The sequence below is a fragment of the Pinus tabuliformis genome, chromosome Q (genome assembly GCF_031772625.1).
Source record: "Pinus tabuliformis cultivar Carrire ecotype Pingquan chromosome Q, CPIR1, whole genome shotgun sequence".
Taxonomy (NCBI): Eukaryota; Viridiplantae; Streptophyta; class Pinopsida; order Pinales; family Pinaceae; genus Pinus; species Pinus tabuliformis.
The window spans coordinates 508016097-508088185 of NC_142296.1; positions in this window are offsets into that span (position 1 = coordinate 508016097).

The window sequence follows — 72089 nt, forward strand, 5'->3', positions numbered from 1 at the left end:
ACCATGAGTGGTTAAATCCTTGTGTGACGTGAGGAACCAAGGGGCTGCATCGAGCATGGATTGAAGCAGAGAATGGAAATGGGGTGTGAAGAGAAGTGGAGATATAGAGAAGTCCATGGTAGTGAGTTAAGGGTTTAGAGGAAAATCAAGGAAGGATGCTAAGAAAGAGACTAATGTTGGGGGATTAGTTGATTCAGCACTAGAGGAGGAACTGTAGAGGGAGCGAAGATCTCCTAAATGACAAAAAAGTTCCAATAGTGTGGTTAGTCCAAGAGTAGCAGAGACCTACCTATTTCCACCAAGAGTGGGAAAGGTGAGCAATGTAGGTGACACTCTACGCAATGGGGCTAGGTGTGTCTGCAGGTCTCGACACAAAGACGAGAACTGCGACAGAACTGATCTTCAAAAAAAGGTTTAATAGGAAGGATGTCACACAGAATCATAACATACTGATTAGAGAAGGTTCAAGTCATCAGGAAGATAGTAGAGAGTGGTGCAGAGGAGGAGAGCCTGGACCAGGAGTGGAGTTTAGTGCCATGGAGAGGGCCCTCCACCCAGGATAGACGAGAAGGTTAGTGCGATGGAAGAGAAGAAGGATAAGCACGTCATCCGAGTATCGATAGAGAAGGGATGAAGTTGGAGGAAGAATAACTCAACGTAGAGGATTCACTGCATTGTATCATCAAAGTCATAGTCATCCCCTATATCAAACCAATGACCCCATGCACACCTTGAAAATATAGGATAAACTCTTCGTTGTTTGTTAACATTTTCCAGTTATTAGTATCAGAATGTCGAAGACATTTGGATAGTGAAAGTGATAGTAGGAAAGGAGAGGCAGAAGTCGAAGGAGGAGAAATAAGTGCATGTACAAGAGAAGTTGAGAGAGTGCAAGAGACACAAACATTTCAAGCTACTTTGCCCGCGACAAAGACAATGAGGTTTGGAGAGGTAGGTTCCATGAGACCAATTATGGTTGGTTTTGATTCTACATTAAGGCTATCGGTATTCCACGAGACTAGATTTGAGGATCCAAAACCTAAGTCACCTGCTTCGTGTTCATGTTCGTGTTTGAGTTTGACGACTTCAAAGTTTGACAAAAAACTGACCGTTAAAATTTTGAAAATAAAATTCGATATTAAGTTTGACATACTAAAAAAATTGAAAATTATATATATATATATATATATATATATATATATAATATGTATATTTAGATATAATGTTATATATTTTTATATATAATATTTTATTTTTTGTTTATTTATTTATTTATATTATTATTTATTATTTTATTTATTTATTTTATTTTATTTTTTTGAAAAATCAAACTTTTTTTATGAGAGATTTTTGTAAATCACATGATATTTCATTTGTCAACGCATTTCGAACCAACCATTTTTCAGCACAATTGAAGAATCAGATTTATGCATTTAAAAACTCAGAGCAGAACATCCAATAGCTATAATTTTATGACTATATTGACTAACGACTAGTTAGACAAGATATAACTATTTAAATTGAAAATTAAAATAAGTTAATTAAAATAATAGTTAGTTATACTAAAAGTTACAGGTACATATGAATTTCATAAAAAAATTAATTATTTTATAATCAATTTAATTTTATTTTAAATATATATAAATATTAAATTAAATTAAATGATTATTAATAGTTAGTTATACATAAAAGGTATTAACTATTTTATATTTATTTTAATTTTTATTATATATATATTGAATATAATTAAGTATTATATAGATAAAATTATAATATTTTAAACCCGATTTATAATTGTTTAATTAATTGATAAATTGCTTAATTATTTTAATTATAAATTAATTAAAATTAAGCAATTTATCAATTAATTAAACAATTAAATAAATCTAAAAATTTAGAATATTATAGTTTTATTCTATATAATACTTAAATTATTTTATTTATATATATATAAAATAAAAATAAAAATAAAATATAGTTAATAGAAGCGATGGAGCTAGGGTTCCTGATCTGGTTTTCATCGTAGCGTACTGGTCTAGCAGACCTTTCTCAACGCTTGCCCCCGTAACTGCTTCCCTAACCTTCGTTGTCGTCGACTGACCGCCTTCCTGCCCCCTTTCCTGTTGTTCCCTTCCCGTGTCTTTCCCTAACCACAGCTGTTTCCGGTAGCGCATTTACCTGGATGGTATTACCCTTCGCCGTTCAACCTTCCACCATTCACCCTTTGGACTCCGCAGGCAGCTGTCAGCTAAAGGTTGTGACAGTTATGGAGGATAACCTAGACTATTCAGCTGACCCGTCGGAAGGAGAGCCCATTTGGACGGAGGCCAAGACCACCCTCGAAGGTTTTTTCTCATTTGAAAACGAGCTCACCGAGGAAATTGGTGCACTCCCTCCCATTTCTAGCCCTCGGTTCAAGTCTATCTCGCTACCCGAAGACACCCCTGTCGACCCAGAGCTTGTTTCGTAGCCTATTCCTCCTTGCACCTTGGCATTTGTTGTGCCTCAGGCAACCCTTGTTGGTCTAACCCTAGGTGCGGCTTGTACATCGTTCCCCTCCTCATCGGGCTCCGACAAACCCTTGACTAATCCCCCGTCGACCTCGGCCTCTCTGGCATCTGCCTGTTCCACTTTTTTTACCCCTTGGGCCCCCTTGCAAGGCAATTTCACTGGCATCAGCTCCATTCCGAGGTTTTTTGCATCCATTCCGTCTGACCCTACTAGGGTTTCATCATCTCCGGCTCAACAGGCTTCGGCCCTACCTGCTGCGGCGACCTCCGGGTTAAGAGAGGGGACTAAGAGGAAGCAGAGCTTCAAGCTCAAGAATTGCGAAGTTTTCTTGAAATTCTCTGAGGATACCCCATTACTGGAGTCAATGGAGTCGTCGGAGCGTGTCCTGGTGGGTTGGGTCAGAGGCAGACAATACAGTGTGGAACGCCTGCAAAAATGGACCATGGAGGTTTGGGGACACCATCTCAACAACCCCCCTAGAGTACAGACTTTTGTAAAAGGTTGGTTTGCAATGCGCTTCAGTTGCTTGGCACATACCAATTGGGTCCTTTCGACAGTTTGGCACATCGACCAAGCCCCTGTACTGCTACGGAGGTGGACTCCGTTATTCGATCCTAAACAAGAACGAGTGGACGCCGGACCTATTTGGGTTCGCCTCTTGGGGCTCCCATTCCACTTCTGGACGGAGGACATCTTCAAGAGGATAGGGAATGCTCTTGGAAATTACCTCACATATGATGCCTCTTTCCTAACTACGGGGCGTATGGCATATGCTTGGATCCTTGTCCATATGGACCTTTCGGATGGTGTTCTGGAGCATATTAATATTCAGTGGAGGAATATTACTAGACGACAGATCCTGGACTACGAGGGCATCCCATTCAGGTGCCGGAGGTGTCACAGAGTCAGGCATGTGTTCAAAGATTGCCCCCTTAATGGTGGTTCTTCTAGGAAAGATTAGAGGCAGGAGCCATTAAACAGAGAAGGTTTCGACCAAGTGGAACAACCACAACCCTCGGAGGAATTACCTCGGCACGTTTTTCCTATCAGAAGGTCTGAAACTCACTTACCCCCACCGGCTACGACTGCTCCTCCTGCCAAGTCCTCTCAGAAGAAGCGTGGAAGGCCACCACTTCGTCCTCCTCCTCCGTCATCAGATCCTGTCCGGTCTGCCTCTGGTGATTCCTTCGACTCGGGTATGAGCACCCCTCTTTCATCTTCCTCTCACTATTGCACTTTTGTTAGTAAATTTTTGTCTTCTGGATTCTCAATAAATTTGGGTCATGGGTCGGTTTCATCCGCTCCCCCTGTCCAGGTCTCTTGTGACATCTCCCCCTCTCTCCCTATCATCGCTCCCACCCCCCCTCTCTGCCATCCTCTCCCCCTTGCCCTCCCTCTCCATCCACCATCATCCCTGTTTCGACGGGGTATTAGACCCATTCGAAGGCCAAGAGACAACCTGTGGATTTCATTAGCCTGGATATTATCTCTCCCCCCCCTTCACAGAAGCTCCATTGAGGCTGCCCCTCTTCTTTCTCCAAAGCACAATCTTAAGCGGGCGATGACATTGCTGCTGGTAAACAGTCCACTATCCCTGGGGTCCTTAGAGCTAGAGACACCCCCTCGAAACCCCCTCCATGAAGATTCTCTCATACAACTGTTGTGGGCTTGCTAGGCCTGAGAAAAAACTGGCACTCCGTCGGTTAGTTCAATCCAACCATCTTGATATCATTTTCCTGCAAGAGACTCTTGGCCCTACCACTGACATCTCTAGACTCTTGGAGAACATGCTCCCGGGGTGGAAGTTCACTGGTCTTGATTCACAATGATCTGGAGGTATATCCTTCGGATTTAATGCTCGGTCAATTAAATTGATCAATTGTTGGGGTGGGCTAGACATATTGGAGCAAACATCTTTTCAGCAGACCTTAGCATGAATTTTAGAATTTTTAATATCTATTGGCCATGCCACAGTCGATCGGAATTTTGGGACAACCTCCTTGGGTCGGATTCTTTCTCAGCTGACCACCTGATTCTGGGTGGCGACCTTGATTTTTCTATTGGACACTCGAAGTCCTGGGGCCACCGTGCCTAGAGAGATATACTCTCGGATTATTTTTCATTCACTCTGGATTCTCACCAGCTGATAGACATTCCCTCGACCAAGATCCAAGCTACTTGGAGAAATAATCGGACTGGGGAGGACAGCCTTGCTCGTAGATTGGATCGTTTCCTTGTCAAAGAAAGCTTACTTGACTTGGGGCTCAGTCTTAGACAATGGGTTGGATTAGGAGGGATCTCTGATCACCTTCCCATCTATATGGAAATTGATGGAGGAAGAGCAAAGCCCAATGGACCTTTCAAGTTCTGTTCAGCTTGGCTCAAAGAAGATTTCTACATCAGCATGGTCTTAGACTTCTGGAAAGCCAATCCTCTGGGTGTCGCAGGTAATTATACTAAGGGATTCATGCGCAACCTTTCATCACTGAAGTGACTATCCAAGCAATGGGCACGCGATAAGAGGACACAGGACGACCTATCACTGAGACAAATCGAAAATGATTTGTTGATTTTAGGGGGCCTTTTCACCTCTGTTGAACATAAGGACATGATAACATCCCTATATTCCGCAAGAGAAAACATTCTTAAAGCCTGTGAGGAACTCTAGTTGCTAAGGAGCAGGGCGATATGGCTGCAAGAAGGGGATGTTAACACAAAATTCTACCATAAGTTTGCAAATGGAAGAAAGGCTATTAATACTATTTGGCAGCTCCCAAATGATGATGGTACTACTGCAAATGCTTTTCTACAGTTAGCCTGTCTCGCATCTTCTCACTTCAAGAGAGCTTTCAGGGCCCCTCGAGATGCAAATCTTGCCGATATTATTAGGGTGGCCTAGAACTTCCCATGGTTCGTGGAACAAGAAGAGGAAGAGGATCTATCCAAGGAGGTCACCTTGGATGAACTAGAGGCCACATTGAAGTGGTTCAAGAAGGACAAAAGTCCTGGACCGGATGGCTGGACCATTGAGTTCTACATGGCCTTCTTTGATGTCCTGGGTATAGATCTGCGACATGTTATTGAGGACTCCAGAATCAATGATAGATTTGAGCCTTCCATCACCTCGACCTTTATTGCCCTTATCCCTAAGGCCGACAACCCCTCCTCCTTTGATGAGTATCGCCCTATCTCTCTCTGCAACTGCCTATACAAGATTGTTGCCAAAATCATTGCTAATCGGATGAGACCCGTTCTTTCCAAGCACATCTCTTCAGAGCAATTTGCCTTCCTACAAGATAGACAAATTCATGAAGTTGTTGGTACTGCCCAGGAAGTACTGCACTCGCTCCATTCCAGGAAAAGGAAAGGCATGTTTCTTAAAGTGGATTTATCTAAAGCCTTTGACCAAGTTTCCCACTTTCTCCCCTTCTCTTCCTTCTTGGCATGGAAGGTCTCAGCCGGAATATAAAGGTGGAGTTCAGAGGTGGCAGACTTCAAGGCATCAAGATCACTGACGACTGTCGACTCACACATATACTCTTTGTGGATGATATTTTTGATTTTTCTGAATGGAAGTATTGGTGATCTGACTTGTATCAGATCCATTTTCTCATTATTCATGTTAGCAACTGGTATGGAGTGGTATGATCCAGATTATCCACAGTTTTGTGTTCATTCTGTTGACGTTTCAAACCCCAAAGAGGGTCCATCATCAGGACTAATAGAATATGAATGAAAGCTTATTGAGAGAAGAGTCAAACGACCTCGGAATAAATAAACCTAGATCCCTAATTTTTAAAGAAGCCGACACTTCATATGTATGATTTCTTATTTACTTTATTTTAATTTATTATTATTTTATTCAAAGATTATTTTATTAGTTTATTATTTAATTTATTAGTTTATAGTTTGATTAATTAGTTTAATCTGATTCATAATTTTTATTTATTTATTTAATGTTATTTACCATATTTATTATTTAGCCCTAGTTTTCTAATTAATTAATAATTAATTAATTAATTTATATTTCATAATCATTAACTTATTTGTTTTATTAATAATTATTTTAGTTTAATTAATGACTAATTATTTTATGTTAAATTTTTATTAGAATCTAATTAATTAATTAAAATGGATGTAATTACATTAAATTAAATAAGTTTTGATTTAATTAATTTAATAATTCTAATTTTTATTTTAAAATTAATCAAGTAATCATTTTATAATTCTTTCAATTGGTTTTATCTATTTAATTGATTAATTAATTTAAATTTAATTGAATAATTAATTCTAATTCTTCCTATTGTTTCTTATTTTATTTTTATTATTATTTAGTTAATCAATTATTTTTTTATTTAATCAATTTTATTTTATTTTTCATTGATTTAATTAATTAATTTTAATTAATTAGTTGGACAATTATAAGTTAATAGGTTAAATCTTTAAAAAAATAATAATAAATAAAGATTTAACCTATTAACCTATAATTGTCCAACTAATTAATTAAAATTAATTAATTAAATCAATGGAAAAAAAAATTAAAATTGATTAATTAAATAAAAAATTTTAATTGATTAATTAAATAATAATAAAAATAAAATAAAAACCAATAGGAAGAATTAGAATTAATTATTCAATTAAATTTAAATTAATTAATCAATTAAATAGATAAAAGCAATTGAAAGAATTATAAAATGATTACTTGATTAATTTTAAAATAAAAATTAGAATTATTAAATTAATAAAATCAAAACTTATTAATTTAATCTAATCTAATTAATTTAATTTAATTTAATTACATCCATTTTAATTAATTAATTAGATTCTAATAAAAATTTAATATAAAATAATTAGTCAATTAATTAAAATAAAATAATTAATAATAAAACAAATAAGTTAAAGATTATGAAATATAAATTAATTAATTAATTAATTGATTAATTAGAAAACTAGGGCTAAATAATAAATAATAAATATGGTAAATAACAATAAATAAATAAATAAAAATTATGAATCAGATTAAACTAATTAATCAAACTATAAACTAATAAATCAAATTATAAAATAATAAATTAATCTTTGAATAAAATAATAATAAATTAAAATAAAATAAATAAGAAATCATACATATGAAGTGTCAGCTTCTTTAAAAATTAGGGATCTAAGTTTATTTATTCCCAGGTCGTTTGACTCTTCTCTCAATAAGCTTTCATTCATATTCTATTAGTCCTGATGATGGACCCTCTTTGGGGTTTGAAACGTCGACAGAATGAACACAAAACTGTGGATAATCCGGATCATACCACTGCAAAAAACTTCCACAGAAGCCTAAAATCTAACTGGTATGGAACTAAATGAGCACAAATCTATGTTGACCACGACTGCTTGCACATAGCATGAGATACACTTTGCTCTCTAAAGATTTAGATTCACATTGCTGAGTCTTACTGAAGGTCTTAAATATCTGGGGTATAAGTTAAAGCCTCTGGGCTATAGAATTGCTGATTGGTTTTGGCTCATTGCTAAATTGGAAAAAAGGCTCAATATTTGGTATCTCAAATATCTCTCTCATGCTGGTTGCCTCACTCTCATTAAGAGTGTTTTGGAAGCTACTCCTGTGTATTGGATGTCCCTGGCCTGGATACCTAGTGGAATCCTTACCAGAATCCAATCCCTTTGTTGCAGATTCCTTTGGAAAGGTAGCCAGCCAGGTAGGATATTTCCTTGGGCAAATTGGGAAGCTTTGAATTTGCCCAAAAAATGGGGAGGTTGGGGACTTAAAAAACTCGAGGATTTATCTACTGCTCTTGCTGCAAAACTTTGTTGGCACCTGCTCACAGGTGATAGTCTCTAGGCCAAGGTGTCAATATCTAAATATATTGCCCGTCTATAGACTCTGGACTGGATCAGGAGTCCTACCAGGCATTCAACCGGGATTTCGACAATTTGGAAGGCTGTTATCAAGGCCCTGGGACCTATCAGGGCGGGTCTCACCTGGTGAATTCATTCAGGTCTCAAAGTTCGGGTTGGTATCGACCCGTGGATTGGATGTGGGAATTTTCAAAGCCTTTGGATAATCTCATACAGCTGCTTCATGATCAGAATGTCACTCACGTTGCTCATATTGCTGATAGGGAGAACACCTCCATCCTACATCAGGCTTGGAGATCGGCACATCAGCTTAACATCCCCCCACATTGGCATAATCTGTGGGAGGAGTACACTCAGGCCCTCTTTGAAGCCCATATCCGCATATCTGATGATGAAGATGAGATTGTTTGGGTCCTGTCGAAATTTGGTAGATACACTCCAAAAGTTTGCTACCTGGTACTAGCAGAGTCGAGGAAGCCATAAAATCTGGAAGACTGGTGGCAACATCTCTAGAAGTTGAAGGCTCCACCACGATCCAGATTACTTATGTGGTGCATCTTACAGAATAAAATCCCTACTGGGGACAATCTCATCAAGAGGGCGCAATATAGGCCACACTGGTGTTATCTTTGCAAAAGAGACAATGAATCCATTTTACACCTCTTCCTGGAATGTTTGGAAGCTCGTCAACTATGGGAACTCGTTATCTCGACTGTTGCCCCTTCCAGCTCTTGGACCGCTGCCTCTGTTATCGATGCTTGGTACTCCTGGTTTTCCTCCTCTACCTCTCCCAAGCAGCGCGATCTCCCGATCCTGATCTGCTGGGCTATTTGGATTGCCCACAACGCCCTCATTTTCCGGAACCTTACCCCTCATTGACCTATCATTGTTGCTAAAGTACTGGTTGATTACGCCCTCATCCTCGATGACCCTCCTCCCCATCGACCCCGTGTAATTACTCCTGAACTAATTGATGACAGTAAATCGTGGGCATTGACGGGGCTACATAGGACAATGGTTGTGGGGGGGGGGGGCATTTTGCACATCACTCATTTAGTTTGCTGATAGGACTCAGGAGAGGCACAAATAATTTTGCAGAGCTATCAGCAGCTAAATATCTTATACAATTTGCATTGGAGAAAAATTGAAGAGACCTTCAACTATTTGGAGACTCCAAAATTGTTTGTGACTGGTTAAATAGAAATCAAAAGATGCTCTACATACACTCTAAGTCACATTCTGGAGGAGGCCCTTAGACTGATTGCATATTTTGACACATTTACTTGTAATAATATTTTCAGGGAGCGGAACACAGCAATTAACGGCCTTTCCAAAGAAGTTGTGCTCTGGGAGCCGGGCACTCTAATGATTAAGGAATAGCTCGATGATGCTCATTATCAATATTATCACCGACCATTTATGGACTTTCAGGCATAAATTCATAGAATTTTTGATTTTGTTTATTCATGTATATATATATTATCTCTCAGACAGCTTTGGTTTTACAATTTTTATTTATTCTAGTTATCTCTGGTTGTTACCTCCTTGCGTGGATCAAGGTAACAACATATTAGTACTCAGATCTCTTGTTGATGACTACTTGTCATGAATATGTTCAGCATATGCATATGCATCTACAAAATGTAATTTCTTTCTATAAATGAAATTACGGTTTTTCCTAGGGGAAAAAAACTAACTATTAATAATCATTTGACTTAATTTAATATTTATATATAGGTATATATATATATATTTATAATAAAAATTAAATTAATTATAAAATAATTAAAACTTTTATGTAAATTCATACGTACATGTAACTTTTAGTATAACTAACTATTATTTTAATTGACTTATTTTAATTTTTAATTTAATATAGTTATACATCGGGTCCTGTCTAACTCGCCGTTAGTCAATATAGTTGTTGCCTGGTCAAAGATTATAGTTGTTGGATGTTCTGCTCTGAGTATTTAACATGCATACCGGATCTGATTCTTCAACTCGTCCTGACGATGAACCACACTGGTTGGTTCGAAACGCGTCGACAAATGAAATATCATGTGATTTACGCCGAAAAATCTCTCATAAACTTGATATGGACCACATAAGCCTCAATTCAACAATCAAACATTTTATTAAGAAAACAAAAAGTTACATATGCGTGTGCCAAAGCATTTCTGATACTGATAATTTGTCTATGATAAAAAATCAAAATCAACCCTTTCCATAGTGAGAAAACAACCCTTAGTTTTGTATACAAAACAATCCGAGACATTTGCCTGATTTGTAGAAAAACAAAAAACACATCTAGTACCATATAATGTTAACTAGTCTGATATTTTATAAGCAAATAGATATGGAGGATAACAAAATATATACATAGGCATTCTAACTGAAAACACTATCATAATATTAAGAAGACGATGAAAAACATCTGAAGCTTGTGGAAAAAGTTTCATAAGGAAATAAAAGGTTGATGTAGATATTCCTGGACTGTCCCCTCTAGTTGATCTCTGACCTGCCAAACGCCAATATCTTGTCCAATACCCTCCTTAAATAGGATTCCAACCTTGGCGTTGTGTTCCCTGTAAATATGTCAACATGAAATATAATCAATTTTTTTTTTAAGAACTGAATCTCCTCTAAAATAAGCAATAAAACATGGTTTTGACATCTTTGAACAACATTGAACTAGTTGATGACGTTGAGGGAGTCCCCAAAAATTTGTAGTGATATGACTCCCAACTCCCTAGCCCAACATAATAAGAGTTTTAAAGATAAGAGTTCTACATAATTGTTGGAACCACTACCCATGCCTATTTTGGAATTCAAACATTATTAATGTGAGAGGTAGATTACCAAACCCCCTCCACACCTGTTATTTAGATCTGACGCTCCATCAAAATATGACCAAGGAATATGGGGGTTTATCTCCTCCTCCCTTATGACTTGAGGGGTTTGGTTTGATTGATTAGTGGGGAGAAGGGAGAATATTGTAGAAATTTCAGAAGGGATGAGAGCTGGGGTCGAGGCTTGGTCTCTAAAAATGCCTTTATTCCTTGTGAGCCAAATTCCCCAGCAGAGTAAGGGGGGAATGTTCCTGAGTTTTTCATCTCTTGACCCATCCAACCAAATTTTCCATGCTTCCACAAAATGTTTCCCTTTCCATTTTATATTGCATCCCAAAAATCTCTTGGTATTCTTTAGAACACTAATTCTGAAAGGAAACCATAGAAACAAATGTTTGACATATTCCTCTACAGTTTTGCATAAAACACACCATCCAAGACCTTGCTTTTGTCTTTTTCCTGACAAAGACATTATTCCCGAGTAAACACCAGAGAAAGAGCTTGACCTTTGCTCAACACTCCAACTTCCATATAGGCTTTCACCACCAAATTTGTTGATTTTTCATCCTAGACTCAATTTTGATCATTGTATCTAAATTTTGGAGAGTAATTACTCGAAAGGAGCATAAACCCATCTAAGCAAATCATCTCGCTCCCTGATTCGGATTTGTCACCTTTGGAGTCCTAATATGTATTCTTGCCAGTGCACTGCAAAATATCCATTTAAGTGAAGTTATTCAAAAGATTTCCAACCCTGATACCAGAAAGAAGTTCGTTCTCCATCCACCAATTGATTAAGAAATGTCATTCCTTGTTCATTTAGGGACACCACTAACTCCCGAGGAAGTGAATGCTTTGCATTGCAACCAACCCAAGGATAAATTCCAAATATATAATGTGAAGATATAAATTATTTTTATATTAATTTATGTATGTATCCAAAAATAGTAAATGAGAACAAAATTTAAAGATTAAAATATTTTTCATTCTACATATGTTTTTTATAACCGTAGTCTAAATAAGTGACAATTTCACTCGGAAAAGAATGATTTAATGAAATATGACTGGATTTTTTGGAAATTCACATTACAATTGTCATGTTGCAGAATTCTAGGTACTCCAGGGGTTTTTGAGGGCATTGAATCCATTTCCATCATTAAAAAAATGATTCAAACACTTCCAATTTTAGATTTTTTTGAAAAAAAAAAATCGTCGGATTCTGACAAGAAAATCGTTGTTTGGATGAAATTGTCGGCTACTTAGACAAATCCTTTTTTATATATTTAGCTTTTATTTATTGTCTTATATTATAATTGTTTATACATGTAAAAAATATATATAATTTAAGTGTTTGTAATGCAGATAAAAAATTAATACACACACAAACACATACACATATTCAAAAATAATAAATGATACCAAAATTTAAAGATTAAAGTATTTTTTAGTTAAGTACCATTAGCACAACTGATTGAGGATGGACCTCGTTAGCGAGGCGACCCGGGATCAAACCTCATGGGGGGTGGTTGTGCTCTGTGCTACGGGGAGAAGACATGCTGAAAAATCTAGTCAGCTAAGGGTTGATGTGGTCCAGGTCGGGTGTGATCCTCGGGTGACTTTGATGGCTTAGATTCCCCTTGGTCATGGCTCCTCAAGCCACAGGTCAAGCCTGAAGGATGAGAGACAACTTGAAAAAAAGAAGAAGATTAAAGTATTTTTTAATATACATATGATTCTTTTATATATTTAACTTTTATATTTTATTTAGAGAGAATGATTCTTAGAGCTTCCAATTCTATTTTCACCTAGTCTCTACTTTCTAAGTACACCATATTTCGTCATTCAATGCTACTAACCCTCTTATATCACTTATAATAGCGCCAAAAATGATTAAAAAAAAGCAAATTTACATTACATCAAGAAGATTATGTCTAGTTGTGTGGTTGATGATTCTTGGATGAGCTTTTATCTTCAGAATTTTCTTGCACTTCATTCTTCGTGTTGTAGATACATGAATAGGTTTGCATTCCATCTAGAGTGATGAAGATTTCCTGATGGATTGTGTTGAGAAAGGTGACATTTTTGTTTCTCCTTGATGCCATAACCTTTTGGGTAGCAGTTAACATTTGGACACAATAGGTAGAGAGGACATATATTCTTATATCCCATACTATCTTGGTCTTGTGGGTGTTATTATAGAAATTCAACATGGATATCGAAAAAATCGTCTCTCTACTAGATATTAAACCCAAGAACAATAGTAATAACTTTACGGGGAACATAACAACTCTAAATTTAAACTGTTTTGTCAGAGACACAAAGGGGATTAGCCGAGTGGGCAAAGTCAATGGGTTGATCTACCAGATATGTAGGGGACATAACAAGATGCTATGAAGGCCACCTAGAAGGGGAGATGATACAAAATAAATGTCCAAATAATAAAATCTACATAGGATGACCTCAAAACACAGGAGGACATATACAAACAAGCCAAGAAACGAAAATCCAAGCAGATGCGACAAGGGAAATTACCCATGAACGCATTGAGGACATTGCAACATACCAAGGATTCGAGAGTTTAAAGCTATTTATAAAGGAAGTTGGTGAATCCAAGAGGTTTCTTTATAATTTATGCTGCCATGTGAGTCTACCATGATCTGCACTTGATAAGGGACTCTTCTCCTCCCGAGTGTACCATCCCACTTTCTTTGGTTATCCAGGAGTTTCCCCCTTTTCAATACATGTCATGGAGTCATCACTGCCCTTGCTTGATTGCTCATCATAGATGGGATCTGAAATTGAGATTTTAAGCCTCCACTTCCCCTGGTTCATGTTTGACGACTGTGCCTTATGACAAAGGTCCTCGTATATGACACATGCAGAAGGGGGCACATGAACGCCTCATGGATGTTTTGATGAAGTTTAAAGAGGGGTGTCTCTACTTTATTATTATTTAACATAATAAAAATGTACATAGAACAAATCATATAGATCCTCATGGGATAGGGAACCTTTGGGTTTGGTCTTGACAAACTAGGTCTCCTTTGGGAAGAGTAGAACCAAGAATTTTCATTTCATTTGTAACTAATTTTTCACCCTTAGGACATGATAACATTGATTTCTAGGGATAAGATAGAGTAAATTGAGGATCCGTTTGATGATTTTGGCTAGCTTAAGATCATCAAGACGTGTTCTATTTAAAACTCCGTAGAGAATGAGAAGTGAATCTCCAATCATGATGATATATTGAATTTTCAATTGCATAGCTTGTTTTATTCCTTGATAGAGAGCATAAGCTTCAGTGACATTGCTAGTCACCTCTGCCAATCCCAAAGAAAATTTCAAATCCTAATTATTCTCAGGATAAATAATCACCTCCCCTCACTCCTCCTACCTCTGAGTCTCCTTTCGCAATCCCATCAAAGAATATAATTTTTTTCTTGTGCTGAAAGATCCATGTCTTAAATTCCTCTCTTGTGCTTCAGATTTTCTAGTTGTCTTTGGGGTTTCAACAAACTATATGGGAAGATGATATATTGAAGGAGTTGACCCAGGTTATTTCTTAGCCATCCAAGTTTGAATCCTCATCCTTTATTTCTTTGGCCTAGAATTTTTCCCCAAAAGTCCATTTGCCTTTGCCACTACTTTGGTGTTGTTTTCCTCTTTGTTTTGAAAAATGATTTTACTTTTGGCTAACCAAAAATTCCAACACAATACTTTGTAAAGTTTTCCCATATCCTTTTCATTTTTTTTCCTAGTAAAGGATCACATGTAGTACTTAGACCATCTCTCTATGTGTTCTAAGATATTTCTAGGCAAATTAATTTGTTTCCTTAAAGAGTTGAAGACCATACTTCGAGTTTCCTTAAAAAGGGCATTTGAGGAAAAGGTGATCAATAGTCTCTTGATTATATTTGCATAGGATTCAATATGAAGGGCCTTGGATCCCATGCTTTGAAATATTTTCCACCATAAAAATGTTCTTATGAACTAAAGTCTAGCGAAAGGCGTTGATCTTAGGTAGGCAATCAGGATTCTATATTTTCCCCCATATCCTTGAGGAGGGTGTTGTTTGTCCAAAATTCAGAAGGTGGCCAGACCCTCATTTGACTAAGAAGGTAGAGCATCTCTTGCCATGTGCATCCACCTCCTCCACTAAGTCTAGAACACATCTTGCTTGAAGTGATTCCATATCTTTACTTATTCTGATCAACCTTTCCGGAATACAACCCCGATCCTAGGACTCCCATGCGTTGTTTGTCATCCAATTAGAGATATCTGCTAGGGTGGTTTTGTTGTGATAAGAGAGTCATTCAAGAAGAGGGAAAAGGGAAGGGATTAGGCCCAATCGATGATCCCCCATGATGTTGTCATATCAAAGGCTAATTTGATTTCCATTTCCTAGGACCTAGGTTAATATGGACTTGCTCAATGGAATATATGCTTATAAATTCTCCCAATTTGAGAGTTACCATTATTTGGGAGAGGTTGGAGGATGCAAGGGTGTCTTTCCCCACAAAAATATTTATAATGTAGAACATATTTCCACCAATCTTGGTTTCCACTTACTAGGTGTGGAGCGATAAAAAGGTGTCTTTTGAACTCCTAATTACCTTCACATTAATTATCAACCCAGGGACGACTTTTTATTTCAAGAGTGTACTCAGTATGAGGCGACTATTTACTCAAGAGTAATGTTTTGTAGTATAGTGCTTAAAAGCTACAAAAGTAAATGACTGCATGTTTATAACTTAACTACTTCAAAAGGCTAAATCAAACCAAGCATTGCATCAGTCGAAGGTTCGGTAGCAATAACCCATCCTTTTCATAACTGATGAGAACAAATCCGAGGTCTGGGAGCTAGGTAGCAGATGCTGGGGCTCACTACAGCCTGAGATCGTCCTTGATGAATGTAAATGAAATGGCAAGTAAAGGAAATAACAATGAAATAGAATAACACATCAGCCAAGGGTTTGGTGGCAATAACCTATCCCTTTCATAATTGATGGGAGCAGATCAGAGGTCTGGGAGCCAAATAGCAGAAGCTGACACTCACTACAGCCTGAGTCTGTCCTTAAGAAATGGCAAGTAAATGAAACAACAAATCAACAATCTTGAAATAGACCAACAATTGAAATGGAATAGCAATGCTAAAATATTATAATTAAACAACAATCTTAAATGGAACTGAACAGCAAAACTAAGTAATTAGAAAGACACAACAACTATAAATGTAATTGAATCAGCAACCTATCAGCATGAACATTAATCGCAGTTATTGAAGCAACAACAATCGTAGTTATAATTGAATAGTAACTTAATTGAACAGCCATTGCAATTATAAATGAGCAGCAATTAAATGAACCATAATCTTAATTAGATAGCGCAGCATTAGATCATAATTATCAGCAGGAAATTTCAAGTTATAATTAATAATTCTATCACTGACACAATCCAATTATGATTTCAACGAAATGTTCATAAACAAAAGATTACTGAACAAACAATTTAAAGAAATGAAAAGGAAATCAAACCATCACACGAAAGCAATTGTAAAGATATGATACACAGCAGTAGCGTACTCCACCAGAGGCTGAGCCCTTAGCCGCCAACGGATGCTGCTGGGTTACTTCAGAATGAGAAGAATGAACAGCAACTCCCAAATCATTTATTAATCAGCCAATTGTGGAATCATTACAACAGAAAAAGCTTGAGAATTACAGCATGCAACAATCCCTATCCTATCATGAATAATCCACCATCATTCTTCATCATTTTTCCATCATTTTTCATCTCCCCAAATCATCCCCATCTCTGATCTCTGTTCTGATTTAAATAAAGAGAGATCAGAGAGCAGTTACAATCAAGATAAGTACAACATGATTTCTATTACAAAATTAGATTGTTTCCAACCAATTGATAAACAAGAAGATATATTTCCATCCAGCTTTCAACAAGAGCAAGACGAATTTGGCTTTGCAGCTGAGATTTGGAGGACGGCCGCAACAACAAATCTAAGAAAATCGTGCTCAAAGAACCATGTGTTTCTCTCAGTACAAGCCGAATTTGGGCAAACTGTTCTTTACTAAAGTAAATTGGGTCCGTTCTAGACAAAACCCATGTTCCGGATTTTCCAGATTCTGCTTCATTTGCTCAGAATCTCAACCGCAAAACCGTCACTTTTTATTCCAGCGAATTTCTGAGTTGGCACTTTTAATGATCAAATCTTCAATTTGGAAATTATTTTGGAGGCTAAAAATGGTGAATAATGTTACAACTGATTTATTAAAACTATCATTGATAAAATCATGCATAATCATCAATTTATTAGAAATAAAGGAGAATAAATAATATTCATCCATAGATGCATAAATCATCATAAAATGGATTTATATAATAAATTATAATAAATGACATGATGAAGAATAATAGAAATGGGTGGAATAAGTGTTCAAAAGTAATAATAATAATGACATATTAATGGCCCAACATACCCCCACACTCAATATGTTGCATGTCCTCATGCAACGAAAACTGAATATATTGCATGTCCTCATGCAACCCAAAGACAAAAACCCATGTGTTAACCAAACAATAAAAAATATGTTCATCTCAGCTCATGAAATGGATAGAACAAATGAATTCTTCCTTAATTAATGAATATTCACTTTTAACATTGACATTCAACTATATGTATATATGAAGTTGCAACAAAATATGATATAAGTAACAACAAACTTCATTAACCATTTTCTCAAAAACTACAAACAAGCTTTTGTTGAAATTTGGCAAGTAAATTTATACTATATGAATGCCTTTATGATCCAAAAATCAGACCGTTTTGATGCACGGATCATGAGATATAAACAAAATGGCTGTAGGTGAGAGTGCATGATTTCCGAAATTTTATGAACCAATTTATCTTGAAATTGTCTGGGTTTGTATTAATGATACGTCTATGTTTTCCAAAAATCACAAGAATTGAGTTCATAGCTTTAAAAATATTATGGAAATCAATTTCTACACTGAAATTGTATGCCTTAAATGAGAAAGAAAATAGAACACATCCATCATACGTAGCAATTCCTCCCCCTCTTTGAAAAATTAGCATGCCCTCATGCGATGCTAGAAAACAAATAGAGGTGGTTGCTACTATCTGTTGAATTCTATGCTTAGTGTAAAACCACATGGAATAAGGGAGGTGTTGAGAATGAATAAGAATAGCAATGGATGATAAAGAATATGAATGGCATGGTCATAAGAAAGAAATGAATGAAAGCAACACTCCCCCAAACTGAAAGATGATATGTCAGTGAAAAATAGGAAGTGGTACAGATGTGGAGTGAAGGATGATAAATAATGCTCAAAATGGATTTTTATGAAATTCTCCTAAATTCGTAATAAATCAGAAAATTATGCGATTTTACCTCAAGTTTTATCTCCAAAAGAAAAATGTGGAATGACATATAGGTATTGGCATTTGTTGAAGCTGATGTAGGCAGAAAAGGTGGAATCCAGGTAAGCACATCATGTCTGAACAATTGTTCACGTTCGCGAGTTGCTCGAGCCTCTTCTGTTAGTTGCAATAGTGTGGTCATGCTGCGAATAGAATTTTGCCCATACTTGTTGTTTTCCTGTAAACAAAGCACTATTTTGCATACAATGTTCTTGAATCCATAGTGTTAGTTTTGAATATAAATAGATAAGAGGCATGCAAAACTTTCAGTCAAAAAAACTTTTGTCAAATCAACAAGTTATTGCAGAGTGTAGTAATCATATCGCATGCAATCCCATAATGCATACATTCCCCCCCCTCTAATTAGAAAATGAATTCCATGACCACAAAGCGTATGAGAGGGGTTATGTTGACGGCAAGGCACATGAATGAACAATATATCAGTAAATGAAGCAGAGTACACTTATCAATGATAGGACAGCGAGAGTTATGGTTATAATGAGAGCAGAGTATGTAAAGATAGTTATGAATAAGAGATAGGACGCTTAGGATTGATGATAGTTTATGCAAAACGAAAAAGAACAACAATATGCCAAAAAGATGCTTTACTGATAGTATGCTAGCTGAAAATGATGCGATTGATCATAAAACAATTTCTCATGCATAAAGGTTCAAAACAGGGAAAAAGTTAAGGAAATAACTTCTCTGATAAAAAGAAAAATAAGAAAAGGGTATTATAATAATAATTGACGATAAGATATAACTTCAATACCATAAGCAGAGCCGCTGCTGCCAGCAGGCGTCCATAGCCTCGGCAGGGTTGCTTTTTAACCCATATGAGCCAGGATCCTCAATTTATAAATGGAGAGTTACAGTGTTGTTCTACAGAAGAGATCAGTGTGCTGGCGTGGTAACCAGATAATCACACTGCCATTCACTGGGATGTAGCAAAAGTGATCAGGCCGGATCGTGATGAGACCTCCTGTTCCAAGGATAATTTGGCTATCCAATGGATCATAACCCTGGCGTGGTGGCCATAATGGGAATGTCACTTTCTTACAACCTTATGAACATGGTAGGCTGGCTCGTAATGAGACCCCCTATCCTCCATCTGCGAACAAAATTTTGTTGTTATTACATATTTTTATGATAAAAAGAGGGAGGCTCAGTACTCCTTAAGAGCAGGGATGGTGGAAGAAGTTGAACATGTCAATAGAAAAAAATATACCCATAATCTCATTTATTGCAGACAGGGAAGATTATAACCAGGGAGGATGGAACCAACATGGTATTAAGATGATCAATCAACATCATGTTCAACAGAAAACAATGCAGTAAAGTAGCATATAAATAATTGTGTCCATTTTGAAAAAAAAATCTATCATCAAGGAGCTGTCCTGTTAAAGATCATAACGTGAATGATATTAACTCGCTTCAAAAGAATCCATAATTCTTGTCCTTATAAAAATAGTGTACTTCATGCCATAAAATTGAATCAGTAAAATGTGGTTGAGATGAATTAGGAATAATCCCACAAGAGGAAGGAAGGGTTGCTCTCGAAAATAATCCCAAAGTGTTGCTCTTTTGAATGAACAACAAAAACAGTCAAAAAGTGGTGTTCCTTGTAGGGAACAACAAAGGAAATGCACACAAAAAAAACAAAAATACACACAAAAAAGTGTGAAAATGCAAATGCCGTTCCTTTGGAAAAATGAACAACAAAAACTAAAAGTGCCGTGCCTTTAGAAAAGGAACAGCAAAAACGAAAGTGACGTTCATTTGGAAAAGGAACAGCAAAAATGAAAAGTGTCGTTCCTTTGGAAAAGGAACAACAAAAATGAAAAGTGTTGTTCCTTTGGAAAAGGAACATCAGAAAATCAAGTGTCGTTCCTTTGGAAAAGGAACAGCAAAAATGAAAAGTGCAGAAGTGCTGTTCCATTATAAAAGGAACAGCAAAATGTGAAAGTGCAGAAGTGCTGTTCCATTCGGAAAGGAACAACAAAACGTGAAAGTGCAGAAGTGCTATTCCATTCGAAAAGGAACAGCAAAACGTGAAAGTGCAGAAGTGCTGTTCCATTCGAAAAGGAACAACAAAATGTGAAAGTGCAGAAGTGCTGTTCCATTCGAAAAGGAACAGCAAAACGTGAAAGTGCAGAAGTGTTGTTCCATTCGGAAAGGAACAACAAAACGTGAAAGTGAAAAAGTGCTGTTCCATTCAGAAAGGAACAACAAAACGTGAAAGTGCAGAAGTGTTGTTCCATTCGAAAAGGAACAGCAAAACGTGAAAGTGCAGAAGTACTGTTCTATTCGAAAAGGAACGGCAAAATGTGAAAGTGCAGAAGTGTTGTTCCATTAAGAAAGGAACAACAAAATGTGAAAGTGCAGAAGTGCCGTTCCATTCGAAAAGGAACAGAAAAACGTGAAAGTGCAGAAGTGCTGTTCCATTCAAAAAGGGACAGCAAAACGTGAAAGTGCAGAAGTGTTGTTCCATTCAGAAAGGAACAACAAAACGTGAAAGTGCAGAAGTGCTGTTCCATTTGAAAAGGAACAGCAAAACGTGAAAGTGTAGAAGTGTTGTTCCATTCAGAAAGGAACAGCAAAACGTGAAAGTGCAGAAGTGTTGTTCCATTCGAAAAGGAACAACAAAATGTGAAAGTGCAGAAGTGCTGTTCCATTCGAAAAGGAACAGCAAAACGTGAAAGTGCAGAAGTGCTGTTCCATTCGAAAAGGAACAACAAAACGTGAAAGTGCAAAAGTGCGGTTCCATTCGAAAAGGAACAACAAAACGTGAAAGTGCAGAAGTGTTGTTCCATTCAGAAAGGAACAACAAAACGTGAAAGTGCAAAAGTGCTGTTCCATTCGAAAATGAACAACAAAACGTGAAAGTGCAGAAGTGCTGTTCCATTCGAAAATGAACAACAAAATGGACAATTATAAAATGCAAATATGCAAAAAAAAAAAAAAATAAAAAAAAAAAAAATTCGCTGTTCACGGCATTGATGCTGAGGATGAGTTACACTTTGAATGAAGCAACACCTGAAACACAAAATATAAGAGAAATTAGAAAAGAAACAACATTTTATTTAAAAACAATATGTAAATAACTAAATTAAGTTACAACAGCTATGATATTATGTAAAAAAAAATGATCTTTTTGAAAAATGTTTTGGCAGCAGTGACAAGACATGAATCTTCAAATCGAAATCAATTCTTCATTTGTTCTATTATGAATCCGTTGGGTAATGAGTTGGATAAAATTCCTTTGTTTTATAAAAATTTCTTTGAAAAACTACTTGTCCATAAATTGACCTTCTTTATTTTCCCAGGACCTGCAAAAAACGAGTGTCTACCTGCAATAAAACATTCAATCATGGAGAAAGAGAGGTGATCGGGCTCCCCTAATCCAAGAATTATGAAAAAAACAACAAGTAGTTACTCTGTATAACAAATCCATTGAGAAAATAACAAAGTAAAATTTATCTGTCACTTGCGGGAGAGCAGTGGCCAATCATGCTAGCCCGCAGTGTTTTAATCACAACTTCTTTGTTTTTCGTCAAAATTGAGTGATTCCAAAGCAAAATGAGAGCTAATTCAAAGGGTTATCTCCAGTAGCAACATGTTTTAAAAATTCAATGCTATGATATGTCAAATTTGTTTAGAACAACCTGCATAATAGAGTCATTTTCGATTACCCAATCTAGACCAACGATTGATATTTCAAGCATAGATTCTTCATTTGATGTCGGATTCAAATGATTCAAATTGGAAATGAAATTAGATTCATTTATTTATCTCCAATAGAAACATGTTTTGAAGAAAAGAAGAATTGATAGGTCAAATACTGTAAGGAACAGCCGGAAAGACATAGTTTTAAGGGTGCTGATTTACGATAGACAGTCAGTATTTTGATCATAAATTCCCCATACGATATCGAAAATGAGTGATTCCAATTGCATTGTAAACTAGATTCATAGGGGAATCTACCATAGAAACAGGTTCTAAAAATTCATTCATTTAGGCCTCCAAAAACTGACTGTCCCAACTCTGTTCCTAAGCTGCCCGCTAGACATCCGGTCAATGTTTTGGCTCTAACTTTTTCGTTTCAAATCAAAATTGAGTGGTTCAAATTGGGTTAGAAAGTAGACATCAAGGGCTACCTAGGGTAGAAACAGGTTTTAAAAATATTCACTTTTGGTCCCTCAAAACATGACTGTCCCGACTGTTTTTCCGGAAAGTTCATCAAACCCGCAAGCCAAAAAAAATGATATTCAAGCATTTTTTCAAATTGGTGATAAAAATGAAAATGAGTGTTTGTAGAACTTATTATTTCTATTATGATTAATCTACATACACAAATAAATTGAAATATTTATTACCGATGTTGATTTCGATAGTGTGTTGCAACAAAAAAACAACTATTTTTACAAAAAAAAAACAAAATGCATTTATTTATGTCCTTATTTATTTTATTTTTTTACACTAACCTATTTTGATTTGAAAAATGAATATGACTACATATAGGAGTACTTCCAATGGAACCATTTTCGAAATAGAGCTTCATGTATGCACATACCCAAATTTGAAAAATATATGTTAATGGATATTAGGGTATGAGAAGCCAACTTCCCTTAAAAAAATGGTATCAAAAATTGTTGAAGCATAGAGTGATGTTGTAAACAAATGATGGAGTGAAACCAATGTTCAATGTATCCGTTACTTTCTTGATTTCTCATATCCATCAGATCATGAAGTTCTTGAGCTTTTAAAATAGCTTGTTGATACATACTATAAGAAACCTCATTTTCTTCCATAGCTTATACAATTTTTGAATTTGAAACATTCTGAATCTCATTATAAGTTTTCTCTAATGACGCATGTGAGATAGAATGGGTGGGAAGGGTGGGTAAATTTGGCAGTTCAACATTGTAAGCATGTTGTACTGGCTTATTATGGTGAGGGTGTGGAATTAGTTGAGCAGGAAAATGTGTAAGGAATGGAGCATTGTAATGATGTGGTTGATTGGGTTGAGTGGATGAATTTGGTATCAAGCAGGATGTTGTGGAAGAGCTGATGAAAAATATGGAGAATATGTTTGTGCTACAAGATGAGGGAGAGTAGTCATGCCATCATAAGATGAACCATGCCCAACTTGTAAACAAGATTGGTGGTTATATTGAAATTGACATGGCTGCCCTAACACATTAGTATTCCATAATGGATTATGCAAGTAAGAGAATGAAGAGGAAGTGTTTTGAACCATACCTGTAGGCCTTGTTGCAGCTTTCCCATCTCTTTGATATGCCACTTCCATCCTAGATAAGGAAGACTGAGTATCTATGAGATGCTCCTTTTGGTCATGAGGGCAACACACTTCATCAAATTCTTCATTTTTATGAACCTGCAAAACTTCCAATTTTTCATTTAGAGAGCTAATAAAATCAACTTCAAAATTTTCAAATAAAACATTGATTTCAGCTCTTATGTTTCCTATTCTTGTAGCAGATTTAGAAAATAAGGAACAAACTTCTCTAGAATTCTTATCAGCCTTGGAGATTCCTCTTGAATACCTTATGCACAATTCACAAACATCATCATATGACAACTGAAAAACATTACCTTTTCCTATCAGATTTAAAAGTTCTAAAAATTTATCTTTAATTCCTCTAAGAATGAGTGCTTTTAAGATCTCTTTCTCCAAATGCTTATATTTTGATTTTTGAAGGTTATAATGAAATCGATCTACATATTCCTCCAAACTTTCATCTTCCCCTTGTATCATACCAAAAATATCTTCATTGGATTTGCAATAGTCTTGGTACTTCTTCAAGAATATGTTCTTTATGTCCTCCCATGTTTGGATGCAATTCCCACCTAGGCTCATGAACCATCGGAGAGCTGCTCCTTTTAGAGTAAGAGGAAACACTTTCAATCTTTGATCATTAGTACAATAATCATATCCTCTACAAAGTATTTCGAACTCAAATAAGAATGTATTTGGATCTTCATTTGTCAAGCCATGAAAATTTGGTAGAGACAATGGAGGAATTATGTGCATTTGTGTCACTCCTCCTAGATCTTTGATAGGAAATTCAAAAGTAAAAATGTGATCCATTTCTTACCATAATAGAAGATGTTCTTCATGTGTTTCTTCGAGGCCCCTTCTTCAAATGTTCCTGTCAATCGGTTAGTGAAATGGGTGGTGCTTACATCACCACTTGAGAGAAACCATGAGATTTGTTTTTCAAAATTTTTATTTTTTTTCTTTTAAGTCATTCACACAAAAATTCAAACATCTATTTCTACCCAACAAAGCAACAACAAATCTGTTAGGAAAGCGGACAGTGGAGCAGGGCTTTTACATGCTCCGCACGCAGGTTCTTACCTTCCGTTTTTAAGATCCAACTCTTCCCTAACAGACACTCATAAGATTCACACTACTCTTTAGAAATGACTACACTCTCCCCGGCAACGACGCCAAAATGTGGAGCGATAAAAAGGTGTCTTTTGAACTCCTAATTACCTTCACATTAATTATCAACCCATGGACGACTTTTTATTTCAAGAGTGTACTCAGTCTGAGGCGACTATTTACTCAAGAGTAATGTTTTGTAGTATAGTGCTTAAAAGCTACAAAAGTAAATGGCTGCATGTCTATAACTTAACTACTTTAAAAGGCTAAATCAAACCAAGCATTGCATCAGTCGAAGGTTCGGTAGCAATAACCCATCCTTTTCATAATTGTTGAGAACAAATCCCAGGTCTGGGAGCTAGGTAGCAGATGCTGGGGCTCACTACAGCCTGAGATCGTCCTTGATGAATGTAAATGAAATGGCAAGTAAAGGAAATTACAATGAAATAGAATATCACATCAGCCAAGGGTTTGGTGGCAATAACCTATCCCTTTCATAACTGATGGGAGCAGATCAGAGGTCTGGGAGCCAAATAGCAGAAGCTGACACTCACTACAGCCTGAGTCTGTCCTTAAGAAATGGCAAGTAAATGAAACAACAAATCAACAATCTTGAAATCGACCAGCAATTGAAATGGAATAGCAATGCTAAAATACTAGAATTAAACAACAATCTTAAATGGAACTGAACAACAAAACTAAGTAATTAGAAAGACACAACAACTATAAATGTAATTGAATCAGCAACCTATCAGCATGAACATTAATCGCAGTTATTGAAGCAACGACAATCGTAGTTATAATTGAATAGTAACTTTTTTTTTTTCCCGAAGAATTGAATAGTAACTTAATTGAACAACCATTGCAATTATAAATGAGCAGCAATTAAATGAACCATAGTCTTAATTAGATAGCGCAGCATTAGATCAAAATTATCAGCAGGACATTTCAAGTTATAATTAATAATTCTATCACTGACACAATCCAATTATGATTTCAACGAAATGTTCATAAACAAAAGATTACTGAACAAACAATTTAAAGAAATGAAAAGGAAATCAAACCATCACACGAAAGCAATTGTAAAGATATGATACACAGCAGCAGCGTACTCCACCAGAGGCTGGGCCCTTAGCCGCCAGCGGATGCTGCTGGGTTACTTCAGAATGAGAAGAATGAACAACAACTCCCAAATCATTTATTAATCAGCCAATTGTGGAATCATTACAACAGCAAAAGCTTGAGAATTACAGCATGCAACAATCCCTATCCTATCATGAATAATCCACCATCATTCTTCATCATTTTTCCATCATTTTTCATCTCCCCAAATCATCCCCATCTCTGATCTCTGTTCTGATTTAAATAAAGAGAGATCAGAGAGAAGTTACAATCAAGATAAGTACAACATGATTTCTATTACAAAATTAGATTGTTTCCAACCAATTGATAAACAAGAAGATATATTTCCATCCAAATTTCAACAAGAGCAAGACGAATTTGGCTTTGCAGCTGAGATTTGGAGGACGGCCGCAACAACAAATCTGAGAAAATTGTGCTCAAAGAACCCTGTGTTTCTCTCAGTACAAGCCGAATTTGGGCAAACCATTATTTACTAAGTAAATTGGGTCCGTTTTGGACAAAACCCATGTTTCGGATTTTCCAGATTCTACTTCATTTGCTCAGAATCTCAACCGCAAAACCGTCACTTCTTATTCCAGCGAATTTCTGAGTTGGCACTTTTAATGATCAAATCTTCAATCTGGAAATTATCTTGGAGGCTAAAAATGGTGAATAATGTTACAACTGATTTATTAAAACTATCATTGATAAAATCATGCATAATCATCAATTTATTAGAAATAAAGGAGAATAAATAATATTCATCCATAGATGCATAAATCATCATAAAATGGATTTATATAATAAATTATAATAAATGACATGATGAAGAATAATAGAAATGGGTGGAATAAGTGTTCAAAAGTGATAATAACAATGGCATATTAATGGCCCAACACTAGGCATTAGACTAATTTAACTCCCATAACAATATTCATAAGAGTGGGGTATCTTATTCCCAATAGTCCCAAATTTTTGGGAAGGTGGACCGTTTTCCAGTTAATTAGGTAGAATCTTTTGGAATTCTTTTTGCCACCTTTCTAGATAATTTTTTTGATTTCTCGGGCTACCTATTACTTCATAGAAATGAGGGCTAAAAGAACAAATAACCGGTAGTGAGGGAGAGCTGAGAGGACAACTTTGATCAAAGTTATCCTTCTTGCTAGGTTCAACTAGTGAGCTCCCTATTTCTCAAATTTAGATTTAAATTTCTCGATCATACAATTCCATGAAGGATTGGGAGAAGGTTTTTAAAAAAGGGTATCCCCAAGTATTTGAAGTTGGTATAAGAATATTTTCTTGAGATGTCGAGGATATGGAGTATCCACCCTTGCCAAACTCTGCTAATATTTTGTTGATGGTGTTCAAAATCCGTCAAGCAAGGGGGTCTCTCGAGTATGAAGTCCCAATTAGACCTCACACTATTTGGAGTAGGAGCACCAACTGGGAAATAAGGTTGATTGCCATTATCCTTAGGAATTTGCCTTGGCTACAATCATCAACATAAGAGATTATACAAACAATCTTTGTAACAAGCAAGTAAGTTTACATTGTGGGCCATGAAATTGCAATGTATATAAGGTTCTTTCATGGAAGGGAGAAGGAAGAGCACGCCTCTAGAAGAAAAGTAATAGTACTATCCTAAAAGAGACACATAAGAGCATGGAAAGAATCGCTAGTTAAACTACAAAGTAGTTCACAAGATAACAACGATCATAACATCAAGTAAAAACACACATTCAACAAGATGCATACTAAAGCCAACAAAATAGTTCATTTTCATTAGAATGTGTTAACATAAACATACACCGCAAGCAATGAAAGAATAGTCTCACAATGATTAATGACATATGCATGAAAGTGCACCAACTCTGAGAGCTTCATATATTAACTAAAAGTTCCAAGATATACAATTACAATTCTGCGACACTAACCCCAATAGTGGAACATTAAGTCACCACTCGCTCCTCCAAATAAAGATTTTCTCTCCTATGCCAAGCTAGAGAAGCCAAGGTGAAAATTCCAAAGTCCTAAGCCCTTTGCTTGATTTATGAGGATTTATTTATAACAAATGAGGTGACCTTTCACCTCCCATGTGACTCTTGATCTCCCTCATGACTCTTGAGCTTCTACTATGCCTTTTTGAATTCTTGTATGACCTTTGAGCTTCTACATGACTTTAGAACTTTCTAGTGATTTTTCACATTTCATGTGGGACCCTTGGGCTTCCACACATTTTACATTCTCTTATTTTTTTGGAAATTACATAATTACATTCCACAAATGATGCAACATAACACATTGACACATGTGACTTTGTAATGGCACTTTGAGAAGAAATGACTTGACGAGGGTGACATTAGACTTCATTATATCAATGCCAAGCTCTTTTCTTTACTTCTATGACTTTGACTTATTTATGATGGATTTTTTCTTGTTCTTTATCTTCACCCTCCAAAGGGTCTATATGAGTTGTTGGAACCCTCCAAGTCAGCATGAGTTGCCATGTATTTTTCTTGGTCCAAGATTCCTTTAGGTTCTTCATGATGGTCCTTATGGTGCTTCTTCTTTGCAAGTGCTCTCATGTAACTCCTACTTGACATCTTCATTTAACATCACTGATGAGCCCCAAAAATGGATAGTTATATGGGCTCATTTAGCCTCCTAATTCGAATTAATCCACCATTCTCATTAGTTTATTGCATGTTTTTTATTATATTTATGCTAATAGAGTGAATTGGGTTAGTCATTATGCCAACAAGTCTAATGTGTGCTTTATGCAGTGTTTTTGGTCAATTTGGAGACAAAATCAAAGGTTTAAATGAGCACTTGGCAGCCAAATTCGTGGAGAGGATTTTTAGGAAGGTGTCCCCTTCATTTATGGGCCCTTACCTCGAATTCTCCACCATCATCTCGGAGTTCAAGGGCCACCAAATCGATTATCACAAGGGCAGCCGAGTAAGGGCTAGTAAAGGTGCTGTTAACTACAAGTTTTGGCAGCTGAGTTCCTAAAGTTTAGGAGGGTTGTTGGGGTCCTCAATTTGTATAAATAAGAGGGCTTAGGGCCTCAATTAAGTTAGTCACTTGGTAGGCAGAAGTTAGCTAGTTTGTAGTTCGATTTTAGTCATTCTTTTAGTCAATTTTTTTAGGCAGTAGATTAGCTCTGCATTTCAACACACTTTCAAGCTTTCCCTTGTGGACAGTTTTTGATGTAACTATTATTTCTTGCTCACTAAAGATGAATCCAGCTTTGCACCAGTTCTAATCTTCTCTTAGGAGGCTGTAGCTCTTGGGGTTGGGCCCAACCCAAGTGCCCGGTACTTCCTTTGTTTACCTTTATGTGTTTTTGCTGCATTCTTAGTATAAAATCTGCTATTTAGATTTAAATCTTGTTTTGTTATTTAGGTTGCTTTTGATGATTAAAAAGGCTCTTTATGTTCAGATTGAGTTGATAGGTTATTAACAGGGGAAAATCTACAGAAAAAGGCCATCAAGGACCTCTGATCTCACCTCTCCCTTAGTGGGATCATGAGCTGGGACAAAGGCGACCTTGCTGCCAACAAAAACATTGTCTTTGTTTCACCATGCAATCATTAGTGTTAGATTTTCATTTGCAGAGATTGATACCAGCTGTGGTTACATGTTCAGGTTCCTGATTGCTCAATTTGCATAGCTATTTCACGTGTTTCATTTCAAATAAATTTCTGTTCCAATTCTTTGCTGTTATCTAGGTCAGATTAGGTCAAAGTAATTAGCTTCTTGATTTTCCAAGTCTTCATTTGTCTAATTCGAAAGATAACTTGCAGAGCGCCCGTAATACCTCTCCATCTACCTGTACTCCATCAATCCCATCTACTCCATCCTCCAACTTGGATTCTTGCCTCACGTTTGCCATTTGCTCACTTTGCCCTAATTCCCATATTTTTGTGCAACATTGCTCCACTCCTCCTTGAACAAATCCAACCATCCTTGCCACTCCTCAGCTCCATTCCCCAAGTCCTGGACCTCCTCACACCCCTATCTCACCTCCATACCCACTCCTTCATCTTTCTTCCTCCATCCATCCTCCAAAATCCCATTTCTGAACATCCTGTAGAAAATTACAGACATCTTGTAGAAATTCCAGAACATCCTGTAGAACCCCTGTAGACTTCCTGTAGAAGCTCACTAATGAGGTTTCTTGATAGAAAAACTTTGTGAAACTCTTTGGAAGGGTGTTAGGGACCCCTTAGGCCCTCTCTGATCCTTCTCGACCTCCTCCAAGCATTTCCTCTCGCCAATCCACCTCTGCACAGTAAAAAACAGTTAAATCGCATGCACAATAATTCTGCCAACTTACTCAAAAATACAAAAAGATGTTTCTTTTCAGATTTCACTCCAGAAGTAGCTTAATCACATGCAATTTACCTTTATAAGAGTCAATGGCATTCCTTTTTGTATCTTTCATCATTTTTCTTGCACCAGTAGGGTTAGTCGGTAAAACTAGTGTTTGCTAGGGTTTGCATTTCCTTTCCGCTTTCAGTTTCTTTCTGCAAGTAGATTAGCCTCCTTTGAGTTAGCTTTCATCCATCAGTTAAAAAGCTTCTTCTAAAAGCTCATATAAGTTGGCTTAAGCTCCTAGCGGACTTGCTCCAACTGATCAAGTGATAGCCGCGGCAAGAGCTAGTACTTGTGCATACAGCACCGTCGCTTCCAAGTTTGTTACGAACTACTGGGTTGATAAAATTAAAGAAGGGAGTTCCAGGAGTTGCAACATTATCACTGCAATACTGGGGCCCACCAATCACCTTGCAATTTTGAGATGGTACACCTGCAAGAAGTTCATTCATCACAAGGCAAGGTCAGTTTCAAGATCTCCTAACCTAACTTGTTTCTTATGCAACTCATTGATTGAACCGGGACAAAGGCTAGGATTGAGGAGGAGGCTCAGGTATTACACAATTGAGGGAGTCAAGGATGCAGTGAGGCAGCCTTACTCACTGTGATTGTGCAATGCGCAATTCTAGAAGGACTAAGACAACTAATTGCACATTTGAGTTAGTCAAGGATTGAGATAGAGCCTGAATACTAACTGAGAATGTGCAATGCAAAGTGGAGGCCTGATTGGGCAGATATTGCGTAGTGATCAAGTATAAGAGGCAAGGACTTGACATTGAGATTACGCAATGTGCAGTTCTTGGAGGTAGTGACTGCACAATGCGCAGTTCAAGGAGGCAAAGATGGATGACTGGGGCTTATGACTACACAATGCACAATTCAATAAGGCAAGAGGATGGGTAGTTGATTAGGCAAGGTGTAAAGGAAAGAAAAATCAAGAATTGACTAGGTGTGGGATTTGTAAAGTAGAAGGATGAAATTGAGGCATGAACAAGACTTAAATATGATCACACACTCGTAAACAATCATTCACTTAAAAATGAAACACTTAACACCCAGAATCATCATGCATCCATTGAAACAAGAACAAAGCAACACTTATTTATAAGTGCGATAATTGAAGCATAGCTTTGCGACACTTAGAATACAAGTTACGACACAAGTGTCGTATACATCCAGAACATGCAATAACTTGTAGGAGAGTGTCTAGCACATATTCTTATGGTATATATGATCAATTAATGTATAAGAGTGTGCTAGAGCTTTCTCTAGTGGTGTGCCAGAGTGTGACACATGTAGGAGTGGAAACACTAAAAATGACACTTGCAACAATAAGAATAAGTGAAAATGACACTTGCAAAAGCTAAAGAAAGTGAAAGTGAAAGTGACACATGTGAAAGCTTAAAGAAGAAAAAGTCACACTTGCAAAAATGAAAGCAGGCAGAAATGACAGTCGTCAAAGTGAAAGCGACACTTATGAAAGCAAAAGCATACGAAAGCAACTGTTGAGAAAAATCGTTGGGATGATGGCACACTTGCAACTAAGAGTGAGGGAGACTGTCAACTTAAATTGTGCACCTACTATCCTCATGGATTGCACAATCACCGTCTTTATGAATTGCACAATCACTATCAACAAGGGTTGCAGTCACAATCATCGGGAATTGCAACCACTATCATTGGGCATTGCGTAGTCATTATATCTAGGGACTGCACAGACACTATTTCCAAAGACTACAAAAGCACTACTCTCAAGGACTACACAATGCTTGTCTTCAAGGATGGTCATTGACTATTGAGCTTGCTAAGAAGATATGTGCTTATGAATGCATCCAAGGCTAGGCATGTGTGAGCAAATGACTTCAAAATCTCAAAAGAAAAATTTAACACTTGGAAAACATCAATCGAACATGAAGCAACAATGGATAACTTGTCAGGTCATAAGATCATAAGGAGGCTCCAAAATTCAAGTGTAGGAAAACTTTTAGAGGGTGTTTGTTGCAGCGACAACACTTGGAAACACACTAAAATAACTCCAACTTCTCTGCTTATGTCTACCTTTGAGCACAAACTATCTTTCAAGAAGCATTGATTCAACGTGTCGACCACCTCAGCTTCCCCATTTATATTGGTTATAAATATATGCTCTCCTATCCCTTTCTTGGCTAAACACATTTAAAAGGTTTACCATGTCTTAATTTTTTTGATCTGGGATAAGGATAGTATATATTTGTGATTTTAAGATCATCATAGTTTTAATTCCATATCTGGTGTTGCTTCGCTACCAGCAACCCTACTCAGCACCCTGCAGAGTCACTACAGGGACACAAGAATTGCTTTGCTGCCAACGAGCCTGTTCAGTTTGCTAATGAAGTTTCTTACTTCACCTCTCTGTGAAAAATGTCTTTCTCTTCTTTCACAGTTTATTTTATTTTCAATAATATGATCATTGACATTTTGTCAATGTTTATATCGCCAAGTTGGAAGAGGGATCCCGACTTATTAAGAGAAAGAGAGATTATTCCTTTAGATACTATTATATACCTCTGAAATTAATATGATCACTCTTAGTTTTTTTCCTTTCCCTTCTCTACTCAATTGGATTGACAAGAAAAACACCATTCAATTACCATACCAAGTCAAGGAATGAAGATCCTAAAATAGATATGTGCATCATGGTTCTACTTATAGATTTTTGTGCGAATGGATCGTATTTTCCATTCATACATCATCGACCTTAAAGATATCACACCCAAGCAAATAAGAGGGACCACAAGTTAACAAAGTGTTGATGTGTGTCACAAATCCATTTCAAAGCTTTGCCACATTGTATTTTGAGCCAGACAAGAGCAATTTTCATGCACAATCTTATTAAACAAAACACAAAAGAAAAGACATGACAAAACAAGAAAAGTAAAAGAAAATAGGACAAATGTAAGACTGAAAAGAAAAGCATCATGCAAAGCAAATGCAAAGACTAGTTGAAGAGAAAAATGCAGGGTCATGCAATACAACTATACCTACTCCTAATCTAATCGGCTAGAAGGTCTGGGACATGTGAAATCAAATTTATAATGCAACCATTGAAGTTGATCCCAACCTATAAGTACAAAGATGCGGACAATTAAAAACAATATAAGACAATGTGCAAAAGTAAAGGTAACAACTTCAATACCTTGCACAAGAAATTGAAGGTCTTGCCTAATGGAAAAAATATGTACCATAACAACTATCTTTAACCAATTTGCAACATTACCTTGTCGATTAGAACAATAATCATACAAACCTTGAAGGCTTCTCATGAATGTACCTTCATTTGTATTCTCCTTCTTAGCAAAGATAAAGAAAGATCGAAACTTATTATTTATGGCAGAGCTTTCTAAGTAAGATGTTTCCATCCAATCATAGATTTGATCATGGAATTCGAAACAATCGTTTTTAAAATATTGAAACTCTTGGGAGAATGAACTTTCAATTAGTGCATTCGAATCAAGGGGATAATCTTGCAAAGGAAAGATAACTTGATCTCGTTCCAAAATATTATAGAGATCATGATGATCCGGATTTAAACAGGAATGCAAAAAATTACATAGATAACCATAAACACAGAGATGCAACAGAAATAATACTTCATTTCATTAATGTAAAATACTAAAATATGCTTACAAACAGAAATGGAAATCAATCAGCTAGGGCGATGGTAGCTTATCTCTGAGAAGAGATGTGGCGGCTACATGCCTCTGAACTGTGTTACAATGAGGCTCGAAGGCCTATTTATTGTTGAGAAACAATGGAAAACCCTTAACATCTGAAAACCTAGCCCTAGAAGATGAAACACCAAATTGTGGGCCCCGTTAGGGTAAATAGGTACATCAATTTCCCGGGGTCGTAACTTTGGCATCCGATCTTCGTTTGACACGTACAATAGCTCGATAGAAAGATCTATTCGAGAACTATAACTTTGGGATCCCAAAAAACGTCGTTTAGGGCCTCAAAATGGCTCCGGAAGTTCAGGACCCAAAAAATTGCTAAAAATAGTAAATTGTGCTACAATTACGGAAACTGAAAAACTGAAAGAGACAGTTGTGGGGGACCAAGTGGGATAGGTGGGTGGCTACCAACATCCACCTAGATCATTCCTCCTGTTATCACAAAATCGTGTACTAAGGGCTGCTACTTAGCAAGATCTCATGCAACTACTTCAAACCAGGCTTTAGACTAAGGCTTAGCCTCCTTAGTCAGAGAGGGCTCTCTCACAGATTTTTGATAGGAATCAATAACTAGAAAAGATGGCTAATTCTTCAAACAGTACATGAAAATAAGCTGGTTGGAACAACAAAATAACACTTCTTCCATTGGGCTCATGGAGTCAAACACTTCTGCAGTGAACTAATAACTACTCAATCATGGAAGCCAAGGCATATAATGTTTAAACACTCAGAACATTTCTCAAAAAGAACCTCAACTCATAAATATACACAGGAAGTCTGAGCACTAGGTGAATTCAGAGTGATTGCATATTTAGTGAGCTGTAAAACATAAAGGATAATGACAAAATCACATATATTCTGAGCATTGAACACAAGATGAATCTTGGGAAGAAAAAGTAATCTTTCTATTACTGTCAAAAGTCTTTTACATAAGCTGATATAAGAACTCTGTTTTTTTCATAAATCTCCAACCCTACTTACATCAGAGTTTTCACTATATATAGGAAAACCAAAACTAAAACTACCTTGAGTCTCCTCCTCAAGCATGAGGGGAGAGCTCGATGGTCTATCATTAACTAACCTTATCTATTTTTAAACAAACTTATTAAATACATAAGGTATTGTGCTGTAAATGCATAGAGTCCTAATTACATTGAAAGTCCAACTCTATCTCCTCGTATGCATGATTCTTCTTGGATCCTTGACAGCTGTACATTTTCTGTTGTGGCTGAGATATGTTGGAGGAACATTCACTGAACGAGCTGGTCTCGGGTGCTAGCTGTGCAGATGGCTCATTAATTAGTAAAGATGAGTACCCTATCTTCACGGTCCCTGTCTTCCATTCTTCTTCACTTATTTAAAGACCACGCTCCAAGCTCTTTAATCCTTCAATAACAACGCATAACACCATATGCCTCATGATCTGGATGCCTTGTGGACTGAACAGGTGTACAAACCAAAAATCCCGGTAACCCTACCAGAACCCTAGTAATTCGGTCATAAAGTGCCTTTAAGAAAACTTTAGCAAAAAGAAAAATATTTCACTTTTTCTTCAAAACTTACACCTGTCACTGTTTGAATTGCTATGATAGCCTTGTATGATCTCCCTCCTGTCCTCGAGGCATTCCTTTCAAAATTCGCTGACCTCATCATCAAATTCATTGTTTTCTTATAAAACAGCATCTACGCTACGAAACTACTGTTTTTGTCAAAACAAAACATATTTATCTTGAAGTGCTTTCTGCTTAAACTCATGATTTCTTCAGACATTTTATACAGGTGTTGGGGACCTAAATAATTTCAAAATGATGGAAGTTGAACCAAAATTTATCAAAACTTGAAAAGCACCTTTCCTCTTAAGTCAGTGAGCTAGTTTACCTAGCTTCTTCTTCAAACTGCTAACCTCTTTCTTCAAAGCCTTATTTTCTGATCTCAGGCTCATGTTCAGCTTTCTTATGAGTTTTGCTTGCTTAAGTGCTGGTACCATCCATGAAAATACATCAGACCTTGAGTCAGCTTGCCCCAGTAGACTTGTGCTGCCTTTTAATACAGCCCTTCTATAACTAGCATATCTCACTGCACGTTCTCTAGAAAAACTCTTTATCTGAGCCACTTTTTCCTGGGTTGTTCCTGCCTGGTTCTTGATAGCTATGACATTTCCCCCTTGGCTAATAATAACCTTTTTACTCTTATCTTTACTCTTGGCTGCATGCACTGTTTTAGTCAAAACTTCAAGAAACTCTGTACTAGGCATTTTTACAGCTGCCTCCTCTTTATGCACTTTCTCGGCCTCTTTCATTTGTCTTCTTGTAATTGGCCTCCGTGGCTTGAACACATATTCTTCACTAGGCTCCTCAAACCGTAACCTTTTCGAAGCCTTTGATTTCTTCATGCTCTCTGGTGAGGATTGGGTTAAGTCAATGTGCATTGGTTGCACTGGCTGGTCCTGCTCAAACTCCATTGGCTCAATCTGCACTGATTGATCTTGTTCAAGTTCAATTGCTTCAAGTAAATCAGTTAAACTAGCTTTTGACATAGGACTTTCTTCAACAGCAATTGACTTACCCTTCTCCTTGCTTAACTGACCTCTGGTTTTTACTCTTGATACCTTTTCAACTTCACTTGATGCAGGTGCATCCTTCTTCTGTTTGACCTTCTCTTTTGATGATGATTGAGGTGTCTCCTTGATCACCAAAGGCTTCACTGGTTTCTTCAACTTGGTTTTGGACTTCTTCTGATCTTTCACCTCCTTTCTGAGCTCAGCAAGAGTAGGTTCTTCAATTGCTTTTTCTCTTTCCCTAACAGGAAATGGAGTAAGGCCTGTCTTGCGAAAGCCAGCCATAAAAATAAAGGAGTCCCAATCTTTACCAATCTTCTGCAAACCATCTAACACTAACAACTTCACCAAACCATGATGAAACAGTGATGTTTCACAGTCATCTTTTTTCAGCTGAATTTTATCACACATTTTACTTAGGCTTCTGAACAAGTAGAAAGGGATATCTATTGATGCTTTGCCTGTGAAATGTAACAAAAGTTTAAAATGATATGAATAAACTTTGTTATACCTCCCTTCGCATGTTAAATATTTTTGGATGCATGTGAGGAGCAGGGCAAAATGTTCCTTCACGTAACTCCTTGGCACAACTTTTGTGAGATCCTCATTTACATAAGGCTCCTTCAAAAATTCCTTACAGGGGCTCATGTCGAATTTAAAATTTTTGAACCATTCATGTCCACCTCTAGGAATCTCAGTCACATTAGAAATGGCTTCTGGGGATACAGGGAATTCTAGCATTGACACCTTAGAGTTTAAACCAGTAAAATTCAATGCAAAAGCTTTTGTTACCTCTGCGTGCCCCCCTTGCAACTTCTCACAAAACCTCCAGCAACCAGCACTTTTAAAAGCTCTTGCTACACCTTCATCCTTTAACGTAATATCAAGCCCCTCCGGTTCTGTTCTTTGGCACCTACCGGATCGATGTTCCCTTTTCTCCATTTTACTTTGAAAACTTTCGGACAGAGAACTAACAGCAGCTTCAACTCAGAATGCAACTTCAAACTTTGGAATGCAGGCTCGCTTGCAATCAGGTCCTTTTAAATGAAAACTCGGGCTCCCTTTGCGCTTCAACAGTCTTGTCATACAAGCAAGTCAGTTTACGCACTAATAACAAATATCATGACACTACCATACATCATAAAATCACTTTGAATGATGTTTATGTGCGTGGTTCTGAACCTCATGGCGGAATGATGACCCATAATGACCTGGAGAGGACATCAACTGACAATATATGGACGGACCTAATGACTCATCCCCCCAGACTTGACATTTCAAGAAAACGCGCTGCAAAATCCCCGAATCCCCGATTTAGTAGCGCAGACAGTTAAAAATTAACGAAATGCGCTACGAAATGGCTGATTATTGACACGCTACGAAAAGGCGGAAACATTATTGCGCTGCCAAATTGGCCAATCAGACTGCGCTGCGAAACTGCGCAAAGGACCAATGACGCAAACAAGACAAGACATGCCTTAAACAATTATGATGGAGGATGATAAACGGTTTTTGAAAATGACTCACATCAATACCTTTTTAAAACATGATCCCTAAGTAACACACATAGGAACATAACCACTAGACAACTCTTTTTTGACTATGAAATTTTTTGGACAACATTACATACATTGACTGCAATTTACATTGACTGCAATTTACATTGACTGCAATTCTAAGTGATAACACCTCCCCCCTTAGGAAGCAATGGTCCCCATTGCATTGAGTTCCTCTCTGAGATGAGGAAGCTTCTGCTGAGCTGGGTCTCTGGCGAGTTGTTCTGCAATCTCTGATGTGTCTAGTAATGGTGGGAAGCATGGTCGACGACGGTCCACATTGAACACTCGGTGCAAGCGAAGGAATGGAGGAATGCTCTTTTCCAAAGCATTGTTTCCCATAGCCTTGGTAATGCTGTACAGACCATATCAGAGTGGTTTGAGCTTCTGATGGGCTCTTGTCAGGCTTTCTTTCTGCAGATGCAACCATAATTTATTGCCCACTTGAAGCTTGTGTGGTACCCCTGTGGGTGAGGAGAAGTTGTTCCTATGTTCTTTCATGACTGTATCCCTCTGTTGCTGCTGCTGCATGGAGGAACCCTTCGCGGGTGTCATGGATGTGGTGACGATCTTCCCCGTTCTTTGGAAGCGAACCAGACAGATGAATTTCCTAGTCTAGGAGATGAGCTTGCTGCCTTTCTTAGCAGTGATCAAAGAGGTGGTGGTAGGTGGGGCTACCTCCGGTATCCTGTATAATGAATGCCACAAAGAAATAATGACAGCACGAGGCCTTGACTCATACACAACATGTTGCCTCCACAAGTATGGCTGGCCTAATAATACATCACAAACATCCAGAGGTGTAACATCACACAATACCTCGTTTGTGAAGGGCTTGATGCTGTAGGGAAGGCGACACTGTTGGCGAACTTTGAGATCTCGTCCTTCGTGAAGCCACCTGATAATGTATGACTACAGGTGTAGTGTAGTCGGTAGGCCCAACCACTTCACGACCTTTGCTGAAGTGAGGTTCTTTTGGCTGCAACTATCGACAATGAATTGCAGTGACAAACCCTTCACCCACATCTGTGAGTGGAGGAGACGCTCCCCCTCCTCTGGATCTTCGGGCTCATTCTTCTGGATCTTGGCGGTGGCAACAATGGTGCTGGGCTCTACGTCAATGATCTGCTTCCCTTGCCATTTCCCTTATCGGGTTTTGACTTAGGGTCGGAACATGCATCTGATTCGAAAGCCTTCAACTTGGCCACCAATGACTGCTTGGTCCAACACTCACTAGTGTTATGAGTGGGACTCTTGTGGAACTCACACCACTTTTCTGTGTCCTTCTTCGACTTCGTGGTGTTGTTCTCTTTTTGCGGCTTCGACGGGTTGTCTTGGGTCACCCTGCCTTGGCTTTGTCCTTTGGTCTTCGGATTTGCAAATCCAAAGTCTCGCTTATTTTGTTTGAACTTTTGCTCGATTTTGACAGCGTATCGGTACATCGTGTCGAGCAAGGAGATGTTCATGAACTCCATATCTTCTTGGATGTATCTATGTAGGTAGCCGCAATATTTGAGTACCAAATGCAGCTCAGAGTCCTTGATACCCAATTATGTGTGAAGGGTATGAAAAATGTTTGTGAACTCCGACACATCTTGGTCCCTTCCCTGCCACAGTGTGGTCCATTTGATGTATTTGTCCTCATATCTTTTGATAGGGTAGTATTGCTCCTTGACGACATCCCGGAATGAATCCCAAGTGGGTGCGGCTGAAAATAGTGAGCCCGTACTTTCATTCTTCTGTTCGCAGTAGGTTTCCCACCAGTCCTTGACGTGGGGGGCTGCTTTGAGAAGAGCAAAAACAATATTTTCCTGACTCGAAAATTCATGAACAGAAAAATAACCCTCTAGCATATTTAACCATTTATCTACTGCATCTGCATCTATTTGACCCTCGAAGATGGGGATTTCAAAATTAACTTGTACCTTAAATGGTGTGGCGTTTCCAGAGTAGCTGTTGGAAGCCGATGCGTCGCCTCTGGGTAGCTGCTGAAGGATCTGTGCAAAGCTATCCATCATCACGTTCCTTTGTCACTCGAGGGCTTCTTCGAGCAAGATTTTGATAGGATATCCTGCCCCCTCGTCTTTCTTTTCATTTGCCACGGGAGGCCGTCGGGATTTGCGAGGCTAGTCTTGCAAAGGTTCAACCAGTTCAAGCCCTAACTCCTTATATCCCGACCTCGTTGGGGACATGCAAAGAAAAAAAGAGAAAAAGCAGACTGCTCTAATACCACTGATCCATATTCAAAAAGGAACATAACAAATTATAGAGATAACCATAAACACAGAGATGCAGTGGAAATAATACTTCATTTCATTAATGTAAAATACTGAAATATGCTTACAAACAGAAATGGAAATCAATCAGCTAGGGCAATGGTAGCTTATCTCTGAGAAAAGATGTGGTGGCTACATGCCTCTGAACTATGTTACAATGAGGTTCGAAGGCCTATTTATTGTTGATAAACAATGGAAAACCCTTAACATCCCAAAACCTAGCCCTAGAAGATGAAACACCAAATTGTGGGCCCTGTTTGGGTACATTGGTACATCAATTTCCCGGGGTCGTAACTTTGGCACCTGATCTTCGTTTGATGCTTATAATAGCTTATAAGAAAGATCTATTCGAGAGCTATAACTTTGGGAAGAGCAACTTGGTCCTTAGACCCATGTTTCTCCCAGATTCCCCAAAAAACGTCGTTTAGGGCCTCAAAACGGATTCGAAAGTTCAGGACCTGAAAAATTGCTAAAAATAGTAAATTGTGCTACAATTACAGAAACTGAAAAACTGAAAGAGACAGTTGTGGGGGTCCAAGTGGGATAGGTGGGTGGCCACCAACATCCACCTGGATCACATGAGGACCTGTCATAACCACCAATAGAAGCTGAAGTACCTCAATTATCTGACAAGTTTTTGAACAATGGAATGTTGAATCATAAAGATCAATGGGTTCAACAATATCAATCTATGTAAAACAACTATCATTAGATATACTAGTGGTAAAATGATTATTTGAATGACAATTGTTAGACCCAATGTTATAATCAGATTGTTGGCTTGACATACAAGATTCTTGATTAGATCTTTTTGTGTCCAATTCCATATCAGACCACTAATAAGAAATCTTGGGGAATTAAAAACAATCACTGTACTTGTAAATTTTGGAAACCGATTAGAATAACATGCTAACAAAAGGTTAAAAGGATATGTCAGATCGAATTCAGTATCCATATCAACATGGGAATTTTGATCCATTGAATGATTCAAGCAATGAATGCTACTCAAAAGGATCGATTGGGCCAAAATGAGAATGATTAATTTCATGACATTCACAATAAAGATGAGGAGTTGATTTTCCACGGAATAGTTTGAAAGGGAGAGATATTTCAGGGCATGATGATCTTTGTCTCGATAATCAGAATGACAAGATTCATAGCTATATGCATCCATGAAAAATATACATTCTAATCCTGGGTTTAATACAAGATATTTGCACAAAGATGAGTTAACCAAAGTAGATTTTTCTATTTGATTAGAAACTGAATCTTGAAATTTAGGAAAAATGTCTAGAAAATACCAAAATGTTTCAAGAATGAGTTTACATCCAATGAAACAATGCGAAAAAAAGAATTATGTAAGAAAATCCATATCTGACATAGTTTGAGGATCTCATCAGGATTGCAATAACCTAACATAACCATCAACAAAAGTTGAAGTGCCTTGGCTCCATTACAAATCCTAGAACTTGAAAATGTTGAATAATTACATTTTGAGACCTGAGTCAGATGGAAAATTGAATGTGGACAGCTACCATAAGATATAACAAGATCACTAATATCCGGATGGCAACCATCTACATCACTGGTTTGATCAAATTTTTCTACCTCAAGAAACATATTTCTCAATCTTCTGATTGCATATCTAGTGTGTATAAATAAGAGAAATCTCATGAGAAACTTGAACTAAAGGGTTATCTTGATGCAAGACTAGAATTTGCAAAGCATGGGATGGATGCTTAATGATTTTATTATGTTATTATTCATCATTAATGACCTCACTTCCTTATGTCAATTCAAAATTCAGCTCAACAAATTGTAATTTCGAAGAGTAGGGGATATCTTCATCATGAGTTAATTCATTGCAAATAATAGGACACAAGGGATGTCAGGTTGAAGAAGAAGTTCCTATAAGAATATATTCTTGAGAAATCAAAAGATTGGCTGATGTGTTTAGGAAATCATCACGATATACATCAATGATTCATTATCATCAAAATGATTGCCCAAGGCTTTAAATAATTAAGCATATTGATTTATTTTGACTGATTGCAAATATCACCAGATTCTAAATCAACCAAGAATGAAGGAGCCACATCTTGGCATGGAGGATTTTGAAAGAGAGAATAGATTAAAAGAATATTTACACTCCTACCCCCCTACCTATGGAATTTGGCCATCATGTACATGATCACAATTTGGACCAACAAATTGAAAATTGAGAGTATCTAAAGAACTAGCTGGTGGAGTAGATTGATTAAGCGGATCAAGGTACAAAGGGTCATGACATGTAGATTATAGAGGATGACAAGCGTCCTTGGAAGAAACAACACTTTTAACGATGTTAGATTCAATATTTCGGTTATGTACATTAATATGATCCAGGGGAATCAAGGGACTAGTCTTCACCCTAGGTTGCTTGTACTGATTAGGACATTTCAAGTACTCCCATAGTGACAATATTTACCATGAAGATAAAATATAGATGGAATAAATGGATCATCAATTTGATTTTCAAATTTCCAAACTTCAACGATAACACTAGAGACTACCTTGTTTGGCAATGAAAAGGGAGGAGGACAAGGGAGAAAAGGGGAAGTAAGATCCTCCTCTAGAATTAGAGGTGTCTCAAGATTGATAAGAGTTGGGAGAGCACAGTCAACCAAGGGTTTAGATTCAGATTGTTTCGAAGAGATTTGAACCAAACACTGAAACTTTTCCTTGAAGAAATCTCAATCCACATCTTCTTCAGGAAACTCATAACTTAAGTGAATAAATCTATTACTAAAATCCTCTATTGATTGATCAAATTTCATTCTAAGTTGATTAATCATGTAACACCCTCCTCCCACACTTACCCACTAATCAGTCCGCTAGGATAAATGTGTGACGAAGAGTTACTATGCTATTATTCAACTTCCCAGGTATAGTTAAGGAAGTGGAATCGACAAACCAAAACCTTACTGACCTTCCTCAGGAGTGAGAGGACCCCTGGGGGCTAACCAACCACACCAGGTGCCCAACCCCTGAGTTAGCTTGTTTTTTTACTGAACTAAAACACAATCGCTCCCATGAAAAGCCCTTCATGCGACTGTAACCCTCTAGTTGCTCCCACAACAAGGCCTCCATGCGACTATAGCTTTTTTCAGGCAGTTCTGTGCCATCAACCCTAAAATTTGAGCCACTTTTTCAGGGCTAGGACTAAGGCCTTTGCCTAGAACTTGATGAAATTATAAAAAATGATCAATAACAAGAAGATAAGGCCTCTAATGCAAAACTTGAACAATGAGCTGACCTGACTCATCCTAACCATGACAAATATTCCTTCAAACACATCATGGACATGTAATGTACAGGTCATAAAAACACATCTGAACATAGGGACCTCATGCTTATTTGAGATTCGTCAAGAAGGTCTGATGCCCTCTCACATTAGTTGCATCATCAACTGTTAGGTCATCCATTCATTAACATTTCATCTACTACCCAAAACATGATGAGAGCCATAACCCAAGACTATCATAGAACCATACATGTAACCAACATATAACCAAATAAACAACAATAATAGAACAACCATAATAGCCACATAATAAGAAGCACATTTACACATAGAATTGAAGAGGAAAATAACTCATATTAACGTATGCAAATCCAACAAAGTCAGGGACTTCCACATATCACTCGACCATATATTGGGCTGAACCAAATCTCTCTTTTAGCCAATCACCCCCATGCCATATTCCAAGCATGAATGTGGGATATCATGGAATAAATCAAGAAAACAAAACCAGGGTTTCCAGAGGTCAAACCACCTGAACCAGTGATTCCACCTCATAGTTAGACATCACTAACCATCACCAGATCGGTCTCCATCCAAGTTGTCCAGGGATCCTGAGCGTTTGTTCCAACCCGACTCTAGGAATAGTAACTCAACCCACAACTACCACAGGGCTCCAGAGCATTTTTCCAACCAAGGCTTCCAGGATTAGTAAATCAACCCAAGATGTTACAGGGCTTCCAGAGCGTTTTTCCAACCAAGATTCGAAGAAATATTAACTCAACCCATAGCCATAAGGAACATAAGCACCAACCAGAAAAAAAAAAAAGATAAAACCCACAACACCATGGCTATCCTGGAAATGGCAAGGGAAAAACCACTGTCAATCTAGGCAATCCTCCATGCCAATGATAGATTATAGCCAAATAACCACATGCATATGCCATAAATGTCAAAAATAGTAAGGAAATCATACATGCAACTCAATACCTGCAAGCAAAACTTGTTGTAGTTGTTAATCCCATTGTCCTCTTATGCTTTCCTACTTTTCCTTTACCTTCTTGCTCCAAATCCCAAGTAAGCCACACTCCTCCAAGAGTTCTCCAAGAAAACTCTATGTGTCCAAGAGTATGAGAGTGGGAATAGATGAGAGAGAGATCCAAGCTAACATTGAAAATAGGTTACACTGACAAAAGCTGTGAACTGATCCTCATAAACCTTTTTGTCAACGAGGTCTTTATTTTATTCATTTTACATTATTTTTCCTTTAGTTCCCTCCTCACATGCAACCTGTGACCTTTCACCTTCCTTTTCTCTTATTTTCATAAATAAGATGCCAATAAATGCCTCACGCATTTCCAAAGCCTTTGCCATTGCCTCTGCCCATTTCCATAGCCATTAATTAATCACAAGTGATCCCCATCACTATGTTTTTTCCTAACATTCAGCTTGGAATATGTGTCCCATGACCTTAGCTATTATTTTTCCTTTATTAACTTTATTGTGTGGATTTTTAACCTAGGGCTGATATAGACCCCTCCCCTTTAGGGGAACACTGTCCTCGGTGTTCAATGACACCTACAACTAGTAAGACCGCTGAAAAGAAAAACATACTACCCATGGAGCTTTATAACTTAGCTCATTGTAGTATTTATAATGAACAACCTGTTGAAAAGAAAAACAACATGAAAAACATAGCAACATGACAATGATACCGCTTATTGGAGCTTTATAACATAACACATTGCGGTATTTACATCCATACACATATATAAATATACCAAAACTACTTTGTCTAAACTAGAAAATAATGAAGGATACAAAGCTCGCATCTAATCAACCATCTCCCATGTAGCTTCATCATGCCCAAAGTGCTTCCAATTTACTTTAAACTGCTCGATTACTTGGTTCTAGAGCATGAACATCTTTTTCTGCAAAATGCACTAAGGATCTGGCTAGAATTCTCCTTCTGGTTCCACCTACATTACAAACCAGTCAATCACATGATCACCATCCTTAACATACTTCTTAAGTAATGACACATGGAAAACATCATGGAATTTCATTGTCGAAGGCAGTGTAAGTCGATAGGCCACTGGTCCAATCCTCTCAAGGATCTCGAAAGGCCAACAATCCTGAGGTGCTAGCTTCGCACATGAACTGATACTCAAGGAGCTCTTCTTGGTCTTGATGCGCAAATACACATGTTCCCCAATCAGAAAATCCTTAAATGCCATGTGTTGATATGCATAACTTTTCTTTCTGTCTTGTGCTACCTTTAAATTCTTCTTGATTACATGCATTTCCTATTCCATCTTTGCCAACATGTCCGGTCCTATCAATACCATGTTCACTGGATCATTTCAACTAATAGGAGTATTAACGCTCTACCCATAGAGTGCCTCAAATGGCTCGTCCTCTGTGACTCCTGATAACCATTGTTGTAAGAAAACTCAACCAGTGGAAGATACTCTTTCCACTTTCATTATTGATGCATCACATACATTCTCAACATGTCCTCCAAAATCTTGTTGACCCTCTCTATTTGTCCATCTATATTTAGATGATAGGATTTACTGAAGGCCAACTATGTACTCAAACATGCAAATAATTCCTTCAAAAATCTCGAGATGAACTTAACATCCCTATTTGACACAATATTCTTCGGTACTCCATGAAAACTCACTACATCTCTGATGAAGAACTGTGCTACATCATTGGCTAAATAAGTAAAATTTATTGAAATGAAGTGCGCTACCTTAGTTAACCGATCAACCACAACCATAATATAATCATTCTGTCTAGATGTCCTTGACAAACCTGTAATGAAATACATGGAAATGACCTCCCATTTCCACTCTGGAATTGAAATCGGCTGTAGTAAATGCCCCAGATGCTTACACTATGATTTTACCTGTTGACAATCCAAACATCTAGCCACAAACTCTACCACTTCCCTCTTCAAATTCGGCCAATAATATAACTTCTTCACCACTGCCAATGTCTTCTGATATCCTGGGTGACCTGAATATGGCTTAACATGAAATTCCCTCAAGATAAGCTTCTTGAGGTCACTGTTGTCCGACACATATATCCTATCCCTAAATCTGACCAAACCATCTGCTGTGAGATGATAGTCCACATCTTGATCACCTGTATCCTGCTGTAATCCCTATAGATGTCATCTTGTTAACCTATTTGCAAGATCCGATCTTGTAGATCTGTCCCGTATGAACTCATAGTTGTAATGTGATTTACCTATACTCTTCTACTAAGAGTATCTGCAACCCTGTTCTCTTCCCCTTTAATGTACTTGATCCCAAAGTCAAACTTACTGATCATGGAAAACCATCTAGCTTGCCTAACATTCAGATTTGGTTGGTCAAATAGGTATCTCAATCCATTGTGATCACTCATCAAGATGAAACACTTGCCAAGAAGATAATGTCTCCACATCTTCAAAGCATGGATGATCATGACCAATTCAAGATCATGTATCACATAATTCTTCTCATGTTCATTCAATTTCCTTGATTCATAACATACTGCTTGCCCCTCTTGCATCAAGACTCCACCAAGTCCTCTGTTGCAGGCATCTGTACGCACCACGAACTCTTTATTCGGATATGCAATCTTTAGAACTAGAGAATTTGTCAACAATTGCTTCAATTTCTCAAAACTAGCTGCACATTCTTCTGTCCATTCAAATTTCTTACATTTCCTTTGCAATGATGTAATGTAATAATAAATTTGTGAGAAGTTCTTGATGAACCTCCTATAATAACCCGCTAACCCCATAAATGCCCTTACCTCATCCACATTCCTAGGAGCTGTCCATTCTATAATAATTTTTATCTTTCTGGGTCCACTATTATGCCTTCCTTGGAAACCACATGTCCCAAGTAATGTACCTTTGTCTGAAAGAAACTGCATTTACTAAGCTTGGCACACAACTAATTCTCTCTTAGCAATCGCAATACTGCTGCTAAGTGTTCAACATGCTCTTCCTCATTCTTATAATAAATCAATATATTATCAATGAATAAAGTAACAAACTTGTCCATGTAAGGACACAACACACTATTCATCAAGCACATAAAAGTAGTTGGAGCATTAGTCAAACAAAAAGGAACTACAACAAACTCATAATGCCACACCTGGTCTGGAAAGCAGTCTTGAAAATATCCTCTTCCTTGATGCGTACTTGATGGTATTCAGATCTCAAGTCAATCTTCGAGAACACTGTTGTTGCCTTCAATTGATCAAACAAGTCATCAATCCTTGACAACAAATACCTGTTCTTGATGGTTACCTTGTTCAACTTCCTCTAATCAATACACAATCTAAGAGTATTATCCTTCGTCTTCATAAACAACACCGATGCACCCCAAGGTGATACACTTGGCCTGATGTATCCCTTATCAAACATTTCCTTCAACTACAACTTCAATTCCACTAACTCTGGTGTGCTCATCCTGTAAGGTGCCTCTGATGCTGGTGCTGCCCCTGGTACTAACTCAATAGAAAAGTCCACTTCCTTGTGAGGAAACAACTTTAAAATCTTTGTTTGAAATACTTCTTGAAATTGTTGTAGAACTGGATACCTCTTCAAAACTTTTACATCCTCAACATCCTTAGCTTTATCACTAGAAATATGTACTGCAAATAACACACATCCTTTCCTCCAACTGTGCTTTGCCTACATAGTTGTGACCATTATGACTGATGTTGCCTTCTTCTTACCCTACAAGATCCTTTGTTCTCCATTGTCATCCAAGCACTCAATAGCCTTGTTATAATAATCCACCTTGGTCCTTGTTGGGGAAAATTATTTGCTTAATAAAAACACAACTAATCACCTAGATATTAATTATCAACCCAAGGAGCGTCTTTTTATTTCAAGGCAATCGAAAAAATATATGCAAGCAAATACCAACAAGTAACACTAGTTCTACATGATTATGTTCTACACTATCAAGCTCATTTGACAAGAAATAACAAGAATTAAGTCAATACTGAATTAAATGATACCTTGTAGAATTGGAAATTTCACCTATTTCACCCAACATAATTCAAATGCTAATCTAGAGCAATAAATTAAATAAGATCTAGAAATTGCAGGAAACAACAAATCTGGAAAATGTAGCAACTAACTGTTGGGTTGTGTTATATTCTTTCCACAACTAGCTCCCTTAGTTATCTGTGGAGTTAGAGGGGGGGAGGGGGTGGGCGGAGCCCCGCCTTTGTTGCACTGATTGCGCAGCATGGGGTCACAAGGGTTTGAGGGGGGCGGTTAGCCCCCCTCTACGGGGTCCGGGGCAACACCCCGAGGATTTTTTGTTTTGGACCCTATATTAGGTGGGTGGACCTACCTATGGTTTTGTGCATGGTTTTCCGCACATGGTTTTGGGCGCGATGGTTTTCGGTCAATGTTATTGGATGCTTCGGTGTGTATAAATATGTATTATAACATTGAAAGGAACATAATGAAAAAATCAAGCTGGTAGTTCCAGTTTTGGGATCTAGGGGAAAATATCTATGTATATGTGTTTTATGTGTTATGCTCTCGCATTATTTATTTTTTGTGTTTTAGAATTTGCATGCAGGTAGTGTATGTACGGGGTTAAAACTTACATTTGGTATCAGAGCTGTTTTGGCTTCAAGGGGACACCTTTCTTGCTGAGGGGTTTCACTCGAGCCTATGGTAGACCCTGTTCAACAGGAGATCTGCGGGATCGATTCTGGTGGTGAAAGAAGATGGCGAGTAGTGGAAATATAGAGATTGAGAAATTTAATGGTCAGAGTTTTGAGTTATGGAAACTCAAGATGGAGGATCTGTTGGTAGATAAAGATCAGTGGATCACGATAGATCCAGGTACTAAACCAATGAGAGTGTCCGATGAAGAATGGAAGAAGTTGGATCGGAAGGCAAAGAGAACAATATGATTGTGTCTCAGATTCAGTATTGTTGAATGTATCAGGGGAAGCTACAACTAAGGCTTTGTGGGAAAAGTTAGGGACTTTGTACCAATCTAAGTCTTTGCTGAATAAAATGTTCCTACGGAAAAAGTTATATAACTTGAGGATGAAAGATGGAGACTCGGTGACAAAGCATCTGAATGCATTTAATACTATGGTAAGTCAATTATTATCTCTTGATATTAAAATTTTAGATGAAGATAAGTGCATCAGCTTGTTGTGTTCTCTACTAGATTCGTAGGATAGTCTAGTTATTGCAATAGGTAGAAATGCAACTGCTTTGTAGTTTGATGAAATAGTCTTATCTTTACTAATGGAGGAGATGAGACAGAAAAATATGTAGAGCCAGAATGGTGATGCCTTGTCCGTACGAGGAAGGTCCTAGAACAAAAAAAAAAATAATTCATCAAGTAGGAGATCTAAATCTCCAGGAAAACTTGTAAAGGTGTGCTAGAAATGCGGAAAGGGAGGGCACGCCAAAAGGGACTGTAAATATAAAACTCCTCACAAAGGAAAGCAACTTGATGATTCTCCTTCTGAAGGGGCTAAAACCACCTCATATGAAGGTGGGGATGTGTACTTGGCTTCTTCAAGTACACATGTAGATCATGAGGCATGGTTGATTGACTCAGGTGCATCCTTTCACTTCACTCCCCATAGAGAGTGGTTCTGCGAGTATGAGAAATATGATGGTGGTGATGTCTTCTTGGGGGATGAAAGGAAGGCTAAAATCATTGGTCGCGGAAAAGTTAAGTTGAATTTGCAAGGTGGAAGGATTAGAACACTTCCGGGTGTTCTACATATTCCTGCATTGGCTAGAAATCTGATTTCTGTAAGAAAGTTGGATGATGCAGGTGTAAAAACAGTGTTCAAGAAGGATACCTGCAAGACGGTTCGGGGAGCACTGGTATTGATGTGGGGAGTTTGAATTGGAACTCTGTACAAGCTGAAAGGTAGCACTGTTGTTGATGGGTACAACAATTCTGTGGTTCCTGAAAGTTTCACAGAAAATCTAGTGGTCTCTGGAGAAAAGACCATGATATGACATCAAAGGCTTGGACATATTGGAGAGAAGATCCTTTGAATACTTCATGGTAAAGGTATGACTAATAGCTCTCTAGATTTTAATTTCTATGAAAATTGTGTATATGGGAAGTACAATCGGGTGAGTTTCCCCTCTGGTGGTAAGAGGGCGAAACAAATATTAGAGCTTGTGCACAGTGATGTGTTTGGACTTGTGAAGGTTCCATCACTGGGCAACTCTGTGTACTATGTATCATTTATAAATGACTTCTCAAGGAATACATGGATGTATTTCCTTAATAAGAAATTTGAAGTCTTTGACAAGTTCAAAGAATTTAAGGCTTTGGTGGAAAACCAGACAGAGAAGAAGATAAAGGTGCTGAAGACAGATAATGGTGGAGAGTTTTGCAAGAAGGAATTTGAAGAATTCTGTAATAAGTGCGGTATAGCACGACAAAAGACTAATCCATACACCCCTGAGAACAAGACGTTGATGGAAAGGGCAAGAAGCATGCTCAGTGGTGCCAGGTTAGGATAGGAATTCTGGGCAGAGGCGTGTTACCTAGTCAACATATCACCTTCATCAGCGTTAAAGGGTAAGACTCCACAAGAGGTATGGACTGGTAAGAAACCCTCTCTTTCACATCTGAGGGTATTTGGATGTGATGCATATGTACATGTTCCAAAGGAGAAAAGAACAAAGCTGGATAGTAAATCTGAAAAGTGCATCTTTATTGGGTATAAGGATGGTTTAAAGGATTATAATCTTTGGAACCCAATAACAAGGAAGGTTGTGTACAACCGAGATGTGGTGTTTAGAGAGGTGAAAGATGTTATTAAACATGAAGTCCAACCAAAAGAACTTGAGAAGATATATTTTTAGCCTAAGGAGGAAGAATCAGACTCTACAACAAAAGAGGAATTAGAAGATGAAGAGCCATAAACTCCGGTTTTGAGAAGATCAGTTTGAGAAAGAAGGCAACTAGAAAGGTATATTCCATCTGCTTTTTGTTCAATTTTTTCTTTATCTATTACTGATGATGATCCTAGAACTGTGAAGGAAGTAGTAGCTTTAGAGGATGGAAAACTCTGGAAAGAGGCCATGGTTGATGAAATGACATCTTTGCACAAAAATGAGGCTCAGGATCTGGTGGAGTTTCCAGTTGGAAGGAAACCCATTGGCATCAAATGGATGGGTGTTCAAGAAGAAGAAAAATGCAGAAGGAAAGGTGGAGAAATACAAATATCAGTTGGTTTCAAAAGGTTATTCCCAGGTGTCGGGAATTGATTTTGGTGATATTTTTTCTCCTATTGTCAAGGTAGCTTCTATTATATTACTTTTATCTGTTGCTGTTGCGTTTGATTTTGAGGTAGAACAGATGGATGTGAAGACAACATTTCTTCACGGGGATCTGGAAGAAGAGATCTACATGAAGCAACCTGAAGGCTTTGTGGTGAAGGGTAAGAGAGAACTGGTATGCAAGCTAAAAAAGTCTATGTATGGGTTAAAACAATCACCAAGGATGTGGTATCAGAAATTTGATATATTTACATGGGGACTTGGATTTAGCAGAAGCAAAGCAGATCACTGTGTGTATTTTAAATTAATTGGTGACCGGGTTATTTATTTGGTCTTGTATGTGGATGATATGTTGCTGGTTGGAGATGACAAAGAAATTTTCCAGGATTTGAAGACCCAATTGTCCTCCAAATTCGACTTGAAAGATCTTGGTGTTGAAAACTATATTTTGGGCATGGAAATTAAAAGAGATTAGGCAAAGAGGAAGCTCTGGTTAAACCAAAGGAAGTATGTCGAGACAATATTGCAGAGGTTTAATATGCAGGATAGTCAACCAGTGAAGGTTCCTATTCCTGTAGGTGTAAATTTATCTGCTGAACAGTGTCCCAAGGCACAAGAAGAGGAAGAGGACATGTCCCGTGTTCCATATGCAAGTGCAATCGGTAGCCTAATGTATGCGATGGTCTATACTAGATCAGACATTGCACATGTAGTGGAAGTACTAAGCAAGTTTATGTCAAAACCAGTGAAGGAGAATTGGATAGCAATGAAGCGGGTTTTAAGGTATTTACCTGGCACTAGTGATTATGGTTTGTGCTACCAAGGAAGACCAGGATTGGACAGAGTTTTGGATATTCGTGGCTTTGTTGATGCAGACTGGGCTGGAAATCTGGATCATAGAAGATCTACAAGTGGGTATGTGTTTAGCCTTTTGGAGGTGCAGTCAGTTGGATGAGTAAGAAACAATTTGTAGTGGCACTATGGATGAGCCTACGTATTGCAACAATAATGCTGCAACTCCCAGGGATACCAACTTTACTTATCAACCCAGGGTTCGTACAAACTTGGAGGTGACAGTGCTATATGCACAAGTAAAAGTGAAGATACTATGTGTTGTCACTGCTCATTTGGCAAGAGACCCCAGGGGTTCTAATCCATACTTCTATAGGGTTAGAAGAAGCTTGATTTGATCGAAGAAGAGCAAATCTATCCTAAGGGAGAGCTACTCTATTGCAATAATGAAGAAATCAACATGTAATGCTAAATCACACCATACCCTAGCTAACCAGTTAAACAACTATACCTAAACATAATTTATAAATCAACACTAACCTAATGCTAATTATCTAAGTTGCAAAAGTAAAGAGCATCAAAACTAGACTAAGGTGTAAGTAAAAAACTAAACTAACTTAGCTTTCAAGCAGAAGAGTAGTCGGATGATGAAATCAATGAAAGAAGGACGTGAGGGAGCAACATGCATAAGAACTGTTGGATCAGTTGGGTGAAAGGCAAATGAACGAAGGAGATCGGATTGCAGGAGGTTACGTAGATAGACGGGCGAACAGGGTTAACTAACAGGATGAACGGTGGAGATCTTATCACGAAGGCTTAAGCGAATAAATGGATGAACTAGTTTAATGAACAGGATGAACGATGAAGATCGTATCGTGAGAGATTAAATAAGTGGATGGATGAATGAAGTTAACAGAAGATGAATGGTCGAGATCTAATCGCGTGGGTGAAGTCAAGAGATGGACAGCGGAGATCGTATCGCGGGAAAAAGAAACACGCGGAAATGATGGAGTAGGTTTCTAAGGCGGTAAGTAGTTTCTCGCGCGCCCTTAAGGCTGTAAGTAGTATTTGGAAATTTCACGCGATTAGCCTTACTGTGTGACACGTAGCACGAGAAAACCACTTTTCTCGCATGCTGTCGAGAAGATAACTTTTGTGCACTAATCTGCGCGAGATTGCACGATAGCCGTTGGATCAGGCGGGGTTGATCAAAGGTGTAGATTGACCAAACTACTTGGCGATCGGGTGAAGCAACAACCATTGGATGAGGCAAGGCAGATCGACAGTGGGGGTTTAAAGTGCTTAAAGGTGTGGGGGTGATGCGATAGCTGTCGGATCAGGCGAGGCAGATCGACGATGGGGACTTAAAGCTCATAAAGCAAGTGGTGGAATCCACGTGAGGCAAAAGTTGGAGAAAATAGTGAATTGGATGATGATTGTGTTAGAGTCGGTCTTGTTGCCCTCCATCAGCGATCAAAGCTCTTTGCATTTGCATAAGTAGGTGTCTCATCAGTGTCAATTTTTGCATCCCATTAGACATGCCATAACCCTGATGGAGGAGCTGGTGTCTTTGTCCCCCTCTTGGCATTGCTGGATCAGGTCATTTCAGTCCTTAGTCACTTTCAAGCTTGTCTTGTCTTGTCTTGAGGTCAAATTCCTAGGTCTAGGGTTTTGGTCAAGATGGTTTACAAGGTCATGTCTCTGAAGGTCAATAAGTGCTCAGCAAGCCAAAGGGATGATTTTAAAGATGTTTCTTCGCCAATTCCAATCTTGTACAGTAAATTTTCACCTTGGATTTAAAAACTCTGTTTTTAAAGCCAAGGTCATTTTTCAAATTTTTGTAAAAAGTGATGAAATTTCAAAAAGCTTCCAAGGACAGTATGAAACCCTGGCTCCCTTGCCAAGATCCCTCAGATGATGTCCCTGCAAAAAATATCAAGCAAAAGCATTAAATGAGTCAATTTCAGGATAAAGGAAACCAAAATAGTCAATTTTATAAAGTGTCAAAGAGAAACATTATAAAGTGGGTTTGAGCATGAAATTATTTCAAATCAAAGCTATAAAGGCCCAATCTCCCTCCATCGACCCTCATTGTGCATCCAAGTTGTTTGCAAGAGCGATTGAGTGAATTTGGGAGCTGGACAGGCGCGCAACCTGTCAGACCAGGTGAGCGACCCGTCAGAGGCGCGCGACCCGTCAGTAGCGTTCCGGCAGTGCATTTTTTCAACGGGCGCGACTCGTTAGAGGCGCGCGACCCGTCAGCAGCGTTCCGGCAGTGCATTTTTTCAACGGGCGCGACCCGTTAGAGGCGCGCAACCCGTTGGGTGAGGCGCGCGACCCGCCAGCGCCCTCCTTTCCAAACCGACTGCAAATTTGTCCAAGGACCCTACGAAATCGCCAAATTGCCTAAGCATACAAATCAACATTTTACAAAGCAGAAACAGCAGTACATTTTGTCCACTCTGCTCCTTAAACAATGTCAGAAACCGAAACCTATGAGCAGAGTGATGACCAGGCATCAGCTTCAGAGATTGAGATACAGAGGAGGCCTCATAAGGGTGGTAAGGGTGGTCATCATAGGCGAGAGGAGCCCACCTCTTTGACAGAGTTACAAGCTTGTCCTATGGCAGTCTCATGTTTCCAGTACATGTCTTGCTATGAGTTTTGTGAGAGGATCTCTCGGATTCAGCACCACAGAGAGTTGGCTCGCCTGTTTGTTTTACACTTGCATGATGGACATGTCAACCTTGCCAGGGTGGACTTCACATTGACACCTGAGGTGATTGCACAGGCTACAGGGATACCTAATGTTGGAGAGGTATGGAATAAGCGCAAGGTGCTGGACAGTGTTCATTTTGAGCCTTTTGTTAGACTAGCACTCATGAGACACTTGACAGGAGTGTTTCCCTTCAGATTTCTCAAGAGCGAGTATGCTCCCATGATGAGGCTCATCATGCACTATTTTACCTGTGAGGGCAGATTTTCACAGGTATATTCATACCATATTCGCCTCTTGATGCACTTCACCCGAGTGAGGATGATGAACATCCTTGTTTTCTTCTATCAGAACATTGAGAAGATGGTGTCCATGATGTAGAGGAAGAGCCCGGCACAGCAGTACAGGAGCCTTTATCATTATGGTTTGATTCAGCTAGTGGTATTACATCAGTTGGCTCAGCAAGGCATCTCATGGGAGGATTTCATCTCTCGTGAGCTTTTCACAGCACCATCACCGCCACATCCTGAGGTTATTCATGAGGAGGGAGGACCATCACAACAGCATGACATCCCTGTCACTAGACATGTCAGCTCCTCACCCTTGGATACTTATCAGAGAGGCCAGAGGGCCTTATTTGCAGCAGCCAGGCGAGTATTATCTCCACACCAGGTGGAAGGGGTCTCGCCTTCTTCATCGGCTCAGCGAGTGTTATCTCCACATCAGGTGGAAAGGGCCTCGCTTTCTTCACCAGCACAGGTACCAGGGAGGGGCAAACAACCCAAGATTGATGAGGGACCATCAGGTGTTCCGGATATAGAGCTTATTGATCTTGATGTTAGTTCTCCTAGCCGAGAGGCAAAGGAGATCATTCAGCATCTCAGAGCTGAAAATGATGCCTTGTAGAGGAGATTAGAGGGGGCACAATGGACCATCACATACCTCGAGCAGCGCAACAAACAGTTGGAAGATGAGCAAGCACTTGATGAGCTGTGGAGGATTCGTAGTGACCGCATTTTGAACCGGAGAAGACCCGGTGATCCATTGCCCGTTGACCGGGAGTCCATGCTCATCCGGGTAAATGCACACTTGGAGAGGCTGTTGGCTAAGGCCAACCAAGAGAAGAAATTGCTGAGGAACATGAAGAACCATTACTGGGCAAGAATGCATGTGTGCAAGGCAAAGATGAAAATGTTCCAAAGGCGGTTGGCCAAGGCACAAAAAGGGAGAAAGAGGCCTGATCCTCTCCATATCTTGGCTGAGGCCTCACTGAAGGACCAAGGCACTAAATAGCCCAGCCACAGCACAAATCCCAAGAAATTTTGAAAATTTTGGGTCAATTTTGATTTTTCAGGGAATTTACAGGTTTTTGCTTATTAACGGGTCTCACCCCCCGCGCGACCCTACATCATGGCAACTCCATTTTGCAAAAACTCAGCATTTCCAGATTTGTCATGAGAAGTTACATATGCTCATCAATGGACTTGAGATTTTATGAAGTTTTGGGCCTCCAGAAAGTAAAAAAACAAGCAAAAATTGACTTTCTGCCACATTTTTGAGTTGCAGAAAGAAGTCTTGGGAGATTGCAATTTTGGAGGGGCAAATGACCACCAAATTCAAAAATTCTAGTTGGGTTGGAAAGTAGACTCACAGACCTTTCCAACAAGCATACTCTTGCTCAATTTGGACACCAGGAAGTGCCCCAAATATGGTGCCAAAGGCGCGCGACCTGTCAGGCAGAGGCGCGCGACCCGTCAGGCAAACTTCTCCAATTTTCAGTGTACAGCTCAGAAAAACGCAGTTTGACCCTGTTTGACTTTTTGGGGTGGATTATTAGGCTCTTTGATGTAATTATTGTACTTTTATGATACTTTTACTCTTATGTACCTCTTCTAGAAGATTCATTCATGAAAAGGGTGAAAATTAAATGAATGAATTGGTTTCCAAGTTTATAGAGGCAAGTTGTTTTGACTGCCTAGTTTGTAGTGCTTAGTTTAGAAGTGGTTGAAACAGCTCCTAGGATAGTGAGCTCGACCCATGGAGGCAGGGAAAGAGGTTAGATGATCTATATTATGTACTTTCTTGCTCATTTTCATGGTTGGACTCTTGAGGGATAAGCTATCATTGTATTATTCACTGTATCTCTGCAATTTTTGGCTAAGGAAGACCAGGGTTTTGCAGTCCTTTTTGGGATTCTTGTGGTTACATGTATTGATGGTGTGTTTCTCTATGTACCTGTAAGTGTGTTATGTGAATCATTTCCTTTCTTTTCCTTCTGCACATTAAACAAACGAAGTGTTAAAGTAAGAATTCATGACTGCCATGCTCTGCTTTTAAGTTTGTTTAATTTCAATGTTTTCTACTGTTTAAGGAGAATTCAAAGTTATTGTTTGCTCTCCTTAGATCCTCACCTGTCATTCCGAACCATCCACCTCAATCAAAAGCATCAATACTGTCTCCTACCTCGCCCCAAAGAACTCCCTGCAGAAACTGTGTCCAATCCCCGCACCCAAAATTGCCATCCCCTCAATTTGCCACCAAAAACCCTAAATCAACCTTTTGATCAGTTTACTAGCCTAAAATCAGTGTTACCCTATTGGTCATCTCATCCATTGAAGATTTCACCGAGATAGACCGGAGAGAGCCCTCTCCAGCCTCGTAGGGCTAGCTACGAGGCTAAGTGGTTTGATGTTGCCTTGTGGTTTGCCTTTCTCAGCCTGAGGTGAAATTTCAAGCACTAACAGATTGTAATGGTTTGTTGGTGATCAGATGACAAGGAAGTGAAGTAGGAGGAATGTGTTGAAGGCGGTTTGAAATGGAAATGACAGAGAAAACCAGTGAAGGTGAACAAATAACTGCATCAAGCAATGAACTCCATAGCTCATGCGAGAACTAGAAACTGCATTTTTGGGGTTAATGAAGGGTCTCTTCCTCAAGTCATGGTCCCAGTGGGAGGAGATGAGGCCGAGACACCTACGCACAACTTGATAGTGATCTTTTTCCTCTAACTAGCCTGTGAACTAAAAGAAGGCAGAAATGGAAGTAAACTAAAGCAAATGCATCTACTGAAGCAAATGAATAATCTACACTATATTGTTGTAATGAAAGTGCAACTACTTAATCAAATAAATAGTGAAAACCATAAGGCTACTTAAGCAAATGAACAGAAAACCATGAAACTACTTAAGCAAATAAACAGAACAAAACTTTTTGCTAGCATACATATACAATAAAGAGGAGCTTTGACTGCTTGGGTTGGGTCCTAAACCAAGATCTTCAACCCTCAAAGTTAACTCAGAGCTCACTTAAACAAAACTCATCTTTATTATGAAAACCATGGATTACAGAACAAACTGTCACAAGTCTCTTGCAATTCAGAAATAAAATAGAGTCTTTACAATAAAAATCTGAATCCTAATGAGGTCTTAAACCTCTCTATTTATACATGTGAAGTCTCTAACAACTTCCTTCCCATTAGGGAGGCTTAGACTCTAACTCAAGAAAAACTGGTTTCTGTCATTTTCACTTGCTTGGCTATCTTCTAGTCTTCAAATGATGGTTGTTTGCACTCTGAGCTGGTGGAGGAACATTCAAATGGAGGGGTAGTAAATGAGGAGGATTTACCTCCCGCAATTACTCTCCCTTGTCCCATTCTAGTTTTACCAAGGTCTTTGCCATATTTCCTTGCTTTTATCCTTTATACCTACATTTTTCCTTGCTTTTCCTGCATTACATGCACATTAGACCACAAAGCCAAATATCCAACTCTAACTCATTTCATAAACAAAATATAATCAAAAGTATGCAATAAGTTGTGAGAATAGTTGGTTTGACTAAGATAGGAGGTGAATTAAGGCCAATTAAGGCCCATATAATTACTCAATGATGAGGCTCATCATCACCCCCCTACTGAAAGTGTTGCTCATCCTCTGAGCAACTTAGTCAATGTCCATGTCCTTCATGGCTCTGGTAGCCTCTCTGACATCCCATGCTTTTGCTGTGGTCTCTTCTTCTTGTTTATAGAAGCCTACTTTCCTTTCTACTTCTTCCCACTGCCTCTTTTCATCTTCTTCTTTTCTTCCTTTTAGCATCCCTAGGAGTAGTGGTGGACCGAGTTTTAGGCCTATCCAATTGACCTTCAACCTTTCGTTGATTGCTTATACACAAATGTCCTGTTGAGTGCCTCTCTCAACCTTTGAGGGGAGTGATATTCTCTGATCTTCAAGCTGTGTGGCAGTGTGTTCCATCTCCTTTAGCAGACATGTATGTTATCATCTCTTAGCAACCTAAACATATCCTCAAAATGTGAAATTGCTTGCTGTTGGGCAACAATATATCTAAGTGCCAACCGAGGATCATTTGCAATTAGATGGGTGCTGATTAGGGCCATGGGATTTGATTGTTCAACTCTGATGAAAAGAGGTTCATTTTTCTCTATGGTCAATATCATTTTCATCTCTGCAGCCCTTGACTTCTCATGGTTCATCAATGATGCCAAAGGCATTAATTGTAGATCTCCTAGCTTTGCATTAGGATCCCAAATATTTATGTCTATGAGGGCCATGTTGTGCAAGTAAAACTCAGCTGTTTTGGTCGTATCCTATAGTGCACTTTGATCACAAAGATCAATAAACTGCCTATAGTCCTGAAAGGGCATGGTACCCCTTTGTTCTAGTTTTCTAATATGAAATTGCAGCTATTGTTCTCTGGGGTAAGGACCATAGGATTTAGCTGGAATCCTACATTGGATGGCCTCTTGCTGTTCTTTCTCCTTTGTTTCAATGCCTTCTTCCTCTTGCCGTTCTTTCTCATCTCCATCAGTTTCTTCCTCTGTTTCAACATCATCCTCCTTGTGTTCTGTTTCAGCATCCTCCTCCTTGTGTTCTCTTTCATCATGTTCCTCTGTATTAGTTTCTTCTTTCTCCATGACAGAAGGACTAACATCACAGATGAGGGTTTTGATGTCATCCTCTGCTAGTAAGTCTTTGAAGATTGACCATTTTATAGAGATCCTGAGGTTTTAGAATGCATCCTTTATGAGGATCCTGATCAACCCATGGTGAGCCAACTGTTGGAAATTCCCTTTCTTTACTTTGTTGCTGGAGTCTATGGGTGATTGCATAAAAAAATATGGTATGCTGAGTCTTTGGTGAACTGGTGTTTCCACCCCAAGTCTTAATTCTTCAAGCATTCTCAAATGGTTGCCATAACAATACTGTATCTATGGACTCTTGCATTCTCTTTTGACTTATTAAAGAATTTCCTTTTTGCTACCTTTTCACTTGTAAACCAACTACCTCTTAACCTTTACAACTTTTGATCAAATGATGCATATGAGTGATTGAGTGGGATACTTTACCTCTGGTCTTGATGACATGCTGCAGTTGTCAAAGATCAGAGGTGTTGCTGATGGTCATTCTTCTTCCTCCTCTGCTGTCTGCTGATGGTTTATTAGCTTTTGCAGGTGTCTGTGACTGAAGATATGATGCTGTCACTATTGTTGTGGAGCTCTTGGATCTGATGCTACTGCTGCTGTGGAGCTCCTGGATTTGATGCTGCTGCTGCTGTGGAGCTCCTAAATTTGATGTTGCTACTGCTATGGAGCTCCTGGATTACCACTTGGCAATGTTTTTTGTCTCCCTTATAATTTCTTGATCATGTTGCTGGATGGTGCTGTGAGGATGCTATAATGAATGGACAGAGGGAGTAGCAGTGTATGTGGATGCAGGGATGATGGTAATGGTTGAGGTGATTTAGAAAACACAATATTCACCTGAATTGAAGCAATGAAGTGAAAAACAATTGAATTGATGGAGGGATGCATGGTACGGAGTGGAGGAGATGAATATGTGTGAGGCAGGGTTCCCTTTGGGTCTTCTCTTTGCTCCTTGCTTTTATTATTATTATTATTATATTTAAAAAAAACACCTAGGCTGCCTTCGAGAGGTTTTCACCCTAGATATCTGCCTTGGGCGCCTCAAGGAAGGTTTTCACCCAGGGATCTTCTTACTCTTTTTCATTTTTTTTTTCATCCTTGGGCCACCTCATGAGGTTTTCAACCCAAAGATGGGACTCAGGCGCCTCATGGAGGTTTTCACCTGAATCCTTATTCTTTTTTCCTTTTTCAGTGACCTGATGAGGGAGGAGCTGGAACTTTCTCTACCATCATCACTGTCTTATTGATACTGTCAATGAACTCTTGTTTTGATAAAGGCCTCTTGTACATTTTCAATCGGTGTCCATTAACTAGCAATGGAATGGATTCTTCATCAATAGTTCTGATTTGCACTGAACCATTGTCATGGCATCTTTCCACCACATAAGGTCCGAGCCATCTTGTCCTTAGCTTTCCTTTTAAGTTTTTAAACCTGGAATCATATAACAATGCCCAATCTCCCTCTTGAAATTCCTTCTCCTTGATATGTTTGTCATGCCAAATTTTCCTATGAAGCTAAACTATCTCTGTATGTAGGAGGGCCTGCATTCTGAATTCATCCAAGCCATTTAAATGTAACAACCTTTCTTTCTGTGCATGACTGAGATCCAAATCTAGTTGGGCTGCCATCCTTAATGTGTTATATTCAAACTCAATGGACAACAAAGCCTTTTTCCCATAGACCAACTCATAGGGTGTAAATCCAGTGGTGGTCTTCCATGTTGTATTATAGGCCCAGGTGGCCTCAACTAGTCTCTCTGCCCAATCCTTCCTGTTGTTGCTCACCACCTTGGTTAAGATGTTCTCCAGTGCCCTATTGGTCACCTCCAATTGCCCATTAGCTTGTGGATGATAGGGAGTGGAGGTCCTATGCTTGATTTTGTGATGGCTGAGAAGTTCTTCAATCATGCTGGAGGTAAACTGGTTGCCTTGGTCTATGACTAGCTCTCTAGGGTACCCAAATTTGTAGAATAAATTCTGCCTTAGGAACTCAACCACCTTCTCTTCTGTTGCTGCCTTAATTGCCTTGGTTTTAGCCCACTTAGTCAAATAAAGTGCACACCATGATGTGTTGTTTCTGCTTTGAAGGAGGGTTGATAGGCCCAATGAAGTCCATTCCCCACTTATCAAATGGCTTGAAAGTCACTTGAGGTTGTAGGGGAATTTAATCTCTTGGTGTAGGCTTTCCCATCCTTTAGCACCGATCACACTGACTAATATACTTTTTCATATCCTGATGAAGAGTAGGCCAATAATAGCTTGCTTGCAACACTTTGAATGTTGTCCTCTTTGCTGCAAAGTGACCTCCATAAGGCCCATCATAACAGGTTAGAAGGATGTCAAATACTTCCTCTTCCCTTACACACCTTCTTAAGATTTGATCCGGGCCAAGTTTGAATAGATTGCTCCCAATCCAGGTGAAGGGGGTGCTCTTTCTGACTATATTGCTCTTTTCTTTGGAGGGCAAGTTTGGTGGGAACTGTGATGATACCAGATAGTTTGCTATATCAACAAACCATGGGGAGAGAACTGAAATAGAAAACAAGTGCTCATCTGGAAACTGGTCATCCACCATTCCTTCTTCACTTGCAGGGAAATTCATCCTAGCTAGAAAGTTAGCAACAAAATTTTCCTTATCATGCTTATCAACAATAGTTAGATCAAACTGCTGTACTAAAAGCGAACTTCTTATGATTCTAGCATTCACATCTTGTTTATTCATTAAATATTTGATTTTGGCATGATCAGTATGCACAAATGTTTGATTGCTTGTAATGTAATGCCTAAATTTGTTCAATGAATGCACAACAGCCAGGAGTTCCTTTTTGGTCACAGTATAGTTTATCTCAGCCTTTGATAGGTTCTTATTGATAAAATAGATGGCATAGGGCAATTTCTCCTCTTCCTGATCTAAGGCTACTCCTATGGTTTTTTTGAGGCATCGACATGTATATGAAAGGGAGGGCCCAGTTTGGGCCTCTAAGGATTGGTGTGGTGGTTAACTTACCCTTTAGAATGTCTAAGGCCTCTTGGCAGCTCTTTGACAATATAAACTCAGAATCGGTGGCCAACAACCTTAACAAAGGAGAGGCCAACTTAATGAAGTCCTTTATGAACCTTCAATAGTATTCAGATAACCCTAAGAAACTCCTGGCATCTCTTTGATTTTGTGGAGGTGGGACCCTTTAGATGATTGCTATTTTGTTTGGGTCCACCTGCAGTCCTTGCTAAGATATTGAATGACCTAGCACAGTCCCTTCAGTCATTAAGAATTGACATTTTTCTGGACTGAGAGACAGATTCATTTCAATGCATTTGTGTAATACTTTGCCTAGGTTAGTTAGGGCTTCTTGAAAATCACAACCATAAGGTGTAAAGTCATCCGTATAGATTTCCACTACATCATGTACTAATTCAACAAAAATACTTAACACTGCTCTCTAGAAAGTGGAAGGAGCATTGCACAGGCCAAAAGGAAGGACCCTATAGGAAAAAGCACCCCAAGGACAGGTGACTGTGGTCTTATCTTGGTCTTCTGGGTAGATTTGGATTTGGTTGTACCCACTAGATCTATCCAGGAAAGAAAAGAACTTCTTCCTTGCCAGGCCATCTAGAACTTGGTCAATGAAGGGTAGGGGAAACTTATCCTTCTTTGTGGCTTTGTTCAACTCCCTATAATCAACAAAAATCCTCCACTTACCATTTTCTTGGGAACCAACACTAAAGGAGAGACCCACTTACTGTATGAGATAGGGTAAATGAATCCTGCATCTAGCAGTTTTTGCAGTTCTTCTTTGACTATGTCTTTAAGAGTTCGATTCATCCTCCTTTGTGGTTGCCTGATTAGCTTGCAAACTTCTTTGACGTATATGTGGTGAGTACACACTGAGGGGTGTACTCCCTTCAATTCCTTATAACTCCAAGCGAAGGCTTCTAGGTGTTCTCTCAACATGTTGCATAGCATTTCCTCTTCTAAAGCAGAAAGAGATGGGTTATTTTTCAAAGTTCTCTCTAGGCCAAATTCTATGGTTTTGACATGGAGTGGGTTGGAATTGGTCAGGCATAAGTCAATTGGATGATTGCTCTGGGTTTCCCTTACTTCCTCTTCTAATGGTAATAAACTAGGAGTTGGACTTTGGAGCAGGTGTTCAATTAAGTCATCCTCATCTTGCTATCCTCCTCCTATGGTTGCTTCCAAAGCATAAATTTGGGCAGAATAAACCTTATCTTCTTCCTCCTCCTCTAACCATAAAGGTAGATCATGCTCTAAGGTAGGTTGAGTAGGAGGGTATAGGACTAACTTTTTTGACATATGCCCATTCTTGATGGTCATATTCCCAGCTTTGCAGCTAATGTAACCATCAGCTGTGGCCAACCATGGCCTCCCAAGGATTAGATGGTAACCAGTAAGCTTAGCCTTATGCTGGAGAAATAGGAAATTTGCAGGGTACCCCCAGGAGTCAATGGAGACCATCACATCCTCCATAATTCCCTCAGGGGTGATTATGGAATGGTCTGCAAGTTTCAGAACTGTTGTGGTCTTCCTCAATGACCCTTGGAGGTTGAGCTTGAGCATGGTGTCCTTGGTCATCACATTAATGGCAGCCCCAAGATCAATCAGAGTGTGCGGGACAATGGTTCCATTGATGTGCACATCTACTATAGGGCTTCTAGGGTCCAAATATTTTGGACATATTACTTACCCCAACATTAAGTCAGACAACTGCCTAATGACATTAATGGTAGGGGCATCCATTTTTCTTCTTCCTGGATGCTTGAAGCACTTCTCCTTAATCAACTTATTGTAAATAGGAACATCTTTGATTGCTTGGAGAAGGGGGATCTTTACACATAGATTTTTCAATTCTCCCAGAAGTTTAGTTTCTTCTGGGGTAGGCTGGAGTGGTTGGGCTAATCTCTCAGGAAAGGGTGGATTCACTTTAAGGTTGCTTTCCTCTCTTTCTTCCTTAACCTCCTGTTGCACTGAAAATTGTCACCTTGACATTTTGCTATCTGTGTGAGTTCATTACCACTCATACTTTCCTCCTTTGCAAGTCTAAAACATCAGTTCCTCATATCAAGTCTTGAAAATAAGAGAAAATCTCTCAAAAGCTTTTAAAACTCTAGTTCCGCAATTTCTATGTGTCTTACCTGCAGTCCTGCACCTAATGGTCATGTCTCCGGCGCACTTGACCGCACTGTCTCTGTGTTAAAGGTGCGAACCCCTGTAAAAGTTAAAAAGGCGCAAGTATATACTGAAAAACTCACTTTTAGTTATTTCTAGAAGCTTCTGGAAGGAATCTTGAGGTGGCAAGTTGCTCTTTTAAGGTTCATGTAACCCATACCTTAAGGAGCTAACCCCTTGATTTGAGGATCTTATTCCTTTGAAATAGGATTCTATCCCTTCTTAGGTGGACCTGTAACCTCCTCCTCTGCACTATAAAAAGAAGCATTGAGCTGGTTAACTGGTTAGAGTTAGAAGCTTACTATTTTTTGAGGGAAAATGCTGTTGGAACTTAGTCTTCTTTAGTTGAGTTTTTATGAGGAGAGATTACATACCTCTATGAATCTCATTTGGAAGAGTGCAAGACTTGTCAAAGTAAAGGAAATTCCTATTTTGGACCCCAGGAAGAACTTGTTCAACATCAAGGCTGAAAAGGTTGTAAAGTTCTTCTACTATTCAAAGTTAATACAAATATATTTGTTTTTCTCAATAAGCTGTTAATTCATGGTTTATTTTATGGATTCCTTGATCACCATAATAGGCATGATTTATAATATTTGCTATGCAAGTGCTATTTAATGTTTGCTTGTTTTTGATTGCAGGTCTTCAAAGGTAACTCTTTCGAACGACTGGAGGATGACTACAACGAACAAGCACTGGATCTAAGGTAGGATCTTAACACCTTCGATGTATTTACTTATAAGTCACATATGTCTAGAGAAAGATAGGTTTGTTTGTCTGTTTGTTGCTAGACTATCTTTTGATACTAGGGAGAAGGGTCTTGTCTGCAAGATCGATTTATCTGGTCTTGTGGAACGGTCTGCAAGTTGCAGAACTGTTGTGGTCTTCCTCAATGACCCTTGGAGGTTGAGCTTGAGCATGGTGTCCTTGGTCATCACATTAATGGCAGCCCCAAGATCAATCAGAGTGTGTGGGACAATGGTTCCATTGATGTGCACGTCTACTACAGGGCTTTTACGGTCCCAATATTTTGGACATATTACCTACCCCAACATTAAGTCAGACAATTGCCTAATGACATTAATGGTAGGGGCATCCATTTTTCTTCTTCCTGGATGCTTGAAGCACTTCTCCTTAATCAACTTATTGTAAATAGGAACATATTTGATTGCCTGGAGAAGGGGGATCTTTACACGTAGATTTTTCAATTCTCCTAGAAGTTCAGTTTCTTCTGGGGTAGGTTGGAGTGGTTGAGCTAATCTCTCAGGAAAGGGTGGATTTACTTTAAAGTTGCTTTCCTCTCTTTCTTCCTTAACCTCCCCATGTGGAGAGGGAGGTTGGTTATTAGGGAGAATTCTCCCAGATCTTAGGTTGATCTTCTGGATTTCTACAACATAAGATGGGTATGATGTCTCTCCACTATATGCTTGTTGAGCTTGCTTATTGTTTGGGTTCAGATTTGGCTGGGCAGGCATTTGGGGTTGTTTGGGTTGATCAGAGTGCAAGAGTTGTGGTTGGGTAGGTGGTGGAGGCAATTGGGTTGTAACATTGTTGAATTGGGGCCTCCACCCCTGGTGTGGGGTATTCCACGGACGTTGTGGCTGAACATAAGGTTGAAATGATTGGCTGGCTGGCTGGGATTGATACTGAGATGCATAGGACCAAGGAGGGGGTGTAGACCAGGAAGGATGAGCAGGGGGTCCCTAAGAAGGTATAGTTGTGGTTTGGTTGGGGTTGTAATATGCATGGGACGACCCTTGCATACCATACTGATATGGTTTAGGCCTAGGAGGCCTCCTTTGGTTGATGTAGCAAAGATACTCAGTGACACTGTTGTCTTGATGGGGCATCTGCACTCTAGGGATGTCTTGATGAGGACTGGAAGTGTCACAAACCGATATGCGCACTCGTGCTACTCTACACAACAATCTAGCCTTCGCGAAGAATAACAATTAGGCGCTTCTTAGATTCTTATTATTATTACATTCATTATAGATCTGATCTAATTCTTAAGGTATTAATCAAGCATTCAATAGTATTAAACAATGCACACAACCATAGATATGCATAAACTCACAACATAAGCAAAAACATATAGATCTGTGACCGAATGCATGATATTTCAAAAGCACTTATTTTATATTAATCTTCAGTTCAATACAATTCACTTCCACCCTATGCACTCAGCTGCAGGGGTCCACGCACACAGCTGTGGACACTACCAAGCCTCTGTGCACACAGCTGTAGAGCCTTCTCTAACTACAACTACCCATGATCTAGACTTACAGACTCAGAGCGAATATTGCCTTCACAAACCCATAATACCTCAGATCTTATCCAAAAGCTACCTTCTATCCTTAAACTCTTACTCTATTTATACCTTCCCATGGTCTGCGGACCATGGGCAGGCTGACTTGCTTTCTATTATTTTACATTATTTTTGGGCGGACAACCCTTTGACTTGACCCATTACAATTCGTGCTCCGCACGCTTCGTGGAGCCTTTACCATACTATTACCCAAAATTGTGGGCTTTAAGCCCCAAAACCTTTACATGGGGGATCCACTACCCAACAGGTCCCCAACACAATCATCATGACTCATCTTGAGTCACTCATCAGTGCAGCGAGACACGCTGCCAAGGCATCGCGATTCACCATTCCTGCGAGTGGCGTACTATGTTCTGCTGCTCCATCCGTGCCTCCTACAAAAATCCTTCAAGATTTTGCTCCATTGCCTCTACTAATTCGCTCAACCGATGATGCTCATTCTCCTTTTCTTGGTTAAGAGAAAGTGATCCCTCATAGGATTTTAGCTCTAGTTGAGGTGCCAAAGGTGGGAATTCTTTGTGCTAAAGCAACAAGATTTCAATCTCTGGTCCAGTGTACGCGCTGTGCGCTGAAGCTTGTGTTGCATTTTGGCAAGAGTGATGTTGCTGTCCGTGAGGTCCCAATCTTCAAGGTGCGTTAGAGACGAACTGTTAACTGAAATTCCATCATTTGTCTCAATATTCATGGTCTTTCCCTTATCTTTCGTGGGTCGCCGGCCAGCTCGTGGTTTAGGTGGCGGCATCCAGACCAGTTCTACTTCGCGTCTAAGAATTTCCGGTACATCCCCTACCGTCGGTGCTGAACTCAGTGCGACGTCTGCGACCGTCAACATCATACTCTCTAGAAGGTCCTGCATCTCCATTGGCCATACTACAACCCATGGGCTTACTTCTTGAGCGTCAATGATCATCAGTTCCATACCAGTAGGAAGGCACAATAGCTTACTTCTCTCGATACCACAAATCGTTTGGTGGACGCCCCCCTATGATTTATAGACATGTTGAAGTTCAAATTCAGCTGTTACCTCCTTTTCTGGGGCCTTAATGTTAAATCTACGGTAGATCGTTCCGGATCTAGTTCGTACTTCATATTTTAATTGCCCACTACCCGCTCCTTTTCGCTAGATCTCAGACATCTTGTCATGAACAGTGACAACAACTGTCACCTCCGTGTTTATCCATGTAGCAGCGCAACCCCTTCTATGCAATTGTGACCCCTGTGACATACGCAGCTCATTAACAGACTATTTTACCATCCTGCGCTCTCTTTCAACTGTCCGGAGCGGTGATACCGTGCTTCGATTGGTTAGTTAGGTAGCCGGCCCACCCATGTAGAGCTTCAGGCGACTGCCATTTACTCTGCTTGGGAAGAGCTCTCCATTAAGCTTGTCGAGCTGGATCGCACCTCCATCTGTGACTTCTTTGACTACATAGGGTCCCAACCAATGCATTCGGAGATTTCCAAGGAATTTCTCGAACTTGCTGTCATATAGTAATACTAGATCATTTTCTTTGAATGTGCGCAACTTGATATGGTGATCATGCCAAGCTTTTTCCCACTACTTCTGTACCTGCTGATGGAATCCTACCAGAAACCATTCCTCCTCGAGTTCTTCTAGTTGCGCGAGCCTCTCCTCCAAGGCCCCGCGGTCTGCCATGCTTGTCATTGCTGCTATTCGCAAACTGGGTACAATGTATTCCATTAGCATGATGACTTCCATGCCATAAACTAACCGGAAAGGTGTCTGACTTGTAAACTTCTTGCATGTGGTTCGATATGCCCATAGCACAGTAGGTATGCACAAATCCCAATCGTTTCATTGCACATTACATACCTTGGTCAATGTAGTCTCCAAAATCTTGTTGAAGGCTTCGACGGTCCCATTCGCTTGCGGATGGTATGGCATACTCTGTTGATGATATATCTGGAATTCCTCAGTGAGCGCTGATAGTTTCATTCAAGAAGTGCGTTCCACGGTCGCTCATTAGAATTTTCGGGCATCCAAACCGCGTTAACACATTCTCAAACAGAAATTTCGTAGTCGTAGCGGCCATGCAGTCCTTAACTAGCTGTGCTTCCGCCCATCGATTCAAGTATTCTGTCATGGTGATGATATAGAGCACACCCATATTTCCTTGAGTTGTGATAGGCCCCACAAAGTCGATCACCCATTTTTCGAATGGTTGCAACGTCATCTATGGATTCAGCGGAATTTCGTCCCTCCGCGATGGTTTCCCAGTCCGTTGACATATGTCACAGGCCCAATAGTATGCTTCTGAGTCTTGATGTAGAGTTGGCCACCATAGTCCAAAGTGAAGAATCTTCTGTGCTATTGCGCGTCCCGCATAATGTCCCCCTGCAACCCCCCCATGTGCTTCTGCGAGTATTTGTCCTCGCTCAAATTCAAGTAAATATCTTCGTAAGATTTCATCTTTTCCCATTTTGTAGAGGTGCCCCGCGATAACAGTAAAATCCGCTGCGCGTATCACCAATTCTTTCCTCTGCTGAACTGAATATCCCTACGGTGCGGTCCCTGTGGTTAAGAAGTGGATTATGTCCTCGAAGTGGTCGTCCGCAACATGCACTGCATAGAGTTGTGCATTGGGTAATCCTTCCTCCAAATTTGTTGGCTCCTCACCATTCTCAACTCGTGAGAGGTGATCTAGACCTGCGTTTAGGTGTCCCGCCTTCACAACGACTTCGAAGTCATATTCTTGGAATAGTCACAACCATCTACAAATATGCCCCCCAACACCGGCTTATTCACTAATTTTTCAACGCGGAATGATCAATATACATCTTAAAGTGCCGACCCAGTAGATAGTGGCAGTATTTCTAGAGTGCGTATACCATTGCCAGTCCCTTGCGCTCAGTAGTAGAATAGTTCTTTTCAGCTTTGGACAATCGCTGGCTTGCGAACGCGATCGAGTGATTAATGCTTTCCGAACCTTCCTATGTAAGTACAGTGCCCAGTGCAATACAAGACACATCAACATGTACATGAAATTCGATGTCATATTTTGGAAAGGCCAGAATGGAAGCGGATGTCATTTTTTCCTTGAGAACCTCCAGACTCTTCTTACATTCCTCATTCCAGCAATATGTAGCGTCCTTTTTCAACAACTGTTCCATTGGTGCTGTGATTTGTGCATAGATCTTAATGAACTTTCGATAGTACCCAGTGTGTCCCAATGTGGCGCGTAGTTGTTTGACACTTCACGGCACCTCTAGATTGAGTATGATAGCAGCGTTCACAGGATCCACCATCAGGCCTTGTCGGCAGACCACATGACCAAGCAAGTTTCCAAAGGGGATGAGGAAATGCATTTCTTAAGGTTCAGTTCAATTTGGTGTCGTCGGCACATATCCAACATCAACCGTAAACTCACGATGTGTTTCTTGACTTACCCAAATACAGTCCAATTATCAAATTAAACTTCCAAAAACTTATGGATGAATTCCTTGAATGCAGCCCTTGCTACGCGTGAAAATATTGCTGGTGCATTCTTCAATCCAGAGGGCATAACAGTGTATTGGAAACATCCCCATTCGGTCGCGAAGGTTGTCTTGCTTCTATCTTCTAGTGCAATCTTGATCTGATGGTACCCTGAGAACCCATCCCTGAATGAGTACGCTTCCTGCCTACCAACATTCTCCAGGACTTCATTTGTGAATGGTGTCGGGAACAGATCATAGACACAGGCATTATTCAGCTTTTAGAGGTCCACGCAGATTCGAATTTTTCCCTTCTGTTTTTTCTCCTACACTATCATAGGACTCACCTAGTCAGATTCTTCCACGGGTTCAATAATTCTTGCTGCCAGCATTTTGTCCAATTCTTCGCGGACCTTTTCC